The 70,741-nt window shown below is 47.8% G+C and overlaps 1 protein-coding gene across 1 annotated transcript; it reads right to left on the bottom strand.

Moving 5' to 3' along the window:
• Nucleotides 1-597: 597 nt before the first annotated feature.
• On the bottom strand, nucleotides 598-46,716 carry EPS8L2 (EPS8 signaling adaptor L2). The gene is made up of 20 exons (XM_009979897.2): nucleotides 46,671-46,716; nucleotides 31,851-31,928; nucleotides 29,029-29,093; nucleotides 23,022-23,183; nucleotides 21,945-22,094; nucleotides 21,720-21,799; nucleotides 21,438-21,577; nucleotides 19,175-19,254; nucleotides 18,547-18,673; nucleotides 18,100-18,188; nucleotides 15,685-15,759; nucleotides 14,474-14,622; nucleotides 14,165-14,291; nucleotides 13,657-13,772; nucleotides 10,060-10,171; nucleotides 8,876-8,983; nucleotides 7,254-7,395; nucleotides 2,069-2,252; nucleotides 1,043-1,175; nucleotides 598-669 (listed from the first exon to the last, which is right to left on the bottom strand). Exons 1-20 carry the CDS (start codon nucleotides 46,714-46,716, stop codon nucleotides 598-600), a joined length of 2,235 nt encoding a protein of 744 aa, XP_009978199.1.
• Nucleotides 46,717-70,741: the final 24,025 nt, after the last annotated feature.

Genomic DNA, 70,741 nt, shown 5'->3' on the forward strand with positions numbered 1-70,741 from the left:
TGCAATTCTGGCCTTGTCCAACGAGGGGGCATGAGGGAACAGAAGGAGGACAGTGAATTGCCACAGGGCCTTTGCTAGTGGGATGCAGGGGATATCTGCCACAGAGAAGGAAATGAAAAGTGGGAGAAAAGACTTATTTCCATGGTCCAGACTCTAAACATTCGGGCTGGCTTGTTCTGTGCTGTGTGCCGTGCCCTCTCTTCCCGAGTCACGCTGGCGAGGGGGTTGGGAGCAGGTACAGCCCTTTGAGAAAAGTTTCGCGGGGTCTTTCTTGCTTGAATCCAACCATTGTCGTACATTCAGACACGTGTGTGAATTCTGATCTGCTCTGATTGCATGCACATAAAATTTCAGTATAAAATACATAGTTATAAAAAAAAAAAAGTACTTCATGCAATATTAAAACACCTTTCCCAATGGGACATAGTCTTATTGTCTACCCTTATCAACAGCGTTCAAGAAATTGTCACTTTGATGGCAATTACACCGTTAAGTGTGGAGCACTGCTGTTGCTTGTCTGGACTGGGGATCATTGCTTTCATTCCCTTTTCCTGTACTACTATGACTAATAGCTGAAATAAAGCAGATAGATAGATTTTAATTAGCAGAATCAATCCTTTCCTGGCGACGCTTCATGATTTCTTGAAGCTCTGACTCCCCTCTGCTTTTCTAGAATGGAGACAAAAGAGGAAGTTTAAATTTTAATTTTAAGCTCTAATAAATTGTAATATTTAACTAATGCTGTAAGAGTAGAGCTACTTTCAAAGGGATGAGTGATATTGGTAAGAAGGCAGATTCATTAGCGAAGACAGGGTGATCTGCTTTACAGATTTGGCAGGTTTGAGGTCTTTTTCTTTAAAAGATTTCTCAGTATTTTTAGGTGGTGTGGTTTTTTTTAGTTGTTGGAGTTTTGGCTGTTTTGGTGGTTTTTTGTTGTTTGTTTTTTTTTAATTGTGCTTCTTAAAATGTCTGTTTAATGGGATATCTGACACTGCTGGTACAGGCACCCATTCCGGTAGGAGTTGTCCAGAAAACTACTTACCTCCAGCTGGTTTTTCTCCACTGTGATTTTACTGTAAACTCTGTTTCCCTCATCACCACACACTTTCTTCAGCTCCTCTCTGTTGAGGGAGAAGAGCTGAGCTCCAGTAAGGATGCCAAGGTGTTCCACTGTCCTGGGAAGACACAAAGTGAGGAGATAACTATGCTATGCATGACTTCTTGCCAAAAGTGAGGAGTCAGAGATGAAAGGGCAAGGAGCAGCTGACGTGCAGCCCCTGCAGCAGGACCGTATCACATGCAAGGCCCTGGGGCTGTGCCAAGGTGGCAGCTGTTGGGTAACCCAAGCCCTTGGCAGGGATGACAGCAAGCCAGGAGGAGCAGGTGAAGCCAGCGTCACCCTGGCATCCACTGCGTACCCAGCCCCCAGGGGTATTGCAGTGATTTCACTCTGGTTGCATTGCATTTGGGGAGCAATCCTGGAGCTCCTCATAGCTCGCTGTGCTGAGTGTGAGTTGCTACTTGTAACCCTTGACTCCATGTGGCTTTTTGGTCCTTCCCTGTTGGCTGGGAAGATTTGCTAATCCCAGCTGAGGGTCTGGCTCTTCCTGTGCACTTTCAGACACCTTCTCCAGAGACGGACAGTCATCTGCAATTCGCGTTTCAGACCATGGGTTTAGTTAGTGAATTAGTTATTTTTCTCTAAGTTCAGCACTCTGAACTGGGTAACTGGGGCCAGACAAGAACCAGCGGTTGGACGTTTTGCAGTGTTTGACTGTGAGTTGTATGGATTAGCAAGACCGTTCCTTTATTTGCAGCTACTCATTAGGTCTTTTGCTGCGCTGTATGACGAGGTTTATTTGATAGTGTATGAGAAAGGGAGTAAGTTTGGGCTCTGAATGTACTGGTTATATAGCCTGGATTTAACATGATCGAAATCTAATTTGCAACACAGGCTCTGTAAGTAAATATGAGTGACTTGTAATCCAGATGAAGTGTTGCAAGCTGCCTCCCCCCCTCTTCTTAAATGAAGGACCAGCATTTCATACGGTAGTAAAGCAGATCTTACTCTTTGCTGAATGACTTTGCCTCCAGCCAAGCTTTGACTTCTTCAGTGCTGGATTCGAAGGTGAGGGGCACAAAAACTTGCTGAGGCTTTTCCACTTTGAAATTCCTCTGGGGAGGCTGAATTTTATTGTTCGTGATCTTCTTTAGCAGCTCATCATTCAGCTCATCCATTTGATGAATAAGTTCTGGGGAAACAAGTCACAAGGTAGAGAGTAGAGAATGAAATCGTCTTCAGTAACAAATCCTATTAAATGAATATGTTTGCAGAGAAATTCTAAGGAAGATCAGAATGTGGCTCAGCATTTTTATTAACTGTGTGAATACACCAAAGGAAAGTGCTTACTTCTGTGTTTTAGTTCTAAAGAACAAGCTTAAGTACTTTGTTAGAGCAATAGGTTGAGCAATGACATTTTGACCTTCAAACTTCCATCAGGAACGAATGTGTAAACAGAGACCGCCACAGTTTTGGAGGCTGGCAGACTGCTGGACTAGACTGTGGGAATCTCCCTTTTCCTCCCCAGCCAATACTCTCCGCTTCCTTCAGCTTTTGAAACCTCATTTTCTTTTTGGGAGAAACCTAGATTTCTGCAGTTCTTCTCCAGAACGATGGAGGGGAGGAATCAAAAAATAACAGCCAGATGCGTGTTGTCCACACAACGATTCCTGAATCTAAAAAGCTGTTTAAGTGTTTCTTGCAGTGTGACTGTCACCCAGGACAAGGGCACAGTTTGGTACAAGTGCTGCATGTCCGAGAGTTGGGCCTCATTGTTTAGCAAGGTCCATTAGGCTAATTGGAGAGCCTTGGAACAACTGCTGCTGTTCCAGGGAGAAAAGAAATCTCTGGTTCTGATGTTGACCAGCGTTGATACAGCTGTATAATTTCTAGAGAAAAGTGTATTCTCTGGCATGGTATATACCAGCAGGCTCTGAGCTGTCTCATTTAATAAGCACATATTCCCCAGTCCTTGTTTAACTGAGTAGAGATTGGTCTGATATGAAAAATGAGAGCTTGCATCTGCAGAGGCACTTGCTTTTAGCTGGCAGGAACTAGACTACCCATCAGTCTGCCTGGAAAATTCTTGTTCAGAAGTACTTAGTGGGGGAAAAGTGTGTCATATTTGGCAAAATAATAGGAGAACTTTTGATAAGAACACATTCATTTTGTGTTACTGATGTCTGTAGCAGATGCTGGTAAGGACCTATATTTTCACCTATTTTATATACAAATTTATATTGGGATCGATCTTGTTTCTCGTGTTGCTAACCTAGCCTGCTCATTGCGCTTCATTCAAAGGAATAAAACCCCGCAACACCAACGAGCAGAAGTTTGCTCAAGGGTGTAAAACCTGATCTGGCAGTGTCTTTAGTCCCACTGGTGCTGTCAAGCAGTGACAAGGGACAGGGTCCCTTTTCCCTGATACTTGGCGTTGCTTTAGTTTCTCATCTTCCTGTTTTTGAGTTACTTAGTTCCTTTCAGGCTACTGAAATAAGGAAATTGCCCTGCAAACTTAGCAGCGGGGAGGGAAAAAAAAGCCTAGACTACATGAGACAGCAGAGGTCAGAGAGGCCTGACTATCTGTGTCTGAGAATGAGCTTCCCATTTTTCTGTGCCTCTGTGTTGCCGTTTATTTTCTTCCCATTGCCCCTTCACTGTCGCCTGATGTGGCAGGCCGGTTGTGTGAGTACCTACAATTAGAGTCTTGGTTTTGAGCTGTAGCTCTGCTACCTCTACTTTTCAGTCCTTTCTGCTACTTCTAATAAGTAATTTGCTGATCCAAGTCCTCAGAGGTCCAGCTTTTGCTGAGCAGCTAAATAGAAATGGCATGAAGCATGAACTGGGAGTGAGCAGCACGCTTGTAAAACTCCAGTGACACGTCATCCAGTATCACTTTTTCCATGAAACTCCTGAAGACTGTGGAGAATAACCCAGTGTTATTAATAGATATGTATCTGTGATGTTCATATTATGGGCTTTCCATTGTCCCAAAAGGGCTCCTGCTTCCAGGAGTCCCCAGTATCTGAACAGGGAATGAATCCTGGTTGTGGCCTTCAGGAGACAACTTGCTACAGGTGTATGCAGGGTGTAATAAGGGGGTGAGGTGAGCAGGGCTCCTGGTCTTTCTTGTGATCTGTGACCCCGCATAGCACATACTGAGTGAGGGACTGATGCTAATCTCATATTTGGCAGATCTGCTGGCTGGAGATTCTCTGAAAGAGCAAACGAAGTGAGAGAAAGGGATTGCCTTGATTGTGGGTGCTTGCTTAGACGCACCTAAATGTGTTGGTGGGGAAAGGAAACTCTGTCCTTGGGAGGAGGAGGAGAAATGTCAAGCTCAAAGGAGGGTTAAGGTGATCACCTTTTTGCCCTGCTTGTCCCAGGCTGCAAGGCAGCCTGTGATGCGAGTCAGCGAGCTCCTCAGAGCTGCTCCGTTGGCTGTTGTACTACCTGGAATCTCCTCTGTACCTAGAATCATAGAATGGCATAGGCTGGAAGGGACCTTAGAGATCATCTAATCCAACCTCCCTGTCATGGGCAGGGACGCCTCTCAACTAGATCAGGCTACTCAACGTTCTGTCCAACTTGGCCTTGAACACCTCCAGGGAGGGGGCATCCACAACTTCTCTGGGCAATTTATTCCAAAGTCTTACCACCCTCATACTGAAGAATTTGTTCCTCAAATCTAATCTAAATCTGTTCTCCTTCAACTTAAACCCATTTCCCCTTGTCCTGTCAGTGGACACGCTTGTAAAAAGTCCCTCCCCAGCCTTCCTGTAGGTTCCCTTCAGGTATTGGAAGGCAGCTATTAGGTTCCCCCGAAGTCTTCTCTTTTCAAGGCTGAACAATCCCAGCTCCCGCAACCTGTCCTTGTAGCAGAGGTGCTCCAGCCCCTGCATCATCTTTGTGGCCCTCCTCTGAACATGCTCCAACAGATCTATGTCTCTCTTATGGTGGGGACACCAGAGCTGGACGCAGTATGCGAGGTGGGGTCTCACAAGAGCAGAGTAAAGGGGGAGAATCACCTCTCTTGACCTGCTGACCACGCTTCTCTCGATACATCCCAGGATGCGGTTGGCCTTCTGGGCTGCATGAGTGCACTGCCGGCTCATGTTGAGCTTCTCATCTATAAACACCCCAAGTCTTTCTCTTCAGGGCTACTCTTAACCCACTCTGTGCCCAGTTTGTATTTGTGCCTAGGATTGGCCCGACCCAGGTGAAGGACCTTCCATTTTGACTTGTTGAAGCTCATGCAGTTTGCACTGGCCCGTTTCTCAAGGCTATCAAGGTCACTCTGGATGGCATCTCTTCCCTCAAGTGAGTCCACGGCACCACACAGCTTGGTGTCGTCGGCAAACTTACTGAGAGTGCACTCAGTGCCGTCATCCATGTCACTGACAAAGATGTCAAACAGCGCTGGACCCAGAACAGACCCCCGAGGAACACCGCTTGACACTGGTCTCCATGTAGACATTGCGCCATTGACCACAACTCTTTGAGTGCGACCATCCAGCCAGTTCTTTATCCACTGAGTGGTCCATCTGTCAAATCTGTGTCTCTCCATTTTAGAGACAAGGATGTCATGTGGGACAGTGTCAAATGCCTTGCACAAGTCCAGGAAAATGACATCCGTTGCTTTACCCACGTCAACCAGCACTGTAGCTTTGTCGTAGAAGGCCACTAAATTAGTCAGGCACGACTTGCCCCTAGTGAAGCCATGTTGGCTGTCACCAACCACTTGTTTATTTTTTTATGTGCCTTAGTACAGCTACCAGGAGAATCAGTTCCATGATTTTACCTGGCACAGAGGTAGGGCTGACTGGTCTGTAGTTTCCCGGGTTGTCTTTGGTCCCTTTTTGCAAGATGGGGGTTATGTTCGCCCTTTTCCAGTCCGTAGGAACCTCACCAGACTACCAGGACCTCTCAAATATGATGACTAGTGGCCTAGCAACTTCAGCCGCCAGTTCCTTCAGGACCCGTGGATGTATCTCATCAGCTCCCATGAACTTGTGCACCTTCAGGTTCTCTAGGTGTTCCTGGACCTGATCTGCTCCTACCCTGGGTGGTTCTTCACTCTCTCAGAGCCAGCCAACATCATCTGTGATTTGGGTGGTGTGGTTCGAGTGGTTGCCAGTGAAGACTGAGGCAAAAAAGTTGTTGAATATTTCAGCCTTCTCCGTGTCCTCAGTAACCAGGTCACCTGTATCCTTCTGGAGAGGCCCCACATTCTCTCTTGTTTTTCTTTTTTCTCTCACATACCTATAAAATCCTTTTCTGTTATTTCTAATATCGCTGGCCAGATTTGACTCTGTCAGGGCCTTAGCTTTTCTAACCTGGTCTCTGAGTACACAAGCAACTTCCTTGTAATCATCCCAGGTTACCAGTCCCTGCTTCCATGCTTTGTGTATTCTCCTTTTGTATTTGATTTTAGCCAGGAGTTCTTTGTTTATCCATATAGGTCTCCTGGTGTTTTTGCCTGATTTCTTCCTTTTAGGGATGCAATGCCTTTGAACTTGGAGGAGATGATCCTTGCAAGTCAACCAGCAATCTTGGGCTCCCAGTCCCTCCAGGGCTTTATCCCATGGCACACTACCTAGGAGGTTCCTGAAGCGACAAAAGTCAGCTCTCCTGAAATCGAAGCTTTCAAGCTTGCTGAGCTTCCCCCTCTTAGCTGCCCTTAGGATCTCAAACTCCACCATCTCATGGTCACTGAAGCCAAGGGTACTCACGAGTTCAACATTACCTACCAGCCCTTCCCTATTGCTGAGAACTAGGTCTAACATGGCACCTCTCCTCATTGGTTCCTCTATCACTTGGATAAGGAAGTTATCATTAATGCATTCCAGGAATCCCCTGGATTGCTTGTTCCCTGTACATCTCCTCCAAACCACTGCTGCTCTATTGCTTATCACTGAAAGATGCAGTTGCTCCTTGTGTGGAGCCTTATGAGAGGGAACACACTCTTGAGTTGGAATGGTTACATGCACACAGCAACCAAAAACAGTGGGCAGACCATTATGGTGAAAATAAATAAAGAAAGAAAACCACTGGGACAGAGAGCAAGCCAAAGCATGTGCTCACAGAAACTTTCCAATTATGTTCTGAAACACAAAGCCGTAGTGCCACACTCTGGCTGCCTGAGGCTGCTGCGTGTGGTGTGAAAGGTGGAAGCGCGATGTGGGACACCTACGTTCTTTGGCGTCCTGGGGAGAGTTACGAGATAACATTTCACTTCCCCATTTATCCCCAGCGTAGCTGGCAGGTAGCTTGTGAGTTGGGCTGGATGGTCCATATCCCCTGGGGTTCAGGTCTGCTTTGTACCTCTGGTTAGACTAGGTGATAAGAAAGAAAAGAAAAAAAAAAGGTGTATGATTTTTTTTTCGCCATTTTTCATTTTCTTAAACTTTTTGCTTCTCACCCTCAATAGGAAATTGCGGGACAAATTGCCATGTTCTCCCTGTGCTGATCTGGGGCTGCTCAGCTGAGGCATGGAAGAAGTTAACTTCTGGGGTCTCAGGGGAACAAACAGAACCTAAGCCAAAGGCTGAAGACAGCGTGGAGGCATTTACACGACTGGAAAACATGTCACACTCGCCACATGGAGAGGAGTGGTGTTTTATGCTCGCTTACCACTGCTGTGGATGACCACTCTCGCATGCGTGACTCGGCCCTTTTGCTATGCAGAAATTACTGCTTATAGGACTTCCTTGGAGATGGAAAGCAAGGAAACAAAAGGATTTTTATACGAAGAGAAAACAAACAGAAATCCTGCTTGAAGCTAAAGCATTGCTGCTCTAGTAACTGATGTTAGCGGGGCCACTGCCAAGTGCCCGGAGCAGTCTGGAAAGAGGTTTTTGACATTTTCTTGATCAAGCTAACAGAGCTTTTGTCCAGAGGCCTGCTGAGGCACTTTATGCTCTGCCCAAGCTGTGAAATACCAAAGTGGGGAAGCAATTCCATTCTTCCTTAGGGCATTTAGAGCTCTCCAGCTCCACATTTTTGCAATGCAAGGTGCTTGAGAGCACTATTTACTTAATACTGCTTAGATGGTATTTCCATCTGCCTCCACTCCAGTAACTTGTTCCTGCTGCTGAACTGAACTGGGTGAGGGATGTGTCTGTCTTTAATTTAACCCCCCAAAAATCTCAGCATTTTTCGTGGCAAAATTTGCTTTTATGTCTGTGTTAGCTTTTTCATCCTGTTCACAGCACAGCCCTGAAAGTAGCAGTGTTTTGCAGCAGAGGAGGTGGTAAACCCTGGGCTGAGGAGTACATGGGTTTGAGGGGAGAAGGCAGTGGCAAAAGGTGGAACTCCTTCAAGCCACTGTAGCCAGCAGCTGGTTGGTGACACCTCAATGTGAGATCTTTTCTGTTGGGATGACAATTCCTAGTGCTAGGCTTGGGGTGGATGTCCCTTCAAGCTAGGGTCTCACTTCATAGCAGGCTGCTGCCTATAGCACAGGACTCAGCTTTTGCCTGTCCTATAACCCTGCCTGCCAAGTGCTGTTGGCAGCAGGTAACGTGTTTGGCACCTTGAAGTAAGAGAAAAGCATGAGAGTGCCATGTGGATGGGAAGGATAGGCCTCATTTAGGGAGAGGGAAGGTAAATGGTGGCAAAACGTGAGAGTTTTATCACAGGGGACTCGGGAATCCCCAGTTTGTCTACTGGTTTGGGTTTGTCTACTTGTAAGGGTTCATCCTAACTTGTGCACAGCAACCTAAGAGATCCAGTGAGGTCTAATTACAGGATTATTCTGAGAGGCTGATTGGGCCCTGCAGCTGGCTACCAGTTAAATATCACCTGACTGCAGACCTGTTCGAGCTCTTCCAGTTTCACCACATCCAGGATGTTATAAGGGACGTAACCAGCCTGCCCGCTCCGGTTGAGCAACTTCCACCACTGCTTATTATCTTCCAACACCTGAGAGAGCGGAAAAAAAAAAAAATTGCTAGTGAGAACATCGGATTTCTGGCATACATAGATGGCATCTAGTGGAAATAAACCACACAGTAACGTAAAGCTGTCAGAATAACATCATTGAGGCCAGGAGCTGGCAATTAAATCTGTTGCACTCATTGGCAATTCAGGACTGAAGCCTTTCCTGAAAAACATCAGAATTTATCCTAATGATGAACAGGAGAGCATCTCTAGGGGAAAAGAGACCTGGGGTGCTGAAGAACCCATAGTGCCTACTTAATTTGCCTTTTTCTCTTTTTTTTTTTTTCAGTGACTGAGTTTGTGTTGTCTTTTGCATTAAAAAAAACAAATTGAGTGACTCCTGCCAAAGATGTTGAAGTGTTATCATGTAACTTGATCACACGTCACATCATAACACATAACATAATCACATCATAACCATGATGTGGCAAGGAAGTTGCCTGTTGCTGAGGTATCTCCTATTGCACCTGTGCCCCTGCTCCTTTCAGCAGGCTTATTTTTTCCCAGAACTGTGATTTTTTAATTTATATTTTTTTAAAGCAATTTTCCCAGAATGGATGAGCTTTGCTGGCAAGACTCACACACGTTTCTCATTCTAGCTACATTTTTGAACAGAAGTCTTTTTCTCAAGTCATCTGTTGCAGTTAGTGTGTAGACCAAGTCGTATCCTACATTGTCCAGCTGCCAACAGTATTGTTGTAAGAGAAAGGTTGTGAAAAAGGATGTTTTCACAGAAAATAATTCCTTTGCGGGGGGAGTGGTAGTAATAAACATATGCCTAGCGAGTGGGTGAGTAGGGTACTACAGTGACTTGTTTTCCTTCCTCCTCGTTGCTAATTAAGATGTGACTGATGTGTTTCAGCTGAGCAAATGACCCAATGCATACAGTCAGCCTGCTCCAGCTCAGACATAAAGCTTTAGATTTGAGCAAAGCTTTGTGTTACTGCTTAGAAAACACCAAGCAAAAATGACTTGGTACTTGCCAGTATTTTCAGATCTCTCTCCTGTTCCTGGAAAGGGGAAGAGGGCACACCTTTTCCTCAAGCATGTTCACATACCTCCAGGATTTCATCCTTAAGCACTGAGAGTTCGTTGGCATTTCGTGCGGTGAAATCGTAGCGGATTTTGGCATATCTCTTGGGCGGAGCCATTCCCTGTGCCTCAAAATTCCTGCAGGGAAAAATATTAGAGTTTTAATGAAGGCCCGTCTAATAACTAGAGCAATATAGGTTCACTGGCAAAAGAGGAGCGGTGATGACTGTGTGCAGTGCAGGTAGAGAGCCAGCTGTGTTTGTGTTAGAAGGGGGCAATGCCCCTTTGCTCTTCTATTTTGAGGAAGATTTTCACCCCTCATTTTAGTGAAACACCCTGTGTTTGCGGAAAAACAACAAAAAAGCTATAGGGCTGTTTCGTTAGTGGCCTTATTGGGGGACCATGAGGCTGCTGCTTTCAGGATGGAAGAAAAGGCTTCTTCCTCTGTCAGTTGCTGCTTTGTAAGGACTGGGGAGACTGCCAAAGCACAAACAAAATGCTCTGATTGCACCTCCTGTGAAAAATAAGTGTGAAACCCTCATGTCCTGCTAAGTGGAAACAACTGCCCCATATGCCAGAGCAGGGGAGAAGCAGGCACTAGTGCTGGGGAAAAGGATATTGAAAATGAGTGTACGTGGAACTCACTGGAAATCTGTGGATTTTTGGTCAAGCAATGAATGCTGAGCTACTGGAACAGAATTCTGTGGATTCTCAGGAAAAGTGAGTTTGAATGTTTCTATTCTAAGATGCATTTGGGAGGAAGAGGAATGTGTTTAAGTGTTTTGTTTGGGAATTTCTGACACAAGAATATATGGCTTTCGATGTTGAACTGGCTTTTCATTCAGAGAGACAAAATAAATATGGTAGATTGTCAAAGATGGTGAAAAAGTGGAATGAAAAATTTCCTTTGACCCAAACTGAAATGGTTTATTTTTCATACGTTTTTTGCCTGGCTTAAGAAAATTTTGCAGATCTCATCTTTTCTTCTCCAATTAAGATGGGTGTAGTGTTATTTTTTAATTCCAAAAATGTTTGCAGTATGGAATAACTGTTTTGCCTTGTTGTGTAAGGGCAGGTAGGAACTATTTTGATGCACTTTCTATTGATCTTTCTGCTTATAACTTGCAACCCACACAGCTACCCGATGCAGAAGACTCCTGGGTGCTGTATTCACAGTGGACATGCCAATAGGGGTCAGGTTCTCCTCCAGTGTATGTCAAGTTCCTTGTAACTCAGTGAATCCAGTGCTTCCAGCACAGCTAGCAGCTATGGTTTTTAGCCTGATGTTTTTCCATTGTCGAGTTCTTGCGTTTGGTCAGTGATTTTAAATCTATGATCTATGGAAACTTGGCTCTTTGTGGACTGCTTCTGAGGCATCTCTAAAACTTGACTTGGAAAAGCAAGCCTGTTGCACTTAGTTTCATTTCATTTTACTGTTGTCTTCAGTTAACTTTTGGTAGTCTGAAAAAGGTTAAAACCACTGGTTCAGTAGTTTGATATGCCTATGGCTGTAGTTTAGTTTGTCTTTAGTTTGCGTGGTTTGGGACAACTACTATCAAGTTACAGCCATGTGCAATATCTAAGTTGTAAGTCTGCAGTGGAGGAGAGCTTGGAGCAGACTCTCAGACAGATTGAATCCACCAGTCAAGAAAGGGAGTGGTGGCCTTACCCAGTAGTGCCCTGAAGGCAGGGAGGGGGAGGAAAGCCTGAGTTATGTAGAGACTACTTCTTTTGTAGCATTCCAGAAGGTAAATGAATCATGAGGAAACAGGTGACAGCTGGAGGAGTTTGAGGCTAATGTGTATTTTGTATACACCTAGATTTTATACAAGTGACCTTTGCTGATTATTGTAATATTGCTTGGGGCTTTCATGACGCTTCTCTGCAGCCAAAAACCCTGGTGTAAATAACAATACTGATGCACGGGTATTTTTGTTAATATAGGGTCTCCTGGTTAGAAAACTAGTTCAAACTACTGTGAAAAGAGCATGAGTATGGCAGGAAATAATGTCTGTCCCAGGACGGTGATCTTGGCAAACTCCTGGGCAGATGTGGCTGAGGTCTGCTCTGGACTGAAGAAGGTGTCTAAGCACACTCTCAATTTTAGCATCTGCTTCAGTGCTGTTAACTTTGAAGGTTTTTTTTCCCTGAATGTTATTCATATCGAAAACTTGCTGTTCACAGTCTGAAAGGTAGGTAAAAAAAGTACACCACCTATCCCAGGAGAAAAGAGATCCTCATCTACTCTTCCGTGAGCCCACGCTGTAGTTAGACTGGGTGGTGTCTCAGGGGAACCATCACCTTGGTAAAAATGCGTGCTGTTAATTTGTATTCCAGGACTCGATACTACCATGTAGTTTACCTGTGCTAAGACTAACAGATGAAAATGTTTCCTTTTGTGTGTTATCTACCAGTCACTAAAGATGGACTTAAATGTTCTCATGTAAACTAATTTCTCCTTATTTTTCATAACCTCGCTGAGAAAAATGGAATTGGAGAAAAGAATTTGTTATCGTAATTCTTTCCCTACTCAACACTGCATCTGCACCATTTTATGGTTCCACTAGGACCTTTGATGGGGTAAACGGGAATAATAAGTTATTTTTCTGATATAATTGGATTTAAGGTATTTTGCTGTGAATTTGAACTTTTTTGTAGTAATAGTAGAGCTTATAAATCTTTTAGATTAGAACATAAAACCATGAAAAAACAGCCTGGCTTGAAGGTTTTTTTCCAGTCTAGAGCTGGCTACAGAAAAGTGCATCGCTAAGTGCTTTGCTGGGTCTGGACTTCCAGTCTTTAAAGATTTGAAGTTGATAACCTCATGTCAAATCACTGCAAAGCAGAGTATGGCAGAGAATTCACTTGCAATTTGGGAAGAGTTTGTTGAAACTCAGAGATCTCAGGAAAATTTCAAAGGTGTAAGCCCATGTAAACAAGCCTTTAAACTTTGACCCAAAAGTACTTTCATAAAGATTTTACACCACTGAGTAACTGGTGATAGAAAACTAGCAGTGGGGCAAAGTTTGGTTAAATTGTGAAAAAGCCATCTTTCCCTTGGAAAAAAGCCTAAGGCAAAGGGATCACTTGGTTAGTTCTGGGCTGGGAACTGAACTTTCCAAGACTTCTGAAGAAAGAGGAGGTGTTTTTTTCCCCATTTTCTGGGTGTATCTCATTAAGAAGAGCTGTCTGAACTCAACCCCCTGTCATTTGAATAGAGAGATACTAGCTTCTCTAAATGTATGGAGAACAAAAGTGCAGTGCCGTATCTTTGCCACATGATCCTTAATATGACTTTGGTGGGCTGATGTTGTGAAACAAAACATACTGATTGAATAATGAAGTCAGTCAATCTTTTTGGCCTCTCGTGGTGGAAAACGCATGTAACCCATTTCCTTGTAGACCTGTTGGTGATTAAAAAGCAGACAGCGTTTACATGAATAATCCCTCATCTGATCTTTGAGTTCTCTTGATCTTCGTAACAAGTCTGAATTAATAATGGCAGAGAGTTATCTACTAGTATGCCAGAACATCCTGGTGTCATGATATGTTGCAGTGTGTGTTTCTGAGGTTACAAGGTGGGAGCCAAAGCGCCGTTTTCCAGGGTGGTGCTGATACGTTACCTATTTACATGCTGAGTAACATTCTGTTTAAAGGCATCCACAGCTTGTGTCTGATCAGTGGTCTGGCCGCGCTTGAGTGAGGAGTTACGGTAAGGATATCCATTGGCTGATGATAGCTGCAAAGGTAAAAATGGAGTCAGTGTTACCAGGAAAGGGGAACGCTGTATCAGAGGAAAGGAGAGCAAGTGGTAGATGAATCATGGCCTGGAAGATTTTTGTCACAATGAGGTGCACACCAAAGAAATGTTCTTCAGGCAAACTTGTATCCATGGGGCTCAGTTATGGTATAGTATCCTATTTCCTGTTGATCAGGAGGTGAGGTTGATTGTTGCTGCTCTTTTCTGGCCTTATTTTCTTTCCATGTTTAACTACAGTGACCAGATCCAACTGAGCTTTGAGCCAACTGCTTGTTACACACCACTGTAAACTCCATAGATCCATCTCTCCCTCTGAAAAAGGGGGAGGAAGAAGGAAAAGAAGAGAGGATGACTAGGGGCATAAGACTAACCTCTTCTTGCAAGTGTCCGATGTCTATTTCCCAGGGAGCTCCGCGGAAGATTTCCATGGGAGGTTCCCAGCCATTGCGGAATTTAGGGATGTAGGTGGGGATATTTGCTTCTCGGGGCCATTCAGCTCTAGGACATGAAGCGACGAATATGCGGTGAGATTCTCAAGGAACGTGTCTCTGAAAGCACGTCAGGGAGAAGCAGGGGCATCGGAGCATCTCAGACCCTCTGACATGGCTATAAAATCAAGCATCCTCTCTGCCATTCTCAAGAGCTTGGGGAACCTGGTGAGATGGCAGCTTGATCCTCACCTGGATCTGGTCCATGTCTCTCCCAGGGAGTCCCAAAGGTTTATCTCTTTTGGTGTCAGATGTCCTCTGAGGAAATCTGTGGCGTCTTTAGAAAGAAGTGGGCTGACAACAGACCTGGCAAGCTCAGGGCCACCACAGCTACTGACGATCTGGATTACACACAAACATGAGAGATTTTGCAGGAAATGTTCAAAATATCAAACCAGCACATGCACACAGAAACAGAAATCAAAGACAGAAAAATCAGTGGCTCTGATCCTTTGGAGTCTCTATCTGTGCCCACTCCAAAGGAAGCCAGTGTACTCTCTGTGGTGAGTACCTGTAAAACTAGGCTAATTCACATTAGACTTGCCCTTCCAAAGTTCTCCTCTGTGCCTTCATATGTAAGGGTGAGGTTTCACAACACAGATGAACTAAATTAATGATTTGCTGCCACCTGAAAGGGATGCTGTATTCCCTCAGCATCTCCTTATTATCCTTATACTGCACCGATAGTACTTGACTGGCAGATTTTATTAAGAAAAAGCAAATAAGACAAATAAGGCATATAGTTTCTGACTGAGTTCTCCAAGGTATAAAATGAAAGCCAGAGGACAAGCCTTCATGTCAAAGGATGGCCTGACTCCTGTTGGCAGCAGCTAATCCTTAGATCAGCTCAGTTGTTTCAAGAAACGTCAACCTAAATCTTTGAAGGAGACTGGACAGTTCAGAGGGAACGCAAGAATTTTTCTACAGGAGTCAAAGCAAGGTCTGATCTAAAAATCAGCCGTTGATAGAGGCAGGATACATCGCAAGCTGGCACTTTAAAGAATGGAAAATCACTTGGTGTTTCTGTGTCCCTTCTGGCTTCATTTTCAAGTTGGGACTTCTGCTTCCTACTTTCAGTGCAAATATTGAGTCCTGTTTGCTTGAAAGTGAGAGCAGGCAGATTCCTAATGGCAAGCATAGCTGGCTTGCACTTTTGTTTGCAGTAAGTCGTTGTTAATGGGCTGGAAAGTTTCATATTTGCTAGGGTTTGTGTATTTAGTTCAAGCTGGAAATCAGGTCAGAGGCCAGAAACACTGATGATGTTGCTTCTAGACTTTACTGACGAAGCTTTAGCCAGTTGTGAGCAGTCTTCTAACTTCCGCATACTCTAGCTGCCTGTAAGTGCCAAAGCACCATTAGAAATAAAAAGTGAGTTCGCAGTGAAACCTGTGAATAAGGTTTACCAGTTCCAGCGGCCCAAACAGGAAATGCACCAACTCTGAAGCGCTGGGGTTCTGGATGTGCTTCCTCAGTTTGGCCTGAAAAGAGAAAGGAAACCCAGTTTGATCCTGACCCGATTTTGAATTCTCTTTTCTTTCACATGGAGAGATTGTTGCTGACTGATATTTGCTACAAGTAATAGCACAGTAAGGAAACTTTCAACAGTGCTCCTGAAATCAGGGAAGAGTAAGTGACTGAGGAGTAGGAGTCATTTGGTTTTAGACAGTTTTTATTTTGTGTCCATTTCTAAGGGTGTTGAATTTCAGGAGGGGTGGAGTACCTACTCTGTTAAAATCAATCTCTTTTAGGCTATTTTGAGCAGAAGCAGAAAACCTTGGCTTATTTTGAAAGTCTTAACAAGGAAGGGCCAGGCCTATTGCTTCTGACTCTTGCAAAGTTGAAAATCCCACTAGTTCCCATGAATTGGAGACAACAGAACAAGTGTTTTGCAGGGTCCCTTGGCAAATTGCTGACAGGGGAGAATCTCCGCCAAGGTCTTGCCTGAGGCACCTAGAGCTATGCAGGCCACTGAAATGCTTGGTATTTGGAGTAGACTGGGGTCGGATGGAGGAGCAAATGCTTAGAATTTATTTGCTGTAAGAATTGCATTTTAACAACAACCAGTTATGCTGTGGTGAGAAACCACTTTGGTTTTTGCTTCCTTTTATCTCTTTCTTGTGTCCTGTACTACTGGCATTGCTGCGATAAAGAACAGATGACTTCCTCCCTACCGAAATGCAAGGCATTTTAAATGCTGGTGATTAAACATTAATATGGAGTGGAAAGCGTGAAATAACTGATGACAACAAGGTGACTAAATGAAATGGCACTTTACAAGGACTTCGCAGCCACCTGGCACGTGACAGCAGTTCTGGGGCAGGCATGGCAGTGCACCACTGATTCCCTGCTCTCCTTCATACTTGCCTCCAACCTCTTGCCAGCAGATCAGCTGCTCTTTGGGGGTTTGTGAATACATGGGCAGCAAAGTCCAGTGCCTGAGAGCCGGGAGAGCTCAGGCAGGTGAAAGAATTCCTACGCGTTAGCTCCCATGCTGCTGACAGAGGAGCAGCAGTGGTGCTGTGTGAGCTCAGGGGCTGTGTGCCAGTGTGTTTTCACAGATCTGCAGCTGGTAATGGGCACTTGTGGCTGCATCGCGTGGTTGGCAGTGGCCGGGGTAGGGCACTAACCCCAGCGCAGGCCCATGCTGTGACTAAGGATTTGGCTGACTGCCCTGGCTCCACTGTATTTATCTCAGCTGTGTCAGCGGTCAGAAAGGGCCAGGATGCAACAGCCAGGCTGGGATTTCTTTATGCTTGGAGGATCCTCAGCTGCTTCTTCAGGGAAGCTAACATCCCGCTGTAGATGCGTGGCATAGCCTTATCAGGGTGCCTGATCAGTTTGTGCAAGAGCAGTGATTGCTGGCCAAAGCTGCCACTTCCTAGACTCAGTTCTGGTCCTCAGCAGGTAAAAAGTATGTATATTTGCTTCTAAAAGAAAAGGTTGGAGCCTGGTGTCCTACATTAAGGTTGTTTACAATCTCTGTGCTTTCCTTACTAATAACTTCCCAGGAAGGATACTGTTAGGCTGCGTTCACTGGGCTAGTTTGGTCAGAACTGACAGAATTTCCTTCTGGCTCGCTACCTTCCTGGTCTCACATACTTCACTAAGCAGAGCTGGCAGCACTGGGAACATCTTTATGTTTTCGCTTTTCATCCCCTTCTTAAGACAGCAGCTTCTCCAGGGGAGAAAGAGAGGAGGAGCCACAAATCTCAGTACAATGAGGGCCATCAGTTATTGTTAACCGGAGACTTCAGGCCTCCGGCTGAGGCAGTTTTACAGCTGCTCTGTAGACAGAATCGGATGAGAACAACTTAAATAGATAAGATTTTTTTTTTCTTTTTTAATATTTACAGTCCTCTGTTTTATGCCTTGTAAGGATAACAAGGACTACAGCTCTCGGGAAACCACGCAGACTTTTAAAGGCCACAAGCAGAAGTGAATAAATGGAGTAGGGATATATAAGCCTTTGCACAGCTATCAGCAAGGCAGGCACAGCAGTTCTTGGCTCTCTGAGCTCACAGCTTCACAAATGCTTTGAGTTGGGACTGTATCTGAAGAGGGATCCAGGCATTGCAAGGCCCTGGCTGCTCAGTCCCATCCTGAAATTTACACTTCTGGTTTCAGTTTAACAGCTCGGCCCAAGAAACCTGCAAAAGCCTGACACAATGTTTGTTCTGGATTCTGAAGAATCTGGAATTCATACAATTTGTCCCTTGATAAGTGTTTTCAGTTTAAATTTCACCTTAAATGCTTACTGCTGTGATATATGGGGAAAAGCCCTGTCACTGCATGGGACAAAAATACCCTCTGTGTCTTACCAAGAGATTAAAAGCCAGTTTGGTTTTCTGGAAGCAGTCGATGAACTCAGTCTCAGTTGGGGGTCTCGCTCGAAGAGTCAGCATGCCCTCTGTTAGGAGAAGGTGGACAGAAAGACACTTCAATTAGAGCATCTCTTTTTGGGAAAGTTTCATCTTGCTGGCATGTAGAAGACATAGCAATAAAGGGTGCTGAGACTGGAACTACTGAAAATAAAGGGTTCAAGAAAACCAGAAGTCTTTCTCTGTGTTGGAGGCTTCACTAGGCTCTGTGTGCTCTACAAGAGGTCCCCACAGGCAAATGGCACCTTCCAAACTGGTGTAGCTGGTTTTGGGTATGTAGCTGTGCTGCTGCATCAACCTGACCTTGCCGAGGTGTTAGCTGAGTTCTCCTCCCAACATTCATTCGTGCCCCTGTGTTCCCCATTTGTTCTGGCTGTCATACCATACCTGCTGGCCCTTTCTTCTTGTTCTTCTTCCCTTTCTTCCTTTGGTTGAGCTGTTTGAATGCCTCTGCAGCCTTCTGAAGCCTGGCGACAAAAACTTCGATGTCATCCAGAGTGCAGTTCAGGATTTGCTGTGAGGACAGAAATGCAACAAACTATGGTGAAAGAGAGCCCGAACCGCATGCAGCTGGGAAGCCTGAATCCCAGAGCATGCTGCTCTGTGCCTGCTTCATTTCCTGGAAGAATGCACAGGAATGGGGAATCCAGGCATGAAATTAAGCTGAATTCATCACTTTCCAAACACAAAACTGTGCCTGGTTGTGTGCTCTACTTATCAATGTGACAAGTGGCCCCTGCTAATGGATATCTGGAAAATAACCCTAAGACTGGACTGTGGGCTGAGGAGGAACAGACCTTCTGAAATCAGCAGAGCTACCTCAAGACAGGCAGATTGTAACTGACCCAGTGATGGAGCTTTGCTTTTGTTCACCTTGTATATATGAACGGTAGATATCAGTTTAACAATGACTACATTATGCATAAAATGTTTGCTCATGGAGGAGCCCCTTGCTTTCTTCCTCTCTTCTCCCATTCCTTCTGCCTATTGACTGTGCACTGTTCCTGTTACCAACCGTTTCTTTTTCGATCTTCTGTGCTAAGATGGCTCGGGACTCTTCGTGGTCATGAGAGCCAGAGCCTCGTCGTTCGTAGTCTGCAAACAAGGGAGGAAGAGAAAAATGTATTTACTATCAGAGGTTGAAAATAGGCTCCATTAAATGCAGGGACCCATGGGATAGTAACTCCCAGCTTGGTTGCTTGTTCTGGGTTATGAGAGCACCTCAGGAGATCACAAAGAGCAGGAAGTGATCAAAGTTGCTGATTCAATCTTCCAAGGTCACAGCACCTGCCCGCCAACCCTCCGTGTCGATACACTGCCTGTTTTTAAATATAAGCAGCGAATGAATCATGAAGAGCGTCCAGCTGTCAGCTACGGGCAGAGACCTGCACACCCCGGTCTCCAGATGCTGTGAGTCACTAACTCCTTTGCCTTTGATGCATCTAAGCTGACTTATGCCCGAGGAGGAGCTGAAGAGCCACCGTGCACGTTGTAGAGCACTCCATGTGTATGTAAAGTGCGATTACATTAACTCCCGCCCTCTCTTCTAACCTCCAGCTCTCTGCAGGAGCCTTCTTTGTCCCAAAGGTACAAGTTTAACTAAATAGTAATTGAGAAGGGGGGGGGGGCGGGAAACGACCAAGAAGTGAATGCAACTGTCACTTGCTAGAAAGCAGCATGCCAGGAATTCTGCATGACTGATGTTTAGGCAGGCCTGTGCACAAATCAGCATTTTGGTACAAACTCGTGTGCAGTCTCTCAAGTGTTTTTAATGGGTATTAAAAAAAATCCTCCTGCAATAAAAAAAAACACAGGCACCTCCCAGCTTCCAGAAGACAGACACTCAGTGAGTGGGTGATATTTCAGTGTGAACAATTGCTCGGGTGGCCTCTTGTGAAAAGAACAGTGTGTCAGCTCAGTGAAATGGAGTTTGAAAGGGCCAGCACAGCAGGTGTTGGGCAGCAGGATTTATAAAGTGGGAGAACTGAGGAGGCAGTTTTGGCAAAGTACTGTGAAAAATGTACATCATCTTTAAGTGCTAAGAGGAGGTGATTAGTTTTGACAGCTTTTTGCAGAAAAAGCAGTCAAAGGAGAAATTATCTCAGCAGACAGGCATCATTCAAGGCTTTCTCCTGTCACCTGCTTTTGTGGCAGGCTCTGTGTTCTCAGATCCAGAAATCCTGTCTGGGTGAATGCAATGCTCTGCTCTGCTGATGTAAACAACAGACTTAAAGCTTTCTCCTAAGCATCCTGAGAAGGGCTGAGTTAGGGGTGGCTGTTTCATGTAAAGCTGCTGCGTGTTAGAATATACGTGGTCCAGCTCTGAAATATAGATCTTATTTTCATTATGCAAAGCTGGACCTGAACCAGGCTGCCAGATCAGCTGCTTGGCTTCAGATCCCATCCCAGGCAAATGAATGTGTTTTTGTTTTTTGTTTTTTTTTTTTTTCTTTTCAGCTGATGTTTGAAGTTTCTTATTGTACCCTGATTACTTGTTTTCCTTGAACCTAGAAATTAATCCCAAGAGAAGGTGGTACAATAGGCAGTATAAAAAAGGCTTGAATTTTGCTCATCGTTTTAGTCAATTTGAGCTTTTGTCAGAGAAAGAGCTTGTTTCTGTTAGCAGGAGCTTATTTCTGTTACTTCTTTCTCCAAAGAGAAAGACAATTTTTTTCAAGCCAGCTCAAACAGGCTGAAGTCAGGATGTTTTTGGAATAAGATTTTAGATTAGCACATGAGAGAAATTAGCTCGGATCTGCATTTCCACGCTCAACTCTTCGAGAGTTCATGCAAACAGCTTGATTTCTGAGGGTGAAATCTTGGCTCTTGTGAAGTCAGCAGGGCCAGGAATTTACCTTTCTGGCCAGGTCTGTCTTGTCTGTACATTTTAAGATCACTGATGCCTGGTCCAAATTTCATACGTTTGCTCAGTTTTTTTGGGAATTTCAGCATCCCCAAAATACAGGTGTCATTACAAGCGGTTTCTAGAAGCTTTGATTCATTGAGCTGCCATTGAGCAGAAGATGTCTACTGCAGACCAATGGGTAAAAATGTTTGCTGTGGCCCAATTTTTAGGCATTTATAAAGCAGAGCCAGAGATAAACTAAAATGTTGTGCCTTTGCTATGTGTCTGTATTATAATGTAATGGAGTGAAAAAACACTGGGCTTCCCTGTGCCCCAGCAGTACAGGGCCTGAAATGACCACAGGCCCTTTCACGAGGATCAGCTGTCCAGAGTCCCCCATGCCCAGGACAGACTCACTGAGTGCTTTCAGTACCTGGATTGTGCTGGGAAGGGGGTGCCACCCGATTCCTATTCATCCCTGAGCCTCGCATGTCGTGCTGGATGGGGATGGGGGCTGGTCCTTGTGGTGGTGGGAGGATGGATTGTCTCTGCTTGATCTTTTCTTGGTTTGCTCTGCAAGGAAAGTAATGCGGAACAACCCTGTCAGTGGCTGTCGATCCTGTTTCTGAAGTGGCTGGTGTGCGCGAATGCACCGTTGTGGGTGGGGGTGGTTGTTTGTTTTTTTTTACTCCCAGCTGTATCTTGCAGTACTTACTTGAGTGTCTGTGGCCGTATCTTCTTCCCATGCTTGTGGTCTGCCAGGGCACTTTCTATGTCCTCATGAACCATCTCCGCCTCAAAGATAAGAGAGAGATGTTTTTAAAGGCATTGCTTTGGAAAGGATTGAGGGCTCTAAGTGGGCAACGGAAGAAGGGGCTGGCAGAGAACTAGGAGCTTGTTTTGTTCTCTGTTTCACACTGGTACGGAGGGCTCTGCTCACCTCCACCTCGTCGCAGTTGAAGAAGTGGATGTCGGGTTTGTGCTGCTCCGAATCCTGACACACTAAGAGGAGGATGGAGGAATAGCGCATCTGATTCAGCACTGTTTGGCAATGCTGGACTGTTGGCAGAGGGAAGTCCTCCAGCTCCTCCTGGAAGAGAAAGAGGACGGGATCAGGCAGTGGGGAACTATTGAACTGATGGGAAATAGTCCTGTGTATGAACTGCTGGGATCTCTGCAGAGGAGAGACCTGGCAGAGCTTGTGCTTCTCAACAGTGGTTTGCCGGGGTCTTCAAAGATACATGTCAAGGTTCACACAGGGGCAACATCTTGGGACTGCGGAATAGGAGAGAGGTGGACGGCAGAGGTGAGCTCGTGTTCTCCTCTGAGTCCTCAATATGGAGCCCAATGTGAGACTTCAATGACTTGAGCTCTATTGCTCACCGTCATCTTATTGCTGTGCTTTACCTGCACCAGTACACTTGTCATGCATCCCAGCAGAGCACTGGGAGTAAAGATGCTTTCTGTGAGGAGCTTACCCTCCTATTATCTCCTTAGATGACCTTGGCCTAATATTCTTTAGTTTCCCATTGCTAAAATCGGGGCAGCACCATCCCTCTCCCACTATCCGGCTGCTCTTTCCCCTCAGATTAGGTGCCTTTTGTGCATGTACATGTATCGCCTGTCAAAATGGGGCATTGTTCTCAGGCAGGGGATCCTGCCTCTTATTTTAATGCAAGTCATATGTCCTCCCCTCTCAGCTCATGCTTTATGTAGATCTCTGTGGACCTGTAAGTCTGCATTACTCCCACATAAAGCAGTTTTACTGTTGGCCTGGAGCACAGCTCAAGGTGTATTTCACCTGGAGTATCTGTGCTCTGGAGCCGTGAATAAATCATGCCACACAAACCTGCCTTTTGAATTACAGTCAGCCAGTCCCTGCACACTCAGGAGTAGATTTTGGTAGTGATTTGCCCTTGTTTGGGTTCCTTAGAAATGGTCCTCCCAGGCAGAAGGGGAAGGACACGCTGCTCCCCGTGCATCAGCCTGTGGGTAGCTCTCGCAGAGCTGTGGGTACCTGCGACTCGCAGTCCAGCAAGCGGATGGACTTGTCGTTCACTTGCAGCAGCATCTCCTGCGTCCAGATCTTCTCTTTTGAGTTGAGCAAGATGAGTTTTCGGATAGCATCGTCCACTGTCACAATGGACTCGCTTTTGTCCATGATGAAGGTGGCCAAGTGCTAAAGTTGGGGAAAAGGAGGAAGAAGCAGGTGAAAAAGATTTGGTAGTGTGTGTGCTGTAAATCAGTGGTGAAACCGTCTCTAAAGGCTTGAAGTGTTGTTTGTCTGTTCTTTCGATCACAGACACGAAAGAGTTGCTGCAGAAAGTTGTTAGTACCAGCCTGTCTGTCGTGGTGAAAGATTAGGGTTTCGTAACACAGCAGGGGTTTTCATAACAAGTTTCACCACTTGCATATTTATCTCATCATATGTCAATTCAAACAGCTCTGGCCCCCATCCAGCAGTGTGTGTTTGCAGATGCTTCATACACACAAGTTAGTCCCCTGGCTTTTCTGAAACTGGCTTGGAAGTTTAGATACAATAGTTAAGCTTTACTTGCCAAGCTCAAAGCACTTGTGTTTTGTTCGTCTCACGTAGCAGATCTCCCTGCATGGAATTTGTCCCAGGCAAAGAGCTCACACAAGCCATGGGCAAATGTTAGTCCTCTGTGCTGAGGTGGGATCCACGCAACATGTGGGCTTCAGCCAGGTCCGCTGCCCTGGGTAATTCGACAAGCAGCACAGCTGGACCAGAGACCTTCTGTGCTGCAAAGCTACCTGGTCTGCAAGACAGCTCCAAACCTGGCAGCTGACTCTGCACCAGCCCTTCAATATCCCCTCTTGTTACCTTCGCCCCAAAATTACCCAAATGAGCCCTCAAGATAGTGAAACTCAGCATTGCTGACTGTAAGAAGGGATTTTTTGTTACTTGCCTCTGTCCTGCACTGTGGCTTTGCTAGATTACTCTGTTTTTCCTCCCTCCCTCCACCTGTCCTATAGACCCAGCCTAGTACTCTGTCCACTACCAGCCTGCTTTCCATGCTGTCCTTCCCTCTTGCACTGCCCTGTGTGTGCCCTTGGGCTGAGAGCAGCTCAGGTAAGGTGGTAACGTCCCAGACATGACTGCCCTTGCTCTAACTGCGTCCTGAAGCTCACGGTGATTCAAGCATTGCATTTGGCACTTGTATTTACAAAGAGTTTGTGTAATCGAGTTGCACCTGAAGGCTTTGGACTGCTCCTGGGGCTCCACACGAGGGGAATGCTATGCAGGGCAGGGAGGCAGCTGCAGAAAGAAGCATGTTGCATCCAAATGATGTATGTGCCCCCCTAGCAAGGGGTGAAGGCCACTCCAGAAATCCAGGTAACTTATTTATCTCTACTCTGATCAGCAGGCAGTGAGAGCAAGCACCACTCTGTGGATGGTGAGAACATACGTCTGCCAGCAGAGGGGACTGCAAGGCAGGAGAAGCTGGGAGCTTTGCTGCTTGGAGCAGCCAGGCTGTTTTCTCTGCAGTTGTCCCTGCACAAGTGACAGCACAGCCAGGCTGTGTGTTCAGGTGACAACAGGGCAGGGGAAAAATCAGGTAGGAAAAGGAAATGGTCCCATTTCGCCTTGTTCCCTCCGCTGCCCTGCTGTGTTCCTGGTGAGGAGAAGGGAAGGAGAACGTACCCAACTGGGAAAGCAGCTGAAGCGTTTCCCTGTCATAACCAACTTTCTCCGGGAGAGAAAGACAGGAGGCTTTTGGATGGGCGAGTTATAGGCCTGACCAACATATCTGTGCCACAGCTAGTCCAAGGGCCTGCTGCCAGGAGGCTTATCAGGCTAGGTCCCAACTCTTTCTCTTTTCTCTGGAATATCAATGGCCCATCCACTAGCATGGCCCTCTCTCCCCTACTTCCCCTACTCAGTAGCATTAGAGTAAGTAACATGTCGCTGCAGAATCACCTGTGGGTCAGCTGAAGAGCCATGGAGCAGATTAACCCTTCTGGCAGGGGGACCCTGGTACTGCAGGTAGAGCGCAGAGGATCTGGGGGCAACAGTGTGGCAACCCCAGAAACAGTCTTGCTGGGCGTTTGGTGTTTGTGGGATGGCAGCAGTGGAAACTTCTGATTGTCCTTGGTGCTCAAATCCTGCAGCCTGGTTTCAAAGCAAGTGCTGGAAAAATGGGATGTGTTTAAAGCAGGCCACAAATTAGGATGTGAAATTTGGAGAGGCTCTTTCTTATCTCTAATACAGGGATGAGTTTTGCCTGGCTTTTTCTCTCTCTGATCCCTTGTCTTTGTGCCTTCTCCCAGTAATCAGACATAACCTTTTCAGGTTCAGGCGATTTCTTTCTGATGCTGACTTTTTGCTACGGTGGTGCTGTATCAGGGGTCAGGGTCCAACATGGCACAAAAAGACAATCTTTGCCCCAGAAGACTATCAAGTAAAAGCTGCAAAACACAAGAAGAGAAGAAGAAAGGGCTGGAGGAAAATCCGTCTGTTCCCAGTAGCAGTCTCAGCTCATAAGCTGATTAAATAACCCAACAGGTAGTGTCCACAATAGCATGTGCCTCAGAGGGCAAGGGAGGAAGATGAGAGATTTACTTGGGAAGGAAGTCCTTTCTACTTGTAAAAGCCCAGCAAGATGTAAAGTGGGAAGCAGACTAAGAGGCAGCAAAAGCTGACTGTGCTCCAGCACCAGAGAGGGAACCAGCACGGTCCTGCAGTGGAAATAGGCTCTGAAGGGACCTCGTAGAGGCTGTGAATGTTGGGGTCCGATAGAGACCAGATGGACCCGAGGGGGATGTGTGTACTCAGAGCATGGACCCTCGGGTGGTTGTGCTGAAGCACAGGCAAGAACCGTTGATGCTGTCGGCTCCAGACAAGGTGGATGCAGGGGGAAAGCCTCAGATTTAGCGCACTGGTAGCCCTGACAGGCAGAAAGGGCTGAGTCTTTAAACATGATGGTCGATGGTGGGAATTAGGAGTGGATAGGCTTTGTGGTAACCAATTTGTTGTTAAGGTAGTTGTTGGGTAATTCTCAAAGACTGGAAAGAGCAGAGAAGAGGATAAACACTGCAGAGTGTAAGACCCAGTCCTGTGTTCATAAAGCAAAGGTATTGGGTGAGGCACTGTCTAAATAAAACTCCTGGCAGATATTTGAGCTGAAAGCTGAGATTAGCCATGCAATCAGATACGAAAAACATGCTCAGGTGTATGTTAGTGTAATTGTAAAATAGTGCATGAAGAGGTATTTACAAAGTCAATATTATCTGTGCAGAGGTGACAAACTCTCTGTTTTCCGAGCAGTGAAGAGAATTGGTTTATACCTGATGACGAGCATTCTTATCTGTTCTATTATTTTAACTGCCAGGTTTACAGTCTTCATAAATTCCTTTGTTGTTTACTGTTAAGTAAGTTAATTTTCATGGAGGAGAAAGCTACTTGTCTAACTCAGCCTTATTAGTCTATATTTTTCTTTTCCATTTTCTTTAGATTCTGATGGAGAGGGAGAGAAGCTTGCTACTGTCTTTGATTTATCTCTTTAAAACGCCTTTGCATCCAGATGGATATTCAAATATAGTAGTTTTTGTAAGAATGGGCAATGACTCCATCCACTATTAAACTTTGATCAGTTTGTAGATTATTTCAAAGGGTGTAAAATGCCTCTTGTGAGGAAATCTCTTCCTACTTCACTGCCTGCCACTGAAATCCTGTTTGCCTTGGTCAAAGTTCAAGGTAGAGACTTGCAGATGGGTGGCATATGGCATAATTAATGAAGAATTCATGTACGTGTCACTGTTTAAAGTCCCTTCTCTGCTTCCATGAGTGACTTTAGTTGGTAGGTGTCACTGATGGGGATGGTTGGCAGGGCCACCGATGCGGTGGCTGGCCATTGAGTTACTTTCTCTGTTGGAAACCAGAGCCTCTTTCCAAACAAGCATTTTTAAAAGTCTAAATTTCGTTTTAAGCAACTGAATAGGCTCCTTTATTTCTAACTGTGTACTTAAGGTCTTTGCTGGACTGAGGTCTTAAACCAGAGAAGAGGGGGTCCTATCTACTAAATACACACCTCATAGAGTGTTTTCCCTTCTCGCCTTGCCCGGTTTTCAGTGATGAATGGTCCAGCTGGCCTCAGACGGGCATCTCTGTTCCTGTAGTGCAGAGGCCACTGGCCTGCACCAGTGTGTCATATTCTGGGAATTGCTAGGCCCAGGATGGCCAGGCTGGCTCCCTTTTTTTTTTTTGAGTGGATCTGACACTGGGAGATGAATTTGGCTTAATGCCTGTCATGGTTGAAGGGTTTTGAATTACTTGAGAGGACACAGTACCTGAGAGAGAGCTGAAAGACGATAGTCAATGTGGTCTGTGGTGTTTGGGCAGATGAGATCCTGCAACTACCATGGGAACCCTGTTTTTAACTTGTCTGTTCATGCTGATCAAGAAGGTTTTGAAGCATGGGGTGATGAGAGGGACAACAGCTTTTGTTTCCTTATGTGGAATTTCCCTTGTCTTTTTAACATCTTTTTTTTTCCCCCCATTCTCTTCTCCTCAGTTAGTTTGCTGAAACTTCATTATTCAGAAAAGAAATAAATTTTTGATAAATGATGGTTTCGTATGCCATTTTCAATTTAAATTTAAAGTGGAAAAGAGGTCCATATGTAATTAAACCAAATTCAGATTCTTTAATGATCGTTTATGTCCTCCCTTCTCGTCAACCATTTCCCATCCGCAGGCTGTAATGGTAGAAATTGTCTGACTGAACAACTGATTAGTGCTGGCTCTGCAGCAAGTCCCTGAGACAGTGACCTCCCAAGTACCTGTCACACCTTATAGCAAGAGGAGAGTTGCTGACCTCAAAATGTCCCTAGACACTGGTCCTTGATGTAGCACAGCAAGGGAACGGGGACAAGCCAGTAACTTCCGAGCCTTCAGTACAGGTCAGCACACCGGACATGCAGAAGCAGTGGCCGGTCTCTGTTTCTCTCCTTGTCCCTAAAGCAGTCTGTCTAACGTGGGCTTCTCTCCTACTCTTCAGTTCAACGAAATGTACGGGATCCAAGGGAGGGACAGTTAAATGATGAGGGATGACCTGTGTCAGACAACGTGGGAGAAGCCATCAAAGTCTGGACCCGGTTCTGTTATGGGATTTGAGCATGATCCAGAGTTGCGCCCTGGAAAGCTGTTTGTAGCCTTGTGGGAGAATCTGTGAGCTATACCAGAGTCTATGCGCTTGGACTTTCAAATAAGGCCGTACCGTAATGGAACAACTGCTGCTCTCCAAAGCAAGGAGCTGGAGAGGAACAGCAGAGAAATAAAAGGTGGCAGGAGAGCTGGTATTCCTTTTAGACAGAGCAGGCAATGTGTAAGAGGAGAGGAGGGAGAGGGGAGGGATTCAGTCCAGCCTGAAACCTCTGACTCATAGGAAGGAGCGGGGTCAGTCTTGGGAGAGGTTTTGTGTCAGGACTTGTGCTGCTCTCATAGTCCTTTAGTTTATCTCCTCCAAGTGTCTGTGGTGTGGAAATTCCTGTGCTCTACCTACACGCACTCTTTACTTTCCTATCCTTTTGTGCTTGAAGGAATTGGATGAGAAGCCCAGATGACTCTAGCCTCAGTAGCATGTTACATGTGATTGAGAGGACTTGTGTGGTCTCAGCCCCTGGGTCCAGGCTGGCAGGAACCACAGTGACCCACAGCTCAAGGACTCAAACTACAGCAGATTGCTAAGTCTGAAAGTGTCTAAGTCTTCTAGCTACAGTCCAGGAGCTAGAAGCAATGGACCCAACTGAGTGGGAAGCTCAGGAGGCAAAGTTTATCTACAGGCATCAGGGAGCCAGGAACTGCAGAAAAGAAATACGAGGTTTCAAGCAGCTTTGCTGTTTGCCTCTCCAAGAGTGTGAAGAGCGACACTTGCTCGTTCTAAGAAGGTTCCCAACTCCTCTTTGGCCTAATGAAAGTCCAGGACAAACAAAACACGTTGCATTACCAGCGTCTATCACCGACGTTGGCCTTTCGGCCCCTTAATGTTTCATTGCACACTCACCTGTACATGGTACTGTGAAGTCTCATGCATAATGATGTTGGAGTTGGAGTATTTTTTCCTTTGTTCTGAAAAAAAAAAGAAGAAAACAAACTTTCATTGTAGTGGCTGTTTATCAGTATATCAGGGTCTAAGAATTACAGCTTTTAAAATGGGGTGCTACAGTCTTTCTCATAGTCTGAGCTTCCAGCTTCAATTGGAGTGTTGGGAATAATAAGACATATTAATGATATTAACTTTTGTCACAAGGATTGGCACATCAGTTGTGTAGTGTACACATTCAAGTTGTATCCCTTACTGCTGCTGATAATTTGATTCCTGGAGGTCAGCACCATTTGTGGAGGAAATTTAACCCAGTGTAAAGGAAAGCCCCAGATAACAAATGATTAGGGAAGCTCTTGGAAGAGGGCTAAGGGATGAGGAGTGGCTTGAGAAGGCTGGCACAAGGCTATGACATGCATGTGGCAAGAAGAAAAAATCCATCCACAACCCACCAGTTTGGACATAACAGCCCTTTGAATCGTCTTCCAGAAGAAACCCTCTGCACTACTCTGACACTTTTAGTTTCCTTTCTTGCATTTCCTGGCAAGCCACAGTAAAGGCCTGTAGTTACAGATAGGAAGGGCTGTAGGGATCAAGGCCAGCCAGTCAGAACACGAGTTTCTTGTACAATATTTTTATGAGGCAACAAGTCTTCATTACTTCCTGCATTTCTTACTGGAAAGCAGCAGCAAAGAGCAATTGAGAAAAAATTGCTTGAAATTTCATGAAGCTACTGAATATAATCGTATAAGAATTTACTCTGTCAGCTCTTACTCGCTGTTTAATTGGTACTTGTCCAGGGATTCCTTATAAATACTTTGTTTGAATAGCTGAGGAGTAACCATCCAGGCCGTGAGTGATCTGGGAGCATCCAAACTGAAAACATCTTCCTCACCAGCAGAGGACATCCTCTGATCTCTGCTTTGCTTAGAAAATGCAATGGCAGTTTTATATGTTCTCACCCTTCTTAAAGCCTGCCTTAGAATATCCCCTCCTCTGTAGCAGCAGGCACAGCCAAGGGGATTTTTCATAACGCAGCGAACGCCAGGGCTCTTCGCGTTTTCAAGAAGTATGTGTTAATCGCAGTTTATTTGTGGTTTACTTCAAAGCGGTCTTTAACGCCTTGTCGGGGATGTTGGCTTCTCTCTGATTTTCACCTTTTCTTTGAACATGGAACATATGGTCTCTTTTAATAAATTTCACATTAAAGAGGCTGGCACCTAGAAAATTAATATCCTTGTAGGAACTCATTTGGTCGGTTTCCAAATTTATAAAAATTAAGAAGGATCTTTTGGTGAAGTGGTGCAAGACCCAGGCAAAACTTTCCAAAATATTTTTCATTTATATTTTTAGTAGCATGTCACATTCTAATTGAAAAACACTCCCCAAAAACTTACAAGAAACACTGCTAGTATTTATGATTGCTGAAAATTGAAGCTCTCCTTGTAATCAAAAGACTGTGACTTTTTTTTTTTCAATAAAAAAGATGGAAAACTGAAGATAAGTCTATTTTGAAGTAAAGACAGTGAAATGAACTGAATATAAAGCAGAGCAAGGGCAGGGCAGTAACTAGAATGGGCTGGAGGTTGTAAGGAGCTGGAGTAGTGACCAGCCTGAGATGCCCCTGGAAGGCCTCTGCCCATCTGGATGGGCTACGGGCAACCAGGGCTCTATCTGGTCACTCCTTGAGGTGATAATTTGAGAAAGAGGATAGCACTCTAATGAAGGTGTTGCTAATGTAGCTCCTTCTGGTTTATTTGACTTTTCCTTTTGCTGTCCTCTGAAACTGGAAGTGTTTTGCATCCTTTTATTTTGTTCAGCAGGACAAATACTGGCCTATACACTGAGTTCTTCACTGGTTTGCTTCTGTGCAAATCCTTTCCCTTCTGTGTAAATGAGCACAGCTCAAGGGGTTGAAGGAGCTTGCACAGTAGTTCTGGCTTTACCACTGCTAGTGTCTTGTCTTTTTTTCCTCTGACCCTTGTGTGAAACAGAGAAGTGACTATTTGCTATCTGCTGCTGCTACTATTGTACTATTGAAGTTACTATCCCATTTCTTTCCCCCTGGTGAAGTGGCCTCTCAGTGCCCAATACGGCCAGCCATGGTCTCCCTCAGCATTGCCTTCCTGCTCTTGGTTGTGAGGCACGAGTTGCTTTGCTGCCAGAGAAGCCGCCAAGCCCCAGCCTTGAGGAGCGAGCGACATGGGCTCACTTAGAGGAGTCAATCAAATTCTCCCTACATCCTGGCCAACTTCAGTAGGGACAGGAGCAGGCTGTTGCCTGACAGGTGTGCATTGCCAGGAAAGAAGGAAGAGCGATGAGTGTGGTTGATAGGTGCTGGGACAAAGGGAGAGCGGAAGGGAACAGCACCTGGTCTGTTTTTGTGTTGTTTGCACATTTGTTAACAGGCTCCTTCTTAACAGACTCTTTACAAGCATATCTTATCGTTGTTGCTGTGGGAGTGACAGTGGAGGGGCTCCCAAGCTGCTGGTCAGGGAGAGGAGCTGGGGAGTGTGCAGGGGAAGAAGGAAGGGTGCATGGTGCACACACCTGCCCACCCCGTGGGGCTCCTGCCTTGGGTCTCTGCGTGGGAGGTGGTCCAGCAAGTGGGACAGAGAGGTACAGGGCACCCACAGAGGGGAAAGCTGTCCTGGTCAATACAAGTAGCGACTGAAGCGGTGCTGCTCTGACAGCCTTTTCCTTCTGTTCTGACTACATCCCAGGAAAAATGCTCTCTGACCACTTCACCTCAAGAAAGCGCAGTCCCCTGTTTGCTCTCAAACCATGGAGTTGTTTTCTACAAGATCTGCTAAGCCTGTCCTTTACATCTTCTCCAAAGCTACCAGGGATCACTGAGACTCCTGCAAATGGACAACATCTCCAGCAGCTGCCTGCTGCTGCTCAGACCATGCATCCTGTCCGTCCCTTTCCCTTGGCTCGCTTGAGTGAACTTCTCACACGAACGTTTGCATGGAGACAACGGAAGGTCAGCGGACTGCAGCAATGGGATAGAGAAATGAGGGTCAGGACTGAAAAGGATGGCAGTTCCGGAAGCTGATGATAGTGATGGAGAAGGCATGACACTGAATTACAGCCTGAGTGCTGGCTAGGGGGTAATTTGCCAACTCTAATGCATGTTCTCCTTTAAGCCTTGCATGCAGGAGAGCGCTAGTGAGGAGCATGTTTGTTGCAGCAAACAGAGCATCCTGCTGTGACAAGAGCAGAAAACAAACCCCAGAGCACTGGTTTGGACCTTTAGCTTAGTCCTGAGGCCTTCCTTATATTCACTTCTTGCCTGAACAGCTGTTATTTAAACCTCCAGCCAGAAGATCCTGTGCAAAGGAAGGAGAAGCTGGCCTGAATCTGCTGCTTTCACAGAGAGTTGGCAGGAGTTAAAATATCTTATAGGCATGTGCCTCCTCAGCACTGGTTGCCAGAATTTCTGCAAATATCCTTCCTTATGTGTGTGCATGCCCCGGCATGTAACATGCAGCTTCATGCCTAGATTTCTCCTGTCTAGAATGGGATAGGATTTCGAGCAAACCCATCCAGCCTTTGTGAATGCTCCTGTTTCAGCTTACTTTGATTTAGCTCACATCTATTGGGAATTTGGGGTTTCTTTGGCTGTCCTAAAATCAGAGAGCTGGCAGGGAGGGTAGTTAGAAACGGATTATGGTTGAACAATCTCAAACCTCTCAGGTATATTAGACTGCAGGTCTTTTACACTGTTTTCTCACTAAGTGCCTGTCAGGTGCCCTCACTCCTGTGACCTGCCCTTGTTTGGGGCTTTGCCCAGAGAAGTTGTGACTGCCCCATCCCTGGAAGTGTTCAAGGCCAGGGATGAAGCTTTGAGCAACCTGGTCTAGTGGAAAGTGTCCCTGCCCATGGCAGGAGGATTGGAATTAGATGATCTTTGGGATCCCTTCCAACCCAAACTATTCTATGCTGGTCAGGCACAAGGGCTGGTGGAGTTGGGATTGGGGCTTGGGTCATGCGCCATGGGGCTTGCCTGGCAAGGGTTGATAGAAACTGATTTCTAACGCTTTTTAACACTTTTCTAACACTCTTTAAGCCTGAAGTGTGCCATCAGCTTGGCAGGACACCTGAGTACTTTGCACCTTGTATCTCTATGTCTGTGACTGAAAACACAGCAGTGTGCTTTGCTTCTGTGGCTAATTCCTCAGTAGCCCTGAAGCGGCTGCTGTTGGCAAGTAGAAATGGTTTATTGGTGGGCACGCTGGCAGAGGCGTTAATGGAAACTGCAGGTCTCCGAGCCGGTGCCTTTTACACCGCCAGCGCTGACTCAGAGGTGGAGCGAGGACATTTGGGGGGGGAAGGACCTCAGACACCCAGCACAGCACCCTGCTCAGCCATTAGCTTCCAGAATGACCTTGAGTAAATTAATTAACATTTCAGCACAGCCATTTCCCACCTTAGGCTCGCATTGAAGGGTCAATGGCATTTTCTGTTTGCCGTGTGTTTTAATTGCAGTCTGCCCTACTTCAAATGTGGGGCAAGGTCTGGAATAGAGCACACAGCAACACACACCCCAGGGATTCATGTCTGATGTGAATAACTTTTTTCTCTCTTGGTAACCTCAATTTCCTCACCAAGCGTTTCTCATGTAAATAGATGACACTAATGGAAATGAGAACACTGTGTCTGTGTGGGATGGAGACAAATTTGGATTTTAAGACATGCCATCCCCTCCTTTTTAAAAGGGAGTGGAAAAGGCTGAAGTGGTCAGTCTGGAAATAAAGGGGTTTTACATTAGGACAGGCGTATGTCTCCAGCCCTGAAAGGAATTGTGCAGAGCCATGTCAAGAGCTGGTAGTCCCTGAGGAAGGGAAGGTATACTGAGGGAATGGGGTTTCTGGAGGGAGGCTAGTGTAGGACTGCGTTGCTAGTCAAACAGCCCACCAGACTGTAGCCTGGCTTTCTGTTTGGAAAACAGCCCATGAAGCTGTAGCAATCAATGGTCAGGGCTTCAGCTGGTTGCCTGCAGAGTTTCTGGGGACCCCTCTGATGCTTTTGCCCCATCCACCAAGCTCAAAGAAGCTGCAAGTGTCATCATGGTCGGGGGAGATCTCAGCATGTACCTCTGAGAAAATACGCTCTGAGAAGCCCTTGGAAATCTTGGGGATCTGTCGAAACCTCAGAGCTCTGTTTCCCATCCCATGCACTCGGGGTTAAGCTCACTCCAAGAGGCCAAAGGTCTCTTTAGCTGTTTGCAGCCTTTTCTAGCAACAGAAGCAAGCCCTGGGTCGGGGAGAAATGCAGATGTCCCCCCTCTCTCTGCTGATTCTCTCTGGGGGCACTTCTGCATTACCTTTAAAAGTCACAGAACTAGAACAAAGTGCCTCTATTTTGTCTCAGGATGCCAGTCAAGTGACATCCCAGAAGCTTCCCAGGTCGAGGAAGGGGGTGTTTCTGCATATTCTCTTTCCTGTCCCTTTCTTTAAGATGTCTGCTTGTTCCTTCTCCTGAAATCCCTTCAGTGCCATTGGCTTCTACCTGGCCCCCACACCCATGGAAACTTTTATTTTTGTGCTTCCTCCTGCCATCTGCAAATATAACCACAGGGCCTGAAAATAGCCCGGCTTTCTGGGGACAGCAGGGTGCCAGAACACTGAAATCTCCTTTCCTAGCATTTAGTTTTGATTTAAAAACAGGAAGAAATAAAGATCCAAGCTGCAAATTACAAAATAGTAAGTCTTAGGCCACATCTATCTGAAAAGTGTGAAGGCTTTTAAAAAAAAAAAGAGGATTTTTTTGTTTGTTGCCTTCAAAGCAATGAGGTGAAACATTGCAGACCTTTCCATGGATGCACCATTACTTGCCGTACCTTAAATCTGACTCTGGTTGCGCTGGGCTGATCCAAGTACATCTCACACAGAACGATGCCTGCAGGGAGATCTGTGGCTCTTTGACTCTATGGATCAAGGGAGATCCTTTACATTGGGCAGGTGAGCTCCCTTGGCCAGAAAAGACTTCAGAAGACAGGTCGCTTGTCCTGGGTAGCTCCCACACTGCCCTTGTGCACAGCCCTGTCCTCTGTCTGCTTAATTTTGTATGAACAAATTCTGGCAAGTTAGCAGCAGTAGCTAATTTCCTCCGGTTTACCTGACACCTCTCCTAGTAGAACACTTTGCATTTCTACAGTGTCTTGCAATGGAGAAGACTGGCGCACAATAACATGTTATCCAACCTATATCCTGTCCCCAGGAGACAGAGAAGTTGTGTAATCCCCATGCAATAAATACACATTTCAGAAATATAGCAATGATTTTTCCAAAATTAGATGGCAGCTGCTGTCAGAGCTTAGACACCAATCTGCACCTCTGTTTAAACGAATTATCTTCTGCAGTGCCATTTAGAGGCTGTAGTGACGGAGGACTCTTTGGATATGATATGACATGGGCTGGGCTGCAAAGGGCAAAGGAGAGCTCCAGGGCTGTGGCAGTAGTACAGCAAACATCTGAAGGTGACAAAAGCTGGCATGAGCCCACAGTGACCACCACTGTACTTTTTCCCTTCTGTCTGCCAAGAGAGCCAAAGAGATGGGAAACAATACTGCTTTGTCCCTTGCTTTTGGTGTCTGACAACAAAAAAACAACTCATAGCATGGGGATCCTGGCTTGTCTGGAGGAAAGCGGCTAGTGTGATCCACTGCTGTGGCCTAAAGAGCAATGATGGGTAAATCACAGTTGCACCATTGCTGTGTCAAATGCTTGTATGAATGGCATGGGTGATCCAGAAAGTTTTGAATGACTGAGCATGGATGCCATGTGGGACATGCACACAGTTTGGTAAATTGAAATGGAAAAAGCTCAGACCACTGCAGAGGTAGCAAGGTGGATTCTACCCAAAGGCTCAAAACTGGGTGCTGAGCTGAAATCCCAGTGATGAGGCTAAAATCTTGTCTGGAAGGGAGAGCATCCTGTTTGACTTTAAGGAGCACAAGAGATGAAAAAGAGTAATAAATGAGGAAAAAAAGCAGGATTGATGGACATCCTGGAGGGACAGGGTTATCAGCTTGGTCCAGGAAGCCAAACCACATCTTTTGTGCCAAGTTCCCTCCCCATTTCCATGCAACACCCTTTTTTGCAGGGAGTTAGGACGTGGCTGTGAACACTTCCTCCAGCCCGACTGATTGTGTGCACAAGACATCGGCTAGCAGGATAAATTCTGCCTGCTGGGCCCAGCTTAGAGCTGAAATAACTCGGTTAAAGTCTCTAGGGATGCAAAGGAGGGCAAAAGCAGGCTTGTCTCTCTCCATGCATGGCCTTTGCTAAGCCGGTGGGGCAGAGCATCCCCAGTACAATATACCAGTTGTACCAAGGGCGGGAGAAAGGAAAGTTGCAGGGATAAGACACCAAACAAGGCACCTGGGCTTGGGCCCTGCCTGTGCTGCTTCCGAAATTGCCTTTGAATATTCACAGATGGAATGTCAGCCTAGGGAGGAGGGAAACAGCCTTCTCTGGGGTTCAGCTTATCTGACCCTGACGCAGATAGCCAGAAGATGTTAGCTGAGAGGTATGACAAAAGCACCTATGGTTGCCGACTGTGCTGGGGTACAGCTGTATGACTGTACATCTCCATGCAGAAGACACTTGTGCCTCTGCATATGTGATAAACAGGCTGAATGGGATGTGCTCCCACCACGCTCTTCTTTCCCCAGATTGTTAGTGGGTTTTAGAATTTTTTTCTGCTCATTTTGCATTTTCTTAAGTGTCTGCAAGAGGGCAGAACAGCCTCAGGACTGCCGTGACACCATGTGTTCCTGGTGTTTCAGGGGAATATTAGCCCCTCTTTCCTGCTGCTGGCAGGGGGAGCGCCTGTGGTGCTACGCTGAGCTGCACGGGGGTTACAAGCTACAGGCTGGATCCCAAAGCTCAGTCCCAAGATACCATCTTTTTCCATCCATTTATATTCTAAACTGCTCTAAACAAAAACTCGCGTCTTCTCTTGCTGTATGCTGGGGCCAAAGCCAGTTGTGGTGTAAACACGTGCCTCTAGCAAATACAGGCAGTTACACCAGAGCTGCGAAGGCCCCAGCCTCCCCTCCATGTGCATCCTTCTCTGATTAATGAGCGAGTTTTATCACAAAGGATCCTCCCTGTCTCTCCCCCTGTTTGTTTTCAGCCGTTGCTGGGCAGAAGCCCAGCAGAAAATGTGGGGGATGGACAAGTCATATGTGAAACTCTCCATAAGGAACCAAAGATGTATCGGACTAGGTTTGTTTTCATTGGCAGTACCAGACCAAGGATCTCTCCTTGATTCCTTGCATGACACTAGCGACCTCCCTGGCCTCCACGTCCATTAGAACAGCCTAAAGAAAGTCCTGGCTGTTGCCTTCTGGAGCTTACCAATTCTTTATATTATCTATACATTATCTAGCAGTGCACACGCTGTTTATAGTAACCTGCCAGCGTAGCATGAGCTAGTCTTTGTGCCAAACCAACAGGTCAGGACACAGCCCTCCAGAGGAGAAACAGAGCAGCAAATGCATCTGTATGCAAATGGCAATGATGGTGCAAGGAGAGCTTCACTTTTGGAAGCATCTTTGCAGCTTCTTATGAAGCATAAACCTCCCTGGTTTTCCTGTTAACATCACGGTACCTTCTGAACTGCCAGAGCTTCTCTGTTTGGAGGCCGTGACGCTGGGAATCTTTGCATAGGGCAGCTATCACTCCTGGGTGGCACGTTAGTACACGATCTGGAAGCTCTTGAAGTGAATGAAAAGGCTCTCATTGAGGTTGGGGGTAGCCAGAGGTTTGAATGGTCTGTGGCAGCAGGGAGCTGCTTTACTGATAGCACGTCAGCAGCTGCTAGTAGGTGTCACGAGGCTGAATTCCTCCTCAGCACGCTTAATATTTGCCACTAGCTCAGACCCAAGTGCTCACATTCCTCTTTTATTAGCTGAAGACACAACCCACTCTAGAAAAGCAAATAAAAACCCGACCCACCTCCTGGGTTGTGCAAGGACTGAGTACATAAAGAAACACTGCGTGTTTGTGTCCGGCATGCCAGGGAGTGCAGGGTGGTATGTACAGTACCATACTGTCTGCTGAGCAGGCACCCCAGGCCGCTCAGCAGAAGATAGTCAGGATATTGAGCTGAGGCGGAAGCTTATGGGTAGAGGTGTTCCTTTTTTTCTTTTACAACCAGAGCTGGAAGAAATATGCCAAATCATTTTTCACCAAACAATCCAAAGTGGTGTTTTCTGAACTTCCCCTAGCTGGTAGTGACATTTTTTGAATGTCAGAATACATTTAGTAAGATTGAGGGAACCTTGATTTAATTAAACAAACGATGAATTTGCTTTACTTGAGGACCAAAAAAACTCATAATGAAAAGTTTCCTTTTTTTTTTTTTTGTTATTAACTAACACAGCTTTCGTTCCCAAGGGGGCAACAAAATGGGTTCCAACAACCCATTTCCATTTAAGAAAACGTTCCTCTGAATAAGCTCTGAGCAGTTACTCCATACAAGGAGAGAATTCTGCTCAGCAGTATAGAAGTGACAAAGAAAAAGCGCCATTGGAGATGCTGAGGGGGTGCTGCGCCGTCAGAGGTGACAGATCCCCCTCCACAGCCCCTCATCACTAACAACCACCCCAAAAGCCCTGTGATGCATGCACAACTTCCAGCCAGCAGCACCCAGCGCAGAGCCTGCTCCTCCCAGTAGCTCCAGTCAGGGCTGAGCTGAGCCTACCCGTTCCCCTTCTTACCCACCACAGGGTTTTGATCTGCAGGAAGAACCAGGAATGCTGGCTTCCTATTTTTCTTCCAGCCCTGTTTCCAGTTGGAGTGTTAAATGTCTGAGGCTTTGAATAAAAGGTCACCCACAAGGCAGCATCAGAGGGGAGCCGGGGTAATCTGAAGCTGGTATCTCGAGTGGGAAAGGGGACGTGAAGAAAGAAGCTGAAATGGCACCAAGGGAGCAGGGAGGGAGGACAAGGATTCAAGGCTGGCAGCGGAGGAGATGGGGAATTAATGTCTCAGGCACTGCTCTGACTTGGACCTGTGATAGCACTACCCAGAGATTTCTTGCAGTGGGCTGGAGAAGCAAACAGCAACAGCACGTGGGAAAACTGCACTGCCTTTCACCTCTCCTACTGCAGGAGCACTTCGGCTCCCTGTTATTGTCCCATTGCACTGGACAAATGAATCCAGGGATGCTCCCTCCTCTGAGCAGCTTTTAGTCTGTCCTGGCAAAGGGCAGGAGCAGGGGAAAGCAATGCCCAAGCATGGAATGTGTTGGCCATGGTCACGCAGCCGGTTGGAGAAAGACACAGCTGAATGTCCGTTTGCCCTATCTGGTGCTCTGGAGGTCTTGGGCAAGCCAAGGAGGTCCCTCGGGAGGGAGTGGTATGTACAGGAGATGCTAGACCTGGGAAATCCCTGTGAGGTTGGTGCCGCTGTGGTCAGCACCAGTTCCCTCAGTCCCTCTGTCATTTCCCAAACGGGAACCTGCAGGGCAGTCTGAGGAAAGTGGTTCATCTTCTCTATGGCAAGGAGTCTTGATCTTTGCTGGATTTCAGACTTTCTCTCCTGTGAGATGATACCTTTAAAGGAAATGACTGCTCAGTCAGTTGGGTGTGAAGTTGCTTTATCCAGAATTGCAGCTTCATTACGTCACTGATGGCCACAAAGGCCTGCTTCAGGGTACGGGCTGATGTCTCATCTAAGTCAGACTTGCCTAAAACCAAACTCCTGGCCTTCCCGCTGAGCTACTGAACCTCAGAAATCGTCTCAATGAATGCCAGTGCTTTCCATTTTTAGCTTATGCTAAAAGACACAGAGAATATATCAACATCAGAGGTTGTTAGCAGTGCCTTTCAGATGCTGCCCAGATTCCCTTGGGTTTAGGCATGTGCACGGTCCTCTCGACCCAACTGTGTAGCTGAGCAAGCTCACTTTCTGGCCACCACTCCTGCCAGGGTTGTATCTTGCAGATAATACCAGTGTGTGTTAAACCCGTGCACAAACCCTCTCTAGAGGGCTGTGGGGAAGGAACAGCCCCTCAGTGCTCCCATTGATAACTCTGTGACTCCTGTGTGGTCTCCAGCCAAAAATTAACAAGCTCATGGTTTGGGCAGGCAATAACTAGTAGTAAATAATGACCTTTTGTTGAGCCTTCCATAGTAAATGCACATGTACAGTGTAGCTTTAAGGAAAAGGCACAACTGTCTTGAGTCAATGTTTCTGTCTTTCTGCTTTTGGGGTGATTCTTGAGTTAGCACAACTCTTGTCTGTAATGGATGTCTCACAGCAGTGACCCCACGGCCCTGCCTCACCCTGTGCTCTCCCAGAGTGCAAGTGAGGGTGTGGGAGAGCCAGTGGCAAGGAATGACAGTCTGGGGGCCATACCACAGGCAGGCAAGTCTCATCTCAGAGACGTCTCCACATGGCTGGAGGCTGGAGACCCCACTGGGAGACAAGAGAGGTCTGTGGAGACTCCAAGGAATTGATTTGTGACCATTAAACATAATTTACTCCTCCATCTGTGTATTCTGACTAGCCAGGGCCAGCATCCTCTGCCAAGCCTCCGCTGGTGGCTTCTGGGTGCAGCCGGTGCCGGTAGAGTCTCCTTTCCCTGCGGCTCCCAAGGCAGATGATACCTGTCCAGGGCCACACCAGACAGGCAGGAACAGCTCTTTTCTTTGTGTTAGTGCCCCGTGTCCTGTTACAGCGCCGAAGCCTTTCTTGGATTACGGCGGGTGTGCAGTCTCAAGTGATCGTGCCTTGCGGGCTGCCACTGTTCAGCACCACGTTTCTCCAGGCAAACTCATGCTATGGGCAGTTTCTCTTGCTCCAAAATCCCTTTTCCAGCTCTGTACCCTGACAAGTTTTGGTCTTTTGCAGAAATGAGGGTATAAAGGATGGGGTGGGCAGGTTAGAGCCAACTGGCTGGGTCTCACAGGTTTGGATGCGAGATGAGCGGTGCTTTCCTGCCAGGCTGGCGTCTTGTACCTCTACGGTGCCCATGCATATCCCACCCCTCTGCTCTGCAGCCCTGCTGGGGAACCAGCCTGGTTTTGGATCTACTGGGCACTTCTGTGCCCCAACATTGAAACAAGAGACAAAGACACCCAAGGAGTTGACCAGGGCTGCTGGAAAGCAACTGAGCACCACAGAGACAGACAACAGTAGCCAAACAGGAATGAGCTGCTCTGAACGCTGCTGCAGAGCCATTGCCTCCCCACAGCCCTAAAAGAAATCCACTGTAATCATTAAGCTGCCCTCGATTGTGTGCAGCTTCTCATGATTACACTGCCTAATCCATCGTGAGAGACAGCGCTTGCTGTCTGATCAACCACGAAAGCAGCTTAGCTGAACGCTTGCAGAAGTCCACCTGGGTGTCACCACAGAAAAGGGTGGCAGAAGCCTGTAGTGGGAAACACTATGCAGAAGCACTTCCTTCCAGCCCTTCTCTTGGCTTCTGCTGGAGCCACAATGGTTTCCCCTCTACAGGCTTTCATCTAGGTTCAGAACAGATGCCAGTAAGCGGAGAAGCAGCTTAATTTATTTATGGTATGCATTAACATTTATTCAGCTGGTTGCTGTGCATTGAGTAAGGTGGCAATTTGATAGGTGCCAGCCATTCCCTCGGCTTCCAGCAGAGTCAGGGCTCACTCTGTGCAGCAGCCACAGACTCTTCCAGAATGTGGAGCTGAGCAAAATGTGATGCCGTTTTGCTAAGGAGGGAGGAAAGGATGAGTATCCTGCTCCCATGACAGTCCAGAAACTCCGCCAAGGACAGCTGAGCACCTAAAAAATATATCCAACTCTGATTGGCTCTGGTAGGGATAGATCCAGGGGAAAATATCTCAGGGCTTTAAGCCAATTTCTTTGCAGAATTCCCTGGTGGCTTTGGTTATCTCTCTGCATCCCTCTGTGCTCACCACAGTAAAGAAGACATGGTGGCGTGCCACGTACTTGATGATCAAGGCAATTACAGCAGGCTCAGGGTGACACCAGAGCAGCCACCTTCCCCACCCTTCACCAGCCGTGAGGCTGTGTCCTGTGCGGACCTACGTGGCCCTGTGAGTTTCACACTATGTCCTTGAACCCCCCAGAGCAGATCCCCCACCTCTGTCATCCAGTTTGCTTTCTGCACAGAGCCTGGAGCTGCTGCTCTGCTTCAGCCTCACCGTGATGCTTTTAAATCTCACTCTCCAGGGTCTCACCTGAGGTGGCTTTAATACTGCCAGTAAGTACCTGTTGATACTGGGGACACCTTGGCCCTCAGACAGCAGTCGTGTCCCTACAGTTGGCACTCCTGTCACATTAGGCCAGTAATGAATGAAGGCTCAGGCTGGGTTAGCATTTAGAGCCCGTGTACCTGAGCTAATGGTTCACTACATGCCCTTCTTCCTCCCATGCCTGCTTGGTGGTGAGAGGCACTGTATTGTAGAAAAAAAACATCTTAAGAAAGCTAAAACCAAGGCCTCATTCACCTGGGAATAACATTAAGACATCCATGTGCATTTGAGCATCTGTGTACATTACCCAGCGAGCTTTAAATGCTGCAGATGTCTGTGTGCTGTGAATCTGGGAGTCATTGCACTTATCTCTCTGAAGGCCTGGCAGCGTACACAGGCTGAGGGTCCAGCCTGATTACACTGGAGAAAAGTGGAAAGTTGAGAAGTCTTGTAAGCTCCGAACATCCCTTAGCAGCACCGTAATCACATAATCAAGGCCAACTCAGCTTGATGTGATTTGTTTCATTATGAAACATAATTCTCCCTGGAATTTTAGTTCTTGCCGGCCCTCCACCCCCAAAATGTGCCAGCTCACAGCAGAAATTAATGTTGGGGGAGGGAGGATCTGAGTGCGAAGGCTACCCAGGCGTTTAAATATTGGTTTAACACATGCTGAGTGTCCTTTGATAAAGGCACGCTGAATTAGCACAGAGGGTTTCAAGCTTTGCCAAGCAAAAACCGCGTGGAGGTATTCATGCAGTGCTGGGCTGAGCCGGCCAACAGCCCCTGAGTTATGCAGTAAATGACTGCAGGCCCCTTACTGTGCTTCACAGGTGGCAGGGAAATAACAGAAGCTGATTTACTCCACTTGAAGATTTGGTCCATGGACTTATGGTCCTTGTTTAAGGTTTGCTGGAATTTGGGCAGAGAAGTCCCATCCTTGGTGAAATTTGCTTTTGGGGTGTGTCCATGCCAAAAAATGTAGAAGATGTACAAAAAATGTACCGTTCAACTCGGTGTTGAACTGGACTTACTTGAGGAACTGTGTTTGTTTGAAAGGCAGTTTGTCAGCCTTTCCCTGTGCTAGCTGTTGTGGTGGAGGCATTGCAGGCTGGTCCCTGCTTGTCACGCCGAGGCACCAAGTTGGCCTTGCGCTCACAATTAGATCGCACCCTGAAACCCTGACAATTCCCAGCCCTCGGCCGCTGGGGCTAACGTGTGCATGTGCCGAGTTTCCAACACGGTTGTCAGCTCTTGGTTTCATTTTTACCTGTCTCTATGTGGTTCTCTTATTTACCTTGCGACTACAATCTTTGTGCCCCCGATCAGATCTGCAGGAGCTTTCCGTGCACAGCAAAAGAAACAATGCCATTAGAGGTAGCAGGAGCTCGTCTGAACTAGCAATCCTGTGTGCAAAGTGGAGCAGCACCCAACCGTTACCATGCCTCATCCTTACGCTTCTTTCCAGGCTTATCATGTGTTCTTTCATCTCCAAACAGTGATTGATGCTGCTCAAACCTCCACTTGGCACCTGCCCATCATGCAGCATCCAGGCCACAAATAGCCCCAGCCAGTAACATCAAATTTCCGTTCTACCTTTACTCCCATGTTTCACTTCTTTCAGCCAATCGAAGTTAGCAATGTTTTTGTTTAACACTTCATCCGCTAAGTACAGCCCCCACCAGTGCCTGCTTCTCCCCAGCCAAGATAGGTCACTTGTGGGACACTGCTCCAGGCCACTCCACACTGATAATCCTCCAGGCAAAACTGTTCAGCAACCAAAGTCGCTTCCCAGGGACAAATAAACCACCTTCACTTGGTACTGCAAAAGGAGATTTCTGATTAAATATAAGCTCTCCAACAAGGGGCACGGACAGCCTGTTTGCCCCCAATGAAAGCATCAACCAGGCAAACTAACAGCTCTCAGGTGGGAGAGTTTGCAGGTTCAGACTCCCCGAAAGCTGCTGGTGTTACCCCAGACAAACCCCCATCTGCTTATCCAAGGAGTGACTGAGGGAGGTGACTTCTCACACAACTTTCTGCTTGTTCTGCCTACCTCACAGGCCAAGACTTCACCTGGGATGTTAACAGAGCTGGTATGATCAGGAATAACTGTTACTGATACCTAAATGTTCTCATGTCTCTTCACCCAGTGACTCATGGGCTCCTCTGGAGCTGGGGTAGTTAATAAACAAGCTGCAGATCAGGCTCTGCACAAGCATCCATCCTGCCGATTCCCTGCTTCCAAAGAGCCAAAGGGCACTGGAGTTTTCATGGTTCACTGAGTAGTTAAAAAAGACTAATTATTAACCTGGTGAGGACAGTCTTTCTTTTGTTAAGCCCTTTATCGGGTTATCTTGCTAACATAACTGGAGAGGATCTGGGCGATGGGTGGGGGAGAGGGGAAGCAATGTTCTGCATAGCTTGTCTGTTCTCAAAAAATCACAGCTGTGCCCAGCACGCGAGGTGGTGGCACAGAGGTAAGGTGTGGTTTTGCTGCTGTGTCAGGCCAGCCCATTAGGTATGAAGGTCTAGATTCACGTGGCTTTGGCCGAGTTCCAGCCTAAAACTCCCCAACAGCTGCGTCCAGATCTCCAGAGATGCTTTTGCTATAGATAACCTTAGATGTGTTTGTGGGAACGACTTACCGTACAGGTCCTTTGCGCTTAACTTGGAGGCTCCATCCGCTCTGCCCACACTGCCACTGTAGAAGAAGGAAGGTACAAATAAACCATCAGCTCCTGAATATTGTTAACATCTGCTTTCACATGCAGCTCACACAATAATCAGCACAGCAGCCCTGCAGCTCTCCTGAGGGGGACCAGCCCTGCCCTCCTTATCACGTCTGTCAGATGTGGTGAGACTCTGAATTACCAGGCAAAGCATTTGTTTTTCCAACTGTGCTGGCAGCTCCCTGGGCAACTCTAGCTGTTATCCACACCACAGGCCCATGTCACTAAACCCAGCAGTCGGAAACAGGAGACAGAGGGGCCATCAAGGCCTGTCCCTGCTAGAGTTACCTTCACACGCAGTGTCCCCTGGAAGGCCATCGCTTCTGGAGGGACTGTTTTAAGGACAGCAGCTCCCAGTGAGCGGTAAGTGAGGTTGTTACAGGGAGCAGCGGAGCTAAATGGAGACCCCTCCATGTTATACCTGAGTCCACCTGAACCTGAGGCAATGTAAGGGCCAAGATTAAGATCCCTTATTAATGGACCCTTTTGAGATGTATTTGTTGAAAGCAGGTGCTCAGATGTAGAACATGTCCCATGGGAAAACGTGGAAGGACGTAATTGTGTGTAAACACTTGAGTTTTGGGGTGTTAGGCCTCTAAGCATAGGTTACCTCCCCTATAAGGCTACCCCCACCATACCTGGGTTGTGTGTAGGAGTGCACAGCCAGGAGATAATGTTTCTCTGGCTCAGGCTGGATAGGGAGGATCAAAGCGGGACCTCAGGGTTTCAGGCGCTGTGGTCGGGCTGTCCTGCATGGTGCAGTGAGCCAGTGGGTGGCCAGTGGCTCCTTTCTGCTCTGTCATCATGTCCCCTGAGGGCAGGTGGTGGTTCATGGTGCTCATACGCCTACACCCTGTTCTCTGGAGACCAGGAGTATGTGGGAAGGAGGGAGAGAGCTGGTGGCTCTGGTTCCATCAAGAAGCTGCCATGGGCTGCTGTAACCTCCAAGGCACATGTGAAAGAGGCTCCTGGTGTCCTTCTCCTCTCTCTATACCTAACACAGCATTACCAAGCCACAGTGTGCAGGGCACATGAGGCAGTGATGCTAGCTATGGCCACAGCTTGTGAGGAGCCCAGGAAGGGGGAAACAAACACCAGGGACTTGGGGGGGTTAAAGTGAGACAGCTAGGAGCATCTGCCTAGGTGGTAGGAAGGAGTGGTGGTGCCAGCCACGAGATGGAGGAAGCCCATCACGGAGATCCTTACTTTGATGAGCCAGTGTTGCTGCTGAGGGATCCCTTGAGACTCATGTCGCTTCGCAGGACAGGCAACTGCAGCAGAAGCAGAGGAGACAAGGTTACTAATTAGAAAACACTCTGTTAGATAATTTATCCATGTGCATGCTCTGATTTAGTGTCTCAAAGCAGCAGGATGGGCAGATGAGAGCAGTCAGGTGAGCACAATGGGGTTTTCTTGCTGCTCTCTACCCTGTGGCTCAGGCACCTCTCACAGCTCTGACCTGGGCTGAAGATGACACATCCCAGGACTCCTTTACGAAACCGATTTCCACCTCTCCCCTCTTACCTGTCTCTTCCAGGCACACCCGAACTTTGTGGTACTTCAGCACATCTTTTTTTGGCAAAGCAGCCCTACCTACAGTTTAGCAGGGACTGATGTGGCCTTTGCCTTTATGGTCTGTCAGAGGCTATTAACAAACGTACCGATCTCTGTGGCCGTGTGCTCATGACTGTAAGTGTCCTGAGTCATTTTGCATGCCCATAGTGTCAATATCTTTTGTTATATGGCAATTTCAAGCTCTATGCCAGCTGTTAAGATATCCTTACCAGGGTATTGCCTGCATAGAGAAGTGAGATAGTTGTGAATGCTGCTCCACTGGCAGCATAAAGTTGGAGAAAAATTTACTGTGATGGCTGAGTGCTTGATGAGAGGCAGACAGCCTCAGTTCACAGATTCTCTTTCAGATGAAAATTATAAATAATGTGAGAGAAGATGTGAGAGTGATCCAAGCACTGCTCTGAGAGCACAACTGCAAGGGAGAAAAAAAAAAAAAGGAAAACAAGGTATAATAAAACCTCAGGACACACTTTATATTGGATATTCACCTCTGTTCCGGTGCACGAGTTGAAGGAAAGCCAAGACAAGTCTTCACTTTGTATTCACTTTTGAAAAGCTCAGAGGGCACCTGCCTGTGGCCTGGGCACTCAGCACCTTTTTTTTCTTTGCCTGGATCAGACCCCACTCCCCTCATTATAAGGTTGTCAGAATTCAAAGGTATGGCTTTAAAACACTCATTATTGACCTGAAGGAAGAAATTAATTGGTGTCTTCAGTGGGGTTTCCTGCAAGGGGACCTTTGAACGTGCTTGCCATGTGCTGTGGGGCAGCTGTGACAGCCATCCCTGGCAGGCAGGGGAGCTGCCTCGCAAAGGTTGTTCTTAACTGAGTTTAGGCTAAAGTGTGTGTGTAATCCCCAGGGAATACTTTGGCATCATCCTTGGCACAGGGGATTTCCCCTCTAGAGGCTGACTATCTCTGCTGCAGGGTTTGTTGTATCGTCAGCAGAGCTGCCCTAGATTCCTTACGTATCCATTTTTATTTCTTGTGTTGGAAACACTTGTGGTATTTTGCTCGGTGTGTTTCACCCTGAGCTGAGGGCAGATACAGAGTTTTCTCACTGATCTCAACAAAGCTGCACGTGTCAGAGGGATGTATTTTGCGGAGATGCGGCTCTCCAGGCGAAGCTCACGGCTCGTGTGCTCGCTGCACAGGGGTGCACCACCGACACCGCTGCACAGCCACGCACGTACGCGTGTACGCACACACCGTTTGGAGGATCCCAGCGAGTTTTGGGTTCAGCCTTACGGCTTTCAGCCTGCTTTGTGTCGCAGTAATGCTCCTCAGCACTGAGACACTGTTAGAAATTACTTTGAAGTGCATTTTGTAGCTAGCATATTAAATTCTCTCTTTTTAATCTCTCTTGTGGTTGATACTAAAGTCCATGCACAAACACATACACACGCACATGCAGATATAAATTCATACACATATTGGAATCGAAACCTGTTGTTCTGCCAACCTCTCCGAGTGTAATAAAACCCATCCCTGTGCCCAGGCTTGGGTACCTATGAATTTTTCCTCTGTTAATAGCTGTCTGCTGGTTTCCTTTTACAGTCCTCAAACTGTTCCTATCTCCCAGATCTCTGTGTGCATTAGCATAAGATACCTAGAAGAGGCAACTGCTCTGATAAACCCAGCTCTGGTCTGTTTACACCATCTATCACTTTAGTCCCATGGTTGATGATCATAGCTGGGAATGTTTCTGCATATTAATGTAATATTTCTGGCTCCCTTTCACTTACTGCCCCAGGGCCGAGTCCTTAATGGACTGAAATCCAGGCTACTCCAGCGAGTAAGTGGCGCCAAGTTTGGCCGGTGGAGTTCAGAGCTTTCTCCCAGGCCCCAGACAAGAAACAGCAGGAGGAACTAGGGATGCAGCCAAGGTCACCCTGTTTTTTGTTTCTCCTTCACAAGCTCTCTCTGAAAGACAAACTCTGGGGATCTACTCCTGCTTTTAGAGGAACCCATCTGGTCAAACCTTACGTGGCTGCCAGAGGAGCAGACCCCATGGCAAATGGCAGAGGTTGCTGCTCAGCTTTGTGGGTGAAGTGGGACCAGCCACAAAATGAGCCAATTCTTTGTCTCATGGTAGTTAATAAGAAAGTGCTAACGGGATAAGCTGGGCTCCCTAGAGCAAGGCAGGATAAGGTATCATGTACCTTGGCTGGTGGAAATGCCACTGGACCCTGCAGGTGTCAGAATGACTTGCTCCCGTTTACTCCCCGATGCTCTGAAAGTCTTCCACCTGGACTAGCAGAAGTTGCAGTGCATTAGCACTGCTGACATTTCAGCGAGGGGCTGATTATAAATTATTCCTTCTGACATGTCCGATCAAGCGATCCCTTGCCTGTCTCCGCATTTGTAATGCTGTAAAACCCCAGTGTCCTCCCTCCCTTCACCTAGCGCCGTTGGAAGGTTGTCCTCACTTTCAGGGTACCTGTGTCTGAAAGAGCGTGTGAAACTGGAAGCAACGCGAGCACCTGCCAAGTCAGCAGGTCCTTATCCTGCTGAGCTCCCTTCTTTTTATTTATTCATGCTATTTTCATTATTTAACCTTTGCCTAGTTCTTACTGCTGCTTTAAGGGCCATATCTGTGTTCAAACTCGTGTTAATCACAATGAGGGTGTGCTGTGATGCTGGCCAAGTTAAACCAGGACAGAGCCCTGTACCAGAGCTTTTAATTCAGTTTAAATTGCCTGATATTAATTGAATCCTAGCTGGCAGACTGGGGGGGGAGGGGGCACGTTTCTGAGAGGTTGGAGACTTTATAATGATTTTGCTAAATCGAGAGACGACCGGACTTGAACAGATGAAGAAAGGGCTGAGAGTACTTCACCTCTAAATGCATATGGAGCCAAAGATAAGACAGGAGAGAGGGGATGGGGTGGGGTTGTGGCCAAGCGGCTGGCTTTCCCCAGGTCTCCACTTCCCTGTGGGCGCATCCCTAAGAGGTCCAACAGTCTGCAACCTCTGACATGCACGTTGTCTTCTCCCCGCTGTCATTTCAGCTGAAGCTCACACTTCCCTGATTAGAGGGTTCCTGATCTCCCTCTTATCTCCCTGCAGGGTGTGGCTGCTTTCTTCTCCTTCCCCAGCGGGATGAGCATGCATAGGAAAGGAAGTGAGACGCAAATTTAGCAGCACAATGTGTGGCTGTAGAGGAGTTGCCTTTGACTCAGCCTTATGAAATCCAGTTTTGAGACCATGTACCCACTCTTTTGATGGTGCAGGGCAGTATTTTCTCTGTGGGTCACCAAGAAAGCCAGCTAAGCCTTGCATGTGACATGGTGTTTAAGGGGATAGGGGCTCCAGCAGCTAATCCAGGCTCAAATTCTGGCCATGGGGACAGGTGGCAGCACTATGCTTCTGCTGGGGGAACTTAACAGGGGAAGCTTAACTGCCTGGCTAAAGCCTGGCACTGTGACCTGTCCCAGGCCAGGAGATCTCATGTGCTGAAACAGAGGCCCTTAGGGAGGCCAGCAGAAGTCAGCGCTGAAGGACATCAAGGTGGGTGAAGTCATATTGTACTTTACAGCAAAGGAAATGTCACTCTCTGACTTTCTGGGCAGTCTTATCCTTGGAGGTCAAATATCCTCTTGAAGACACACTGAATCGTGACAGGAGCCTGGCATTGTTGTCTGTGCTACATTTCTATACTTTTTATAGCAAATGGAAGCGGGCCATACATTGTTTTGACTTTCTTTGAGTCTCTTTGATGAGGGAGCTGCAATGTTGCAAGGGTGGAGAAGCTCTATGGGAGGGGAAAGAGTAATAGCTCTCTTCTCTGTGGGCCGATCACTACTATTGTTGTACGTTATTTTTATTAGAAATACTACTCCCTTGTCTGCTGTGGTGATACATTTTTGTTCTTACAGCAAATGGAAAGGGATTGTGAAAACTTTTGGACTTTGGGTGAAGATTGGACAACTTGAAAATGTGAAATACTAGTGTCTTTTTTAGGGCTATTATTATTATATTCACTGTTAATAACAATAGCAGTATCTAGTGTTTGTGAGTGTTTTTCATCATGGGTCAAAAAGTACCTTCCAGAGTGCAATCAGGTAGAATGTGCTGGAGAAGGTTTATTGGTATCAGAAGCCATTAGAATATATTATTGTAGCAGCAGAGAAATGCTGGGCAAAACACGACAGCTTTTGCTGGAACAACAGTAGAAAAATATGGCAAAAAAACCCAAACCTTAAAAACTGACACGCTACCTAGGAATAGCGCTAAGTATTTTCCTAGCATGCACTAACCTGTTTCTAGCAGACTTTGTCTTTGTTTCCATCAGTCATCCCCCTGAAATCTGCCCAGTGTGACAGGACTTTGGAATTGCCCACAAGCTGGTATTGAAACATGTTCTCGTACCTATAGCCACGGTACTGATACTGATGGTTTAACTGATTCATCACAAAAAGAGGCCAAATAAGGTTTGATGTCTGTAGCCTAAGCATTTTTTTGACTGGGTTAGACCACCTGGAATGATGCCAACCAGCAGAATGGTCCCTTATGCCCTGTCAAGTAAACCCAAAGGTGGTGGTGGGGAATGGCTGCGTTCTGCAGCGCATGTGAGGTGCTCGAGGATGTGGCAAGGGAGGTCTCTGCACGAAGTAGATTGTGGGGCTTCGGCACTGGTGAAATATATGTGGTGGAAATGCTGCCCAGGGGTCCTTCCTGGGGTGGGAGGGGACAGGTATAACGAGGTGCTGATGTCTGTGCATGTAGCCTGTGCCAACTGGATGGGTCAGGCAGAAATGTTAGATTAGCAAAAGCCTCAGCAAGTAACATGAAGCGTCAGTTAGAAACATTAGCTGTCGACCACACGATGTTATCTTTTAAACTTCCCAGGACAACAAAGCGCTGTCTGTTAGGATTGCTGGATGTTTTCGTATGGGAATGTCACACTGGTGAAAGCTGTTTGATGGACTGTCCCACAAAGCTAAGTCTGTTTGTACTTACAAAAGCACAGAGCACACTTACAAAAGAGAGCACAGCCACCATGATATATGTGTCCTGCACTGTCTGTGCTCCAGATAGCCCTGCCAGCTCCTGAGTCTCCTGCTGACTTCCATCGTCTGTCCTGCCCACTGTGGTCGTATTGAGGGACCTGGCAGATAGGCAGGGCTACAACCCCACATCAAGCCACTGACAAAGCTTTCAGGTGTTGGCGAAGCACTGGGATCTGTGTATTCAGTGCTCCTCATGTGGCAACAAGAGATCTAAATTCACACAATCTGGTTTAGATCTCTAAAAGTGCTTGTGAGATGGACCCTGGGAGCCTGCAGCAGACCTGAAAACTTAACCTGGGTCTCTCGTGTCCTGGTCCAGCCTCTTAATGATGAAACTACTCTTCTCCTGCTTTTAGCTGCTTTTCTGAACCTGCCAGTAAGGATGCCTGTCAAGGCTCACTGAAAGAAATTCAGACCTGCTCGGTAGGGTCTGTACCAAGAACACACACTCATAAAGAAAATCATCTTTGGTTTAGTCAGAAAGCATCATGGGAAACCCAAATCCAGAGCAAAGAAGCTGAAAGCCAAATAAATGAACATGATGTTGTTGTTGTTGCTCCTTTGTAAAAGCAAGCAAGCAAGGATCTTGTCCCATCTGAAATTTCCAAACCCTGGCTCTGCAAATCAGGCCTTGCAAATTGTGGTGGTTCAGTGGGACCAAGTCAGAACTTCAAGACTATGTTTTAACCTGTTGCTGGTGATTCCTGCTTTGAAAAGGGGAACACATCCAACCTATATTTCTCAGAGTCTAGTGACCCTGGGAGTCCCCATTCTTATCAGCACACTGTTTGAGGTGACTTTACAGTGCCCCAAGTTTTTAGAAAGTGGCGAGTCCTGTTGTTCTTTCCTTCCTCCCTCCCACCCATGGCACCCTTTCAAGTTATCTTTACAGTGACAGAACCACTCGAGACCACAGGTCACTTTGCGAAGACGCTAGCCCCTATGGAAGAGGTGAGCCTGAATGCATGTGTAGTTTCAGAGTGTGCATGGCACGTACCACATTACAGCAGTTAGTCACAGGTGGTGGGTACAACCTGCTAGGTGTCTGAAAGAAACACTCCCTGCTCTGTATGTGGGATTTTTCACATTGTGGAGATTCTCCAGAAGACAAGCACCTGGACAAATATAACCCAGCCCAACAGGTCAGCATAGGTCTGAGCAGAGAAGAACCACGCGTTCTCCTCCATGGAAGAAGCGGCAGCAGCAATTTTAGACTGAGGTGACTCAGATCTACAGCCACCCCTCTTTGATGGACCCTGGTTGCTGCTTTTTGTTTGAGTCCCTCCCTCGTTATATGCTGTGCTCTTCTGTGCTGTGCCCTTCCGTGCTGTATCCTGCAGAGCACCAGGATAAGATTTATACCCATTGCTGAGGATCACAGCCCAGTAAGGCTGTGCCTTGTTCACTCACCTCCTCAGAAACAGTAATTTGTGCTTAAAAAGTATTTCCTGGGAAAATGTTTAGGCAGACTTCCCAGCGTCGAGAAGGGAACACCCACACGCTTGCCTGGCAGCTGGGCTTGGCCTGAGCAGTCCCTAGGAGATCACACAGCCCTGCTAGATCACACGAGAGATTTGGAAGCAATGCATCTGCTGACTCTACTATTGATCCCCCAAAGGGCTGAAATGGAAGCTTGGGACTCAATGCTCAGAAATACAAAGTGATACCATGGAGCAAAAGTGCCAATATTTACAAATTCCTGATGTGAGATTCGCAAAGTACCTAGAGAGAGCATGGGAAGTTACCCGCACTGTGTTCCCCCAAACACACACATACACACATTTGTGCGTGCCTCTTTCCAGTCTGTAGGTGATGTGCAAACAGACCTTAATTTAGGTCCAGGTCAGGAGTCCAGGCAGTGCTGGAGGCTCTCCCCCACCAAGGGCAGGCTGGTTGAACCAAACTAGGAGCCTTTATATTCCTGCCAGAAGATAAAAACCTTCCTTCAAGAAACACAACCAAAAGCAAGTCTAGACAGTGCCTTGCTCTATAAATATTCAGGAAAAATGCACGAATAGCCACCACCTCTATGATCTTGGGAAAAAAACTGGAAACGGACTCCTCCACCCCTCTGAAAGGTGTGTTTGCAGAGTCCCAGTGCTGAGTCACAGCTCCTGAATTTATACTTTTCCACTCTGTTGGAGGAATCCCGCAGAAGGCAGGTGGAGGAAAAACACGGAGCAGGTTGGGACTTGCTGTGTGTCTGCTGAGCCGTCTCTTGCCAGGGGTACCAAGCTGAGCATTATTCACTCTTGGTCTGCAGTTTAACAGGCTTGAGAACCAGGCCCAGAAATAGAGTGCCAAGTATTAATGGATGCTTTTGAAAAGGTGGAAGGAGACAGATGAGCGCAGCTTCTAGAAAAGCTCATTAAATGATTTAAACTAAAGAGCCTGGTTTAAAACTTCCTGAATGGGAGAAAGTGTAACGTGAGTCACTTGCATTCCCCAGGAAGAAAAAACGTGAAGTGTTCCCTAGGCTTCCTGGGAAGAGAAGAGTGTTGTGGGGAGTTTTGTAGCTTTTTCCTCTCTCCTGTTTTCATTTGTGCCCACACCTTCTGTGAGCAAAACCTATCCCCTTGCTCTGCGACTGGCACCACCCAGCTCCTGGCAGATGGGAGCCATGGGGACTGTCTGGGCAGGACTCAAGGGGAAGGCTGGAGGCTCCAGCCATCGTGCGCCGGGGCTGGCAGGACTCATGGGCACAGCATGCCTGGTACCCAGAAAGTCTGCTGAAGAAATACACCAGTAGCTGTCATGCTGAAGGTTTCTCTGCCCTGCGTCCTTATTCAATGCCTCCCTCTCCTCCTCAAATTGATTCTTTTTCCTAGCTTGGTGCTATACTCCGGGAGCTGGATCACCGGCAGCAAGGGGGTTATAGCTGTGATTTTTAGAAGGGAGGAAGGATTCAACACTGTGACTCTGTTGATGAAAGGGATTCTTTTCATTTTCTCCGTGTAGAAATCAGGACTCGGACATCAGGCCAGTAAAAATAGGGAGTGACTCTGCGTGTGTGTGTCATATTCCAGAGCAGGACGGATAATGGCCCAAGGCACTGCCCTGTTCTGTTCCAGCCCAGCCTGAAGGAAGGCATTGAATTGCCTCCGTGTTCAGGCAAAAACACCAAAACCCTGTGCGTAACTGGCAGCGTGCTCATGTCTCCTGGCTGCAAGTGCCGACTCCCAGAGCTGGTCCTCACATGCACCTCACTATATAGCAAGAATATCTCTCATTTCTCTTACAGCTTTTCCAGGCTTGAAGGCATTTGCGAAACAACTGGGAGGCTCAGCAAAAGGCTGGCGCTGGTGGGGCAGGATGGGCTAGCAGTTGGGGATGGAGAAGGTGTATGGGTTCCTGCTGTGTCCCTGCTGCTTCACGCGGTGATGTTAAGGCTCTGATCGAGAGCACAGCAAAGTGTTCTTCTTTATGGTGGGACTTGAAGGAAAAAAATCTCATTTGCTCAGGGCTGTCACATCCATGCTTGAAAGGTGGTGGTGTGTTTATGGAAAGCACCTGTAGCAAAACTGCTTCTTCCAGAAGCTTTAAAGCTATCTGGTCCAACCACCAGCTGCCAGGTGTACACTGGCAGCACACTAATAGTATCTGGGTGGTCCTTGTTTGTCCTCAATGGGTATCAGTTGTTTATTGCCAGCTGTGGCCATATAGGTAGGTAAGAGATTGGCCTTTGCTGTCATGATGGTTTTGAGCTAATCACTCAAGTGCCTTAATTGTTCATTAAATGGTTGCTTTAATGTCTAAGTATGCTGTGACCCCGCCTCATATTAATACTGTGCAATCCTTACAAGCTAACCTCAGCAGTCCTAGTTTGTTACTGCTTTTACAGGAGACCTGTAAAAGTAAATTAATAATAATAAAAAAAAAAATGGCAGGTTCATTCATTTGCCACGTTACTTCCCAGCAAAGACCTTAGCCTCAGGAGGACCAAGATACCTAAACCTGGACATCGCTTTCTTGGCTAGTACCAGCCCAAATGAGGCTGAAATGCTTCAAGGAAAGATGACTGGGTGGTATGGCTGGTCCCTCACCAACTTTCAGGAGAGGCAGAAGGAGTTTTGTTTATAAATTAACTCCTCCATGCCGACTAGTTTGTGAGCAAGACAGAAGCATTGAGATCAATGGGATGTTTCCACCGCCTCCTCCTAAAGGAAGGGCATTTTTGGTTACTCCCTAAAACGCTGATTCATTTGCCTGGCAGAAATTCAGGCATGCAGCAGGACAATCAGCATGCCAAGAGCTTTTTCTCCATCAGAGAAAAGCTTGTTATAAACTTCGGGGGCCACGTTTAGCTTCAGTTTGTCTCCAGCATGGGCATCTCAAAGTCTTTGGGGTTGCAGTGAGACTGGTAAATCTGAACCAAGAAATACTTGTAGGCAGATCATGCCATGGTTATCTTTCCCCAAAGAAGGCGAGAGGGCTGCAGCCTCTCTCCCTCTGCCTGTACCAGTGAGTAGCTATTTCACTCTGCTCCCTACTCCCTTTCCAAACATCTGCCAACAGCAGTTGGGGCTTGAGGAAGCTAATGCATCAATAATTTTCATTTCCTGCTGTAAACCTTGCCTTGGGTTTTTTTCTGGGAGGGTGGGGCAGAAGATTTGAGGGAGGAGATTCATCTCTTGAAAATCACATTTGATGTTTAAGGCTTTTCCAGCCTTCTTTAGGCTAATCACAACAACATTCGTTGCCATCTCTTCCCACCCCATTTTGTGCTTCCTACTCATATCCTGTCTGTGTATTTTTGGCCGCTCACTAATAATTCATTGGAGCTAAAACTTGGCACAAGGGAGCTTGGCTGTGAGGGTCACTGCAGGAAAGCAAGCTGACATCAGTTTAACCAGCTCAGTGACCTGGTGGCAACCATGCTTCCAGAGATGTGGCAGGGTTCAGGTCAGCATTTGGTGTGGCAGGGGACAGGATTGTTTCTTACAGGGTATATCCAGCCCCTCAAAATGCACCTGGGGCTCTGACCAGGCATCTTTCCTTTGATGCAGGCAACAGCCACATCTCCCAAGCACCGTGAGCACAGAAGGTGAGCGGGATCTTGCTCAGGGGCTGCTGCTGGGTTCCTCAACTCTCTCATCTCAGACTGCCCTGAGATGCCAGCTCGCGTGGTGGGAGCTGGAGTTAGAAGCACAGGCAGGTAGGACTGGGCCCAGCAAAAGAAATAAATGTCCATGCTGGAGGACCACAGCTCACTTCTGAGGAGACTTTGCTGATGGACCACTGAGCTCCTGTCTCAGTGCATTGGCACCAGCTGTGGATGCAGCTTGGATCAACAAGAGTCTATCATCCACCTGGCTCAGGGGAGCGGACTGTGCTGCTGAGGTGGGAATAAGCAACAAATGTCCGTGTTAGCAGCACTTGGGTATTTTTCAGTAGTAGTCTAATCTAGCTTTTTTCTTTCTATTGTGGGTATTTTCATATATATGTCATGGTAGATAAAATTCTATACGGAAAATTGATTTATCACTTCCCAGTCATCTCTGAAAGGCAGAAACGGGAGTGCATCGAAATGTGCTTTTGCTCTCGGTCATTTATTTGTTTTATCTGCAAAATGCTGAGATTTTTGGATTCCCACAGAGAGTCCCCATAGGAACCGTAATGTTGATTGCTGATGCAAAACATATTCTGTTGCAAAATATTTAATGAAGCTTTCATGCCCAGCTGAGGATAGCCCTGTTCTGTCTTTGGATTCAGAAGATGAGATGCACAGTCACAGAAAACAGTGAGGGGAAGAGAACCAAGCGTTATTCTCAAAAACCTGGTGCAGGAAACTCGCTCCTTTCTTAAGACACAAACCACATGTCAGAGATGAGATTTCAGCTCACTGACCTGACAGAGATCTCCTGTGTCTCCTTCAGCAGGTCCTTTAGACTCTGCAGGGCTCTGCTACCATCAGTGAAAGGGCACTAGAAAAATTTACAGTCTCACAGAGAGGAATACATGAAGGACTACAAGGGGATGAGCTACTGTGGCTTGGAGGAGAGGAGGTGCAATGCAGGTGTCTAAGCTGGGAAGAGCAGCAGGCTGTCTGTCAGGAGGAGAGCTGCAGTCAGTGCCTGGCGTTCCCACAGGGCATGGACACAAGTCCGCTTGATCCAAAGGGGCTCATTCGTTTGCCCCCTTGCTTTAACCTCTTTTTAAGCAATTTGTCTTGCAGTTCTGTGTGTGGCTCTTGACCGAGCTGTGGCATTTGGAGCCTTCTGTCAGCAAAGTCTGCTAGAGAGATTCCTTGTATTAACCCTTGGGGATGCTGTTAGATACAGCAATCTTATTCTGGTAGTTCCTCTCTCCTGCTGTTAAAGTCCTGGTTGATTTTTCGCTCTGAAACCTGGGCTAAAGATGAGCGAATGGTCCTGATTCTCTCCTAGCAACTTGCACTGTATCGTGACAAGTTATTCTTGGTTCCAGAAGCAGCTTCAGCCCTTCCCACCTCCTGCTGTCCCTAGCCACCACCTTGTCCCCAGCAACTGTGTGCAAGAGCACTCCAGCCCAGAGCAGGAACCGATGGGGCTTGAACCCCATTCGTCTCACATGTCCATCTTTTTTAACTTGCCGGTTTATTTTCCAGCCAGATCAGCTCCAGAATCTGACTCACAGCCCAGCCCCACAAGCCCTTGTGCTGGCACAACGAAGGAGCATCACAGGAGTGTGAGCGGCTGGGAATGGCTCAAGCCGGCATTGCTGCCAACTGTGAAGCCTCTTCCTGCATGCGTGCAGGTAAACCCTGGGCTTTTACAGGGTGATTATCTGTCATCTGAGTTCATTCCCGATGTTTAGGCTTTCAGTAAAGCTACCAAGCTCTGCGGATGAGGCTGGCAGGAGGGGTTTTTGTATCATGAACAGCCAGTTACGCAATAACCATAACAGTCCCATGAGAGTTCGTTCCAAAACAAAAAAATATATATTCCCTTCGCCCTTTGTTTCATTTAGAATAGAAGGATGTGTGAGGCTGGGTTTATCAAAAGAATTTAAATGGCAGTTTCTAATCTTACGGTGCAGGAATGTTTTAACAATCTTGCCGCGAAAAAATTAATGTGCAAAGGCAAAGAGGAAAAAGCACAATTGGTCCCTGAAGCAGAGGCCTGGGATGAGTCTGTGAGGGCAGTCTGTTAGCTGGGCTAGGAGAAACCAGGAGTGATTACAGGGCTGGGAAGGGGAGAGAAGAGTTCCCTGCAATGTCTGAAAGAAGAAAGGTTTCACTGGCCACTCCTGCATGCCCACAGGGGCTTGGCACAGGGATTTCCAGTCCTGAAAAGCTTAAGCTCTGCAGGGGCACACACAGGAGATGTTTCTGCTGTGGGAACCTCAGCACTGTGGAGCAGGTTGCCCAGAGATGTTGTGCCGCCTCTGTTCTTGGAGATTTTCAAGAAGAGACTGAGTAAAGCCCTGGGTGACCTGTTCTGATTTCAGAGCTGACCCTGCTTTGAGTTGGACTAGAGACCCCCTGAGGTCCCTTCTGGCCTGAATGACCCTGTGATCCTCAAAGAGGAGAGGGGGAAGGAGCAAGAAAGCCTTTTTATGGCAGGTGGTCAAGCCATGTTTGTAAGGGTTGGGGCTGTTGGAGCATGGCACATGGTCATGCCAACACAGGCCATGCAGATTCTCCTGCAGCCAAAGGAGGAGGCAGGTCTTGCAGCTGTCTGCAAGAGGATGTTGCCAACCTTTCATGAAGATGCTCTTTCAGCATATGCATCCCTGATGCATCTTGGCTGGTGGGGCTCACTTTGTTTACAACAAAGTGCTATTCCTGGTGCTCCCCAGCCAGGTGCTCCTCAGTCCTGCCCTGTGGGACAAACTTTTGGCAAGAGATTAGTGTGGGCCTACTGCTAAGCTGGATGTCGTGAGCTAACCAAGTCCTCTTTTAGCTTGAGTTGTCAAGGGACAGGATTCTGAGACAAGAGGACCTGAGTGCCAGTCACCCATGCGGCACTGGAGCAGAGCATGGCCTCTGCGAGAAGCATCTTGGCAACTACACGCATTTGTCTTGGCAAGGACTGATCATGTTGGAGTGAGCATCACGCACTGTCCTCTAGGGAAAATACCAGGGACTACTGCGGGTGGTAACAGATCTCACTCTCAGTCTTCTCCACTGCTTTAGGTCGTTCTTCTAACCTTTGACCGTTTGCTTACAAGGTCTTGGCAGGCAGGGAGCAGACAGCAGGAGTATCTCTGGGATTGTGCCAGGTATGGAGCAGATGTTCTGGGCACCTGTCTGGTCTAGTTTGCATGTGACTGGTTTATTTCTTCCAGCCACCCTCAGTCCTTACTTCCTAGGCTGTGATTAAACTTGCATGACATTTCCTTCCACTGAGCAGTCAGTGGGGCTGGAGCTACTCTCCTCCCTTCCATCCTCCCTTTTTGGCTCAGAGGAGCCAGAGACAGCTGCCTGGACATGGGGCAGTCCATCACGTCTCCCATCACCCATGCTTAGTTCCTGCTTGGGTGACAGGTTGGGAGCACACACATGGCTGTAGCACCTGCCGGATGCCCAGAGGAGAGGACAAGAACAGGACAGGCACATGGGGAGCCTCTCTGCAAAGTTTCCCAGCCTCCAGCAGTGGGATTTAAGAGCTCTTGGTATCCTTTTTCATCCCTGAATTTGTCCAACTGAATTTGGCCAACCTGTGTAAACTTTTGACATCCTGAACAGCCTGTGGCAAGATGCTCCACAGCTGGGCTCTGCACGGTGTGCTCAGCCATCTCCTTTTGTTTATGCCACACTTGCCAGCTGCCAGCTTCATGGGATGCCCCCCAGCTCTGTTATCAGTAAACAACTGTTCCCTTATTCACTGTCTCTGCGCCACAGGCGGTATCACAGATCTCGAGGAGAGCAACACCTCAGCTGTCTCTCTTCCAAGCTGAAGAGTATGGGAAGTTTCGTAACCAAAGTTACATATACAGGGGCCCTTCCTTCTTTATTTTTAAGCTCAGAGCAGAGGCGCAGAGGAGCAGTGGGAAAAGGGTGCTTCCATGTCAAGAGGATTGCTTAGGCAGCCCATGGCCCGACCACACCTAGGGTGTTACCTGCTCATACTGGCAAAGACCAGCAATGAGCACAGCTCTGGTACATTTACTCTCAATTTATCCTGTCGAACCTGCTCCTGCCTAGTTCAGTGCAGCAGCTCATCTGACTGAGCTGCAGCTTTTCTGCCTTTTTTTTTTTTTTCAGCTGGTGAAACTTTATGACTATTTTTTGAAGCTGTAGCAACTCAGAACAAACCTGACAGTCCTACAGATCTATGGTTAACCCTGAGAGCTTTTCATGTCACATTTACTCTCCCGCCCTGCCCTTTCTGTTGCAAAAAAGGAGGGGGCAAATCTAACACAACATATTCCTCATGTTATTCGCATCCAGTCTACTCTGGCTTCATTTGAGTGCCTGGTTGGAGTAAGCTCGTGCCTGGATGCTGCACTGGACCCTCCCTTCACCAGCTTGGGTTTTCTGCTATTGAAACGCTGCAGGGCCTGCTGGAGAATGCTGACTTACACCATTTAAGAATCAGCCCTTTGACTTCAGTGGGGCATATTGCTGTTTCCATATCAGATGTACTACTCTCCTCTTGCAATTTAGAAGGGTGTTGGAAGAATAGAGGTGATTCAGCAATGCACCTGCCTGATGGTCAGGTACCAAGCCCATCCAGAGATCATCTAGAGAAGCTGGTGTGCAGGTGCCTGGTGGTACAAGACTCCTTCCCCTGTCAGCCTGAGGGACCTGACTCTTTTCTCATGTGGATCTGAGCATGGATCAAGCCCACTGAAGTCCATCTAATTCCAGAGGATTTGCTTGGGTGCAGTGTGGGACATGCTGTCCATCACAGAAGTCCTACCTGTGTCAGATATTAAGGGCTGGAGTCTCAGCAAGGGACAGTTTGCAAAACTATTGTGGTCAGTGTACATTGACTGAGGAGCCAGCCCCTACTACCCAACTTCACACCAGGCAAGCAACATCCACACCTGGATATATGTTATTTCTCTTCCTTCTTCAAGGAGTTTTGGAAGTCCCATATCTCAGCCTAGAAGCAATGCCAAGAGCATCAGGTACCAAAAACAAGATGAACTGCCTTGCTGTGTGAAAGTCAAGTGTTACAGATTAACCTGCAGGAAGGGCCAGAGACAAGTCCATTCAATTCTTTCCCGGAGGAAAGCATGAATATCTTTCTAGGGAACAGAGAGGTTTTAATTAGTGCTCCGTTCTGCATAAAGCCTGGCTCTCCTGCTCTGTCTCCTCAGATGAACATAGCTATAATTAAGAGGCAGCAGTGTCAGGAATGAGAGCAGGCTCCAGCCTGTGATTTATTAAGGGATGCTGTGGGTGCAATTACCTTTCTCTCTTCTCCTCTCCCCACTGTTTTTATAAAGTGAGTTTACTGATGAAAGGAGAGTCTCAGGCTCAGGCAAACGGACACCTCTCTGTTTATCTACGGCACAGACAGAGCAAAGGCAGAATCACTGCATTTTCCTCCCTACAGTTACCACTGAAAGCCTCAGACCTGATTTGGAGGATTTCATGTCCACAAGTCACAGTTCTCGCCTAAGCCCCAACCCTCTGTGACTGCCTGTGAGCAACACCTGGACCAAGGGGAGCACCCACCAGTGCCCTCCTTATTGCCAACCATCTCCTGCCAGCAGTGAAAAGATGAGGAGTGACCCCAAAGGAGTCCTGTTGGTGGCAATGAGGAGGGAGGGGCAGACTAGGACAAACCGCTTGCATTGTCTACAGCAATGAGGTGGGTCAGGGTTTTGGTTTTGCTTTGTATTTGCTGGTGCGGAAATCTAGGGGAGGTCATGGCTTTGGGTGGCAGCTCTAGTTCTTCTGGCAGCCAACACCTCTAACGCATGAATAGGTTAGAACTATCTCGGCTCTCAGATAGTTCCCACTTCTGGTCATCCTCAGCAAGAGGAAAGTTACGTGTAAACAGTCTGGGGGAAGGTGATGTTGACTTGGATTGTGCCTGTTCGCTCAATCTTAATCGCCGTCCCGCCAGCAGCAGTATTTCACTTTCTGAATTACTCAGCAATGGTGAGCATTACTGCTGGGTGGCTGAACTTTGGTTTATTGCTATGCAGATGGCCTGCACTTTACCTTTGTAGAGTATAAATCTGGACAGGTTCAGACTGATAAGACAGAGGGGGGAAAAAAGAAAGAAAAAGGAAGCAGGAAGAACAAAATTCAAGCAAGTTCAAATTGTGAAAAGCTTTTGGAGGCCAATACCCCACCTGGAAACCAAAAAAAGGAAAGCATTCACTGGCCCTTTCCAAGGTGGTGTTTAAAGACACCAGCCCACCAAATGTGGAGTGTTATTACTCCACCAGCCATCAGAAGAGCTGCCTTCACCTAGGGCAAGGCTGGGTTGGAGGCCTGTGAGCCATGAGGGCTCATTTGTGCCATGCCTGCTCATCATGACAGTCAGGGCTGTTGCAAAAACCTGTCCGCTGCCCCTTCCTGCCCTGGGTCTTGGTGCCCAGGGCAACCTGGCAGGTGCCCAGCTCCTCCGTCCCAGCTGAAATGCCTGAGAGAAGCCATGGCAGTGTACTGAGGAGTGGGAGAGGAGAGATTAATAGGTGGGCTAATGCCTCAGTGGGCTGAAAACCCAACCGTGGTATGCATGTGGGAATGCACCCCTGGCACCTGAGACGAGGACTTCTGGCGCATGAGACATGTTTGCCCATCTCAACAGGGTAAGGAAAACCTTTGTGGGAGATGCTCATGAGCAGGGTTGATTTGTGACGCCCCCTCTGTGTGCAGCGAAGGATGAAAGGGCATACAGCATCCTGAGCAGGCCGTAGCTGCCACACCAGCCGGGGCTGCACCTTGCCTCCGGAACAGCCCAGCCTCTGCCATCAGCCTCTTGCAGATGTGAGGGTCCCCCTGATTCAGCTGTGCCTGCAGGAACTGTCACCTCCAGGCTTCGCTTGGTGCTTCAAACCAAATCAGGGCCAAAGTACCTTGTCTGGCTGCTTCAGTCGCTATTCCAGCTCAGCCGAGCAGGCAGAGCCTGTGACTTCCCACCTTCAGCGTCCTCTTCCCATGGGTTGGGAAGCTTTTGGTTTACTCCCTCATCGGGACCTTGGTGGCGGTGAGCACGTTGCAGTAACGCCTTTGGGAGCACTTGGGGAATGGGAACAAGGGCGGGGCTCTTGGGCAGGTGAATAGGGAAGATCTCCAAACCGGTCCAGTGCTCAGCTACACACCCTTGCCTCCCTTCTTAATTGCAATTCCTCCTAATTTATCTGGATTACCAGGAGATAAAAATACCAGGGGTTTTTTGGTTAACCCCCCTGGCATCATGCATTTCATTGCAGGCGATGCCATCCCCATGCCAGGAGAAAGGAAGCCTCTTGCTGCCTTGGAAAAGGCTGAGTGCTCACCTTGCGCGCAGAGGTGGCCTTGTTCATGTGGGAGCAGCACAATGACACCAATGTGTGGGATCGGCTCTCTCGGGATCCCCTTTGACTCCCTCTTGACAGTGGTTTGATTCAGGGGAACTAAATATTTTAGGGGTCGGTGACAGCATACTTTTTCCCTGAGCTTGCTGTTTCAAACCCTGTTGCTGTTCACAGCCTCCCTGCTACATGAAAATCCTTAATGCTCCTCTCTGCTGTAACCCTAATAGATGAAAAGCTGTGTGGGCTTGTGGGCTTGTGGAGATCTGGGAACCAAATTGTGATCTCAGGCCTCCTTGGATCTCATCTCCTGCATCACTAGGCATTGTACAGTGCCTGGCACCATCTCTGATGGTGCAAGGACTCTTCTCTAACACAGTTGGATGAGCAGGGAGGGTTTCTGAAGGTACCACCCTTCCCCTCCCTTCGAGTGGGTGGCTTGAATACCTCCTGAGCAGGCGGGTGAGTATTTTTCTGGGCACTTGCTGCACCTTGAAGGCTAAAGCAGGGTGGTTCAGGAGGCCATGCTGGCAGAGTCATGTTCTGCTAGATCTGGCCAGTGCTGCATGCGTGCTGATGTTCCAGGTGGACACCCTGCTGCTGGTAAAGCTTTACTGCAGTGCGGGAAACCATCTCGGTCAATCTGGAAAGTCTGTGGACTTTCCCTGGCACTTCTGCTTGGGAGACACTAGGGAAGGCTCGTAAGGCTTGAGTATTTTTAGAGGGTAATTACTTTATTGCCAATCACATCAAACTCATAGGCTAAAGGCCGCGCACCAACATCTGTCCTGGAGTTAAAAGCAGTACTACTGACTGCTCTTACGTGAAGTAGACGTGAGACCAGACTTCAGCCTCACACAAGGAGAAAACTGCTGAGTCTTCATCAAAACCACAAACCTGCTGTGACCTAGCACTTAAAGGCAGACCATGGCATGGAAGAGAGAAAGCAAGCAGAGAGGGTGACAGAGACATGGCTCTAAAGCAGCACTCAGGGATCCATCCCTCTGGGAATAATACTCCAAAGCTCCCCTATGCACTCAGGCTTTGTACTCAGAGACCATATAAAATTATATGGATGTTTCTCAAGCCCACACAAGCCAACGCGTATATTCTCTGTGTTTCACTCCTTTCTTTGTATATCACAAGGGCTGAAACCTCCCGAGTCCTTTAGCTCATTAGGGTCTATTCTGAATCTCTTACACTTCCAGCGTGAATTATCCTGTGACTCTACGAAAAGTTATTCCACTGGAGCAAAGCTGGCTGGCCTGGGTTCCTCCTGCACGACCCCTCCCTAGCTCTTCATGCCCTCGGCTGAAGCCGGGCAGGCAGCCACAGTGGGACAGCCCAACAAAATGGTGGCTGCTGTCAACATTACTGCAGACAGCGTCTTCTCTGCGATGCACCTGTGTGCATGCCAGCAAGCTGCCGACCGACTTGTCAAGCTGCTCCATACAGACTGAACACCTGCATCCATCAGGAGACAGGCGGACAGAGCCTCAGAAGTAAAGATCTGTAGGACCTGCTTCACCAGGCTCAGGGCCAGGTTTTGTCACTCCGACTGACGGTGAGTTGTTTGCAGTCAACAAAGCTGGGCACCGAAGGAGAGAGCCTGTCTACCTCCGTGGTGCGGAGCCTGTGGCCCAGAAGACATTTCCTCCTTGTGTTGTGCAGCGGCCGCACTGCTTGCCTCTGTCTTGGTGTCTTTGCCCACCCTTCTGTTGGGTGGTGACTGGCAGAGGGGCAGAAAGCCAAGGACCAAAAGCTTGTCTTGGCAAACTGCTTTATCACACCAGGCAAAGGGGTGTGCGTGCCTGCGTGTGCGCACACAGCAGCCACGCTTCGCGGTCTCTCACAGCTGCTCCCTTTCCCAGGACTTCACCAGCATTCAGTTCAATGATGCCAGCGCTCAACTTTTTCTCAGGTGCCTGAAAACACTCCCAGTTACTCTAAGCTCTATCCTTATATGACAAACCCACCCTGCCCTGCAAGTACAGCAGAGTGGATCCTGCACTGAATCACCTGCAGGTGCCAGCCGTGCTGGAGGGCTGGGATCCAGCTGAAAGAGCACCAGGTCCTCAGCCAGCCTGGCTTCCTAATGCTTCAGCAGTGGAAACCAGCAGCAGATATGACCCAGGCCTGACCGCAGCGGGGTTCGAGCTGTTGGTGTTATCCCAAACACCAGTTTAAGCCTTGTTTTTAAACAGGGTGAAGCCACTCACAGACATGTTCCCACAGGGGATCCCAAGTCCCTCTTGACAGTCTGGCTTTAAAGGGCTCTTTAATTCAATACTGCTGCCTGCCCTTTATGTGCGTGAAGGACTAGTTTTTCTCCCTGATAAACTGAAAACTCAACTAAACAAAGCCAGGAATGGGCTACTGAGTGCAGCAGTCACTTGTGAAATCCTGTGTGTAACTCTGCTTCAGCCAGCCAGACTGTTGTGCGTCAGCTGGGGGCTGAGCCTGTTGCTGTCATTTCTTTAACTCAGAAAATGTCCTTTTTAGAGGCAGATCCCACCAAAGCAGCCCAGCGCCAGAGCTCTTGGATGAGCAACCACCAATGGATCTGATCCCTGTTACAGCACTCACTTCATGCAGCGTTTCAGAACAGCCCAGCAATGCAAGCGTTACTCTCTGTTGCCCTAATTACAGCAGGGCAATCTCCATATTTTACTACTGTGTTGTCTCACAATTATTTCCAGTATTTAAAAATAACATCAGTCAAATCATTCGTCCCTGAGCCTTGTCCTCGGTGGAGTTTGCACTGGGATTTTCCAGGCAAATAGGTGAAAGGGGACAGGAGAGCTGCATTCCAACTCATTAATGCAGATGGAAGCCCACAGGGAGCAGGAGCTGTCATGGGGGAACAGGGCAGCTCCAAGTGAGCCTTCGCTCCGTTTTGAAATAGGGTGATGAATCTTGCCGAGGTCAGGGGCAGAGAGAGCTCACCCACCGAGAGCCACAGTTCGCTGAGGTGCCCAGTGGGGAACGGCAAAAATTCTCTTCGCACACGTCCCGAACAGAGGAAACCCCGAGGTTTGCAAACAAACAGCTGCTCAAAACTACGTCTCCAGACTTCATTAGGAGGAAGAAAAAAAAAAAAGCTCTGTTCTGTGCCAGACGGACATTTTGCTGCCAAGAAAGTGCCGCCTCCTGGATCTGGCCCAGAGGGATATGCAAGAACGGGAAACAAACCCCAAAAACGTAACACTGGAAAAATTACTTTTTTTCCCCGTTTTATAAAAAGCCCCATAAACTCTACACTGACAGTTATCCCAGCTGCAGCTCGCTCTCCAGTCACACTCCCTCCACAGATGAATCAACCAGACTTTTGAAGTAGACAAACGGAGGATGGGGGGGAACGTGAAGTTTTAGCGGTTGCAAGGAGGGACTTACCGGTGCTGAGAAGCTGCTCTTGTCTCCCGCAGTTCCCTCGGCTGCTGTGCGTCCTTTCCCAGTTAGCCGTGCCCTCCTAGTTAAATCCCGCTGCCATTCTCCGGCAGCCAAGCTCCCTCTGCCTCCCTGCGCAGCGCTTTGCCTGCGAGCCTAGTGCCTCGGCCCGAATGACAGAGGAGAGACCGAGACAGAGCCCACCCAGCGCCCCAGCCTGGGGGTCCCCGTGCTGCTGGCGTCCTTCTGCCCTTTTGTCCCGGTGCTGCTCGCCCCGGTTGTCTGAGAGCAGGTGACAGAGGTTTCTTGGCAGAGGAGAGAGGAGGGGAGGGATGTGGAGGCAGCGAGAGGTGGAGCTGGGACCCGGAGCAACAGGTTACTGTATAACCAGGAGCCAGTGGCCCCGACGAGCTGGCTGGATTCCCGCAAGGCATCAGGGGCAGCTGGGGCCTTCGCCCACTCCCCGTGCGAGGGGTCCAAAAGCCGAGCCAAGGTGCTGCCCGGGAGGGACGTGTAAAACTTCAGGCTTCTTTTCCCAAGAATGTTTTGTATATGAGGGGGAGGCTGAAGGTGGTGGGGGTGGCAAAGGAGGACTTGGAGCTGGGTTTTCCATCGCTGGTGAGGGAGGGGACGTGCTGTCCAACTGCCTTGCGGGGGGAACAAGGCGCCTTTTGTGCAGCCCAGTGCTCTCCTCTGCAGCTCTGTGCTGGCTCAGGGGTTGTTTTCCTCCAGCTTTGCTTCTGCCTGCGCTCTCTGCCCTGATATGTGCAGCAGGGAAAGGTGCTGTGAGATGGAGGGAGAGGTCCCCAAAGCAGTAAGGGGTGAGGAGCAGAGCCCCCTTTGGCGTATCCCACCCCACGGCACTGTGCTCCATAGGGTTACATGGCCATAAAATCCCTCGTCTTGCCCCAGCTCTACCATGAGCTGGCAGGGGGTAGCAGGGCCTGGCCATGCCACACATCTCAGCCCCACACTTGAGCCCCTGGCACTGGGCAAAGGTAAAACATAGCTTTGGCAGAGCTCTTCTGTGGTTACATCTGAACCCACCTTTGGGAAGAACCTAGGTGAAGCAATTGCTGTGGCACAGGAGGGGAGTACTGGGCTCACTGGACTTGGGCATCAGGCAAAGGTTTGGCATCAGCATCGTGCATCCGGGCTTGCTCCTCGGCAGGAGATGGTCCTTGTCAGCTCTTCTCGGGTGACCATCGTACACAGGAACCTGTCTTATTCAGGTGCCTGTGCCCATGTGTTCTGGCAGGCAGAAACTGGACGTGACCCTTTTGGTTGTCAAAGGGAGCATTGCTGTGCCTCTGCAGTACTGCATTAGCCCTCCCCTGCGAATGTCCAGGCTCTATTATCGGTGTTGTCAGGAACAAGATAACTGTCCTCTTTTCACCAGGACCCCATGTGGGGCACAGAGAAAGCAAGAGCTGCTTCTTGCAGAAGTAGCAGAGGTAGGACTTGAGCTTCAGCCCTTGCGTTGTGGCGAGCGTCATTCCCGTGCTCTCTGGGAAGGGTTTCTTTAGAAACCTCAGTCTCATCACACCGTCTCTTGTTGCTCCTCTCTTGCTCTTCAAAAGCCAAACAAAAATTTTTAAAGATGGAAAGGCCGCTCCTGGGTTTCTGTTGCTAGACTACAGCGAGGATGTTTGAGTTGTGCTTGGGGTCTGCCATGCTGCCAGCTCAGCCCTGCTGACTGTGTGTTTGGGGACCTGGAGGGACCCTGAACTCTGGAAAACGGTCTCTTGTGTGGGCAGGCTTATTACTTTCAAAGAACACCTAGTTTCATTTGTCTCAAGATCTAGATTTTTTTAAATGATCGGATCACCTCATGACCTGGTCATTAAGTTGGAAAATAACAGCTGAATGCATGGGTTTTACAAATGTGTCCATGGCAGTGTGAGATGCATCTGGTTAGCTAGTCCTCTCAAAAAATGGAGCTTTTGAGAGAATTTTATTGAAGTGCATGTGCGTCGCAGGCCTCTCCACCATCCCCATGATGTGTGCTGAACTGGTGGCATGTACATGCTGGAGATATCCTTTGTCACCAGCCCTGGGGAAGAAATAACTGCAACTCTGACACTAAAGAAAGAAATAAGAAAACGCTTCCACCACGGGACGCGGGTCTGGAGGAAGCCTGGCTTCCTTAACTTGGCGCTTGTCGAGTTCCCTGCCGCTGTGGTTTTCTTCGGTGCCTGCCGCGCTACAGGGGCTTGGGCTCAGGTTGCTGCCTGGCCCGCGTCCAGATGCAGGGCAGGGGAACCGCCCCAGGTGAGGTATCACGGGAGGAATGCCACCGTGTGAGCTGGTTGGGCAGGGGGAGAGCCAGTTCCCCGCATAACAGTTACAATTTTGGCAGCTCCGTTTTGACAGAACAACCTCTTCCGCCGCAGGAGAATGTGAACCGATACTCGGTGTGTTGCGCTTGCAGCAGCGCCCCATCACCCTCCTCGCTGTGATGTCGGTGAGAGCCCAGGGGGATCTCGGTACAGGATGCACTGCGGAAACGCGGCCAGCCCTGGGAGAAGCAGCATTTAGAGAGTGCCAGCCATACCACCGGGCAGGGGAAGACATATCGGTTCTACAGAAGGGAAACAGAGTGGGAATGTCAGCTGTGCCGAAGCCTGGCGAGCCTTGCCAGCTGAAAGGTTTTGTGCAGGAGATCCCTACTCCCTGAAATGCATTGTCTGCCACTGGGACTGACTTTCCCAGGATGCAGACAGGGAGTTGGCAAGATTCTATTGGAGAAGCCATTTAACGTTTAAGGCACTGACTGCTTGCTATCTGGCACCTTCAGCTTCACGTTCACGATGAAGATAGGCACAGCAGGCTACCATCAGGTGCTGCACCCCGTAGGAAATCTCTAACTGCTGAGCAGAGGAGGGAGCTTTTCCTCTGGGCAGGGAAGAAAACCACAATGGAGCTTATTACATCTTCCCTGCAAGAACTGATGCTGGTCGCAGCAGGGCAGAGGCGATCAGCCAGATGGGAATGACCCTGCTGCGCAATAGCAGTTCTGTACGCCCACTCTGCTGCCTTGGCTCCCAGATGTGGAACCAAACGAGCACCCATCCTCAGCCTTGCTCCTTTGGCCATGGCTCAAAGCCCTTCAGTGCTGTGACAAAGACGATAGTCACTGGGGGACCACGGCACTTCAGCTGGGTTTTGGTCTGTACACTGTTTCTGCCTGCTGAGGAACACAAAAAAGCCATGGACCCATAAAGCCCTGTGTCTCAGAGTATCTCTGAGTCTGAAATCCCAGGAGGCTAACTCGCCTCTCGGGATCAGCCTTTTAAATCAGGTTGGCGGCAGACACCCCTGTGATGGCTTAAGAACAAAGACTCCTTCCTTGCAGAG

This window comes from Tauraco erythrolophus, chromosome 6 (assembly GCF_009769465.1).
Source record: "Tauraco erythrolophus isolate bTauEry1 chromosome 6, bTauEry1.pri, whole genome shotgun sequence".
In the NCBI taxonomy this organism is placed as follows: Eukaryota; Metazoa; Chordata; class Aves; order Musophagiformes; family Musophagidae; genus Tauraco; species Tauraco erythrolophus.

Coding starts and splice junctions, on each gene's coding strand:
- EPS8L2 (XM_009979897.2), bottom strand. CDS start 46,716: ATGACTCAGGACACTTACAGTCATGAGCACACGGCCACAGAGATCG. Junction 13,773..14,164: donor TCGGACACTTGCAAGAAGAG/GTTAGTCTTATG, acceptor TTACCTTTGCAG/CTATCATCAGCCAATGGATA. Junction 1,176..2,068: donor GCAAAGTCATTCAGCAAAGA/GTAAGATCTGCT, acceptor GTGTCTTCCCAG/GACAGTGGAACACCTTGGCA.